Here is a 70,293-nt window from a genome sequence, read left to right on the forward strand (position 1 = left end):
TAGTATAGACTAGTACTTTAATAAAAACAATAGCATTTTGGGTTGATTTGCAAATATTTTTCTACAGAGAGGATTTAAATTAAAATTCATTTAATTTCCCATTTCTTATAGCCTGTTTATAAGTTTCATAATATTTTAGTGTGGCTTAGGTAAAATATAGTTGAAATAATTCTTATAAATATATGACATTTGTCATGTCAACAGCAATGTACAAATAGATATGGAATTATAGACAGTAGAAGTTACATAATTAGATGACAGCATTTTGTGTGTTTAATGGAATGGATTTTACACATTACATGATTATGTGACTTAAGAAAAAAGCAAGTCAGAATAAAACATGCTGTCGTGATAATGTTAGAATATTCCTAAATATGTCTTCTTGGCGATGATGTTGATTCTTCAATTGAATAATGTAGCCTTAATACATTTTTACTCTTATAGTCTTTTTTAATCCCACTGCAAGAAACTTGTTAAAAATTAGTTGTATTTATGTCACAATACTGTTGCACGCCTCATTTCCCTAATTGGCTATAAGACTGGGAAAGAATGGAGACTAAAAGACCATTAATTTCCCTGTTCTTCCTTTCCATTTGGCCCAGGACCCAGAGGTGATAAGCACTGTGGCATATCTGATCCATTCCTAGTAACTCAGAATGCCATCACCACATCTCCAGAGACATTACCACCTCTGTCTCAGTTTATAACCATCTGTAATCTCCCGAGGACACATGTGTACCCATGACAAGAATCCCTGTTTCATTGCCTTGGGAACTGCCCCATCCAGATCATTACCCATGCATGCTAAATGGCTGTTGTGGGTGGCACTGCAAAATTTTTGGCCCATCCAAATAGTTGTGTTTCATGGTAGTGCAGTACCCTTTCATTACTTTAGATTGATCCTTAGTAACAGCCTAGAGGTCATTGCCATCAGTGTATCATTTTTTTGTACTTTTGGGGAAAATATTGCTCCCCTGGCAGGTGGATCAAGAGGTCACCAAAGAGGTGTCCATCATAGCACTGTATGAGCAACTGGAGGAGTATATAAGTTGGGTGGTCCCTTTCAGTTGACCACTGCCATTGGGACAGCAGCCACTGATCCTGCCCTATGTGATGCTGTCCTTCAGGATGCTCTGCCTCTTACACTGGAGTGCAGATCCAATATACTTAATTTTCTACACTGTTCTCAGCATAGTCCCAAAGGACCAAGTGTGAATTTTGGTAGAGATACACATGTCCATATTTTGCATTTCAGTCACTTTCATTTTTTCTAAAACAAGCTCTGCTTGTAAGGAGGAAAAAAAAGTTACTTTTCTTGCCAAATTACATGACATCCAGTTGAATCAATGTCAAGATTTGTGGAACCTGACAAAAGCTTTCCGAACCCTTGGGGTTGGCAGTACTTCCAAATTCGGTAACAAAGCTTCCTAACAACCAGGACAGAACAAAATTCTGCCTTTCATCTTTTTATGGAGAGCGAGTGGGGATTTATTGTAATTAAGAATCTATTTATTAGTCTCCCTGATGTACAAATTCTGAAGTCAGAAAGATTCCAGTGCTCTAAGATTGCAAACTATATGCATTTAATTAGCAATGAAAAAAAACAGATAATGTTTTTACTTTATAATATAAGACATTATTAGAATTTTTATCTGGAGTTTGTGACATTTAGCCTAAAACAGTATAATCCTTTCTTAGAGCCAACCTCTACGGCAGCACGATTCTAGAAACAACAAACACACTGTGAATGGGACTGGTATGATTAACTGTGTAATTTTAAAACATATACTTCATACCTTTGAGTTAGAGTGTAATCTAATATAAACCATGCTATATTTGCCTGTTTTCTCCTGTCACCAACTGTACCAAAGATTGTAACCTGAAGAATCCCAAAACAAAAGAACCATGGTTTGACCCTAGGCACTTAGGAGGGGTGCATGAGGCATTATTTTTACATGCTGTGAAACAGTTTTTACACATCAATGAAAGATATTTTTTGCCCCTACTTTTCTTTTAATGATACAGGTGGGACAATGACTTCCATGAAGGCAATCAAGAAATGGAGATGCTGGGCTATTTACCTCCTAGCACGAACTCTGGAACCCCCTATGTAGATGGATCATTTTCAGGCAAGATTAGTCTCTTGAAAATCCAGGAGATGGACTGATTCCTTGGCATTCAGAGTTTTAAGACATATTCTAAGATATATTCTTAAAATTATTTTGCAGAGCTGTATGGAATTTCTCTGCTGCCATGGCAGATGCAGAAGAAAGAAATCAAACTTCCATCACCGAATTTATCCTCCTGGGATTTGAAATTCTGCCAGAGTTGCAAATACCTCTCTTCCTTCTGTTTCTCATACTCTATGTTGCAACCATGGCTGGAAACATCCTCATCATTGCCCTCATTGTAGCTGTTCATCACCTGCACACCCCAATGTATTTCTTCCTGGGGAACTTGTCTTTCTTGGAGACCTGCTCTACCTGCACCCTCCTGCCCAGGATGCTGGTCAACTTCCTCACTGGAGACAGAACCATTTCATTCTCTGGATGCTTTCTTCAGTTACTTGTCTTTGCTATGTTGTTATCTACAGAGTGTTGTCTCTTATCCGTGATGTCTTATGATCGCTACTTAGCTGTATGTAAACCACTGCATTATGCAGCCCTTATGAGTGACAGACTTTGTTTCAACCTTGCAGCTGGCTCATGGATGAGTGGATTTATAGTTTCCTCAATTATATATCTCTTCTCAATACGATTAACCTTCTGTGGACCCAATCAAGTCGACCATTTCTTTTGTGACTACTTATCACTGATTAAACTCTCCTGCAGTGACACCTATGAGCTGGACTTTATAGTTTTCATTCTTGACTGTACGTTCCTTTTACCCCCATTCATTTTGACTCTCATGTCCTACGTCTGCATTATCACCACCATACTGAGAATCCGTTCCACTACCGGAAGACAAAAGGCTTTTTCCACTTGTTCCTCTCATATTACTATGGTGACAATTTTCTATGGGTCTATCACTATAGTCTACATGTTCCCGAAAACTAGCACCCTTAGAGCCCTGAACAAAATATTCTCTCTTTCCTACACTGTGTTGACTCCATTGGCCAACCCTCTCATTTACAGCCTGCGAAACAGGGAAGTAAAAGAGGCAATAAGGAAAGTTGTCTGTGTGTTCATGAACTGGAAAAGAATGCAACCATTCCTGAACTCTATCAGCAGGTTCAAGCAACATGGAAATAGCAAGAGTCAGAAAGATGGAAAGTGAATGCCTTCTTGCCCATGTGTTGTGAGGAAATCTAGAAGAAGGAAAACCTTTAGCGTGATTAAATGCATTTTGCACCCTGTACTAATGAATGGCCTCTGAAACAACAGTGTTCATTTCAAATTTGTTCTAGAGAAGAATTCTGAATTAAATTTCCCATATGAACTGTCTGTGCTTTAAGCCAGTATACACCCAATTTCTTCAACCGGAGGTTTCCTTCGCTCACCTTTTTGACACATTCTTCACATGTTTGTATCCTAACCCTCAAACACTTTTGTTTGTCCAGAAAAAAGTCCAGAACTCATTTGAACAGAGTCTACAAAACCCTACTCCATCTCTTATTGATGGAGTATCTTACTGACAAATACTGTACTTCATTGTAAATCTGTGTTTCATGTCATTCTCCTCTGAACCTGTGTCAGTTTACACTATGCCCTGGTGAATCAATGAGAGAATTATTAAAACAGAGGCTCTGGGTATAAACAGTGACAATCAGGAACTTGTAATTAATTGGGAATCAGTAACAAACATTTTACCTGGTCACTTGACCCCATTTTCCCTGTCTTGTAGGGGGATTCAAAAGAGACTCTAAAAATGTTACGACTATTCAAGCTCTAATCAAATGATCAGAAATCTTTCCATTGACTGTAATGTATGTTATATCAAGACCTGTACATTTGGTTTCCGGGTAAATGCTAATATGTGTGTTTTGGAGAGAGAGATAGGACATTTTGAGTAATATTCTTGCTTTTGTAAAGGCAGTTCGACCAAATACCTTTTGCAGTGTCTTCCAATCCTGTGTTTCTGTCACAAGCCCATTTCAATTAAATGGTAATTTTATGAAGGCTGTTTTCTCTTAGAATCTGTTCAAACAGAAGCTGTTTTGGCCAGCTCTTTTCAAAATTCAGCTTATCAAAATTATTTGTACTATTATTATCAATCCTATAAGTCTGACATTTCTAAAACTTAAGGGACTGAAGATGCCCTAAGAAGACATAATTTAATATTGGGAACCACATCATGCCCAACAGGAGATCATTAGGATTATTCTAACTTTATCATGGGACTGGTTTTGTTCTGAGTTGCTGTTTTCTTAACTCAAATTTTGATGTCATATTTCTTCCTCTAAACACTTAAAATGCTATCATGTAATTATATTTCTTTTACCATTTGGGATTACATATTTATCTTTACATTCCTCTAAGCTTAATAAATGTCACATCTGTATAAGAATAATTTAACTTTATAGTTAATGAATGAATAAAATATTCTGAAACTAGGAAACAGGCTTCAAGAAAATAGAATATGAAGGATGAATACTTTCATATAATGCCTTTCATAAAATACCTTAGTTTTTCTGAATGTAGTAATCTATATTCATATTGAAATATTCAGGTGAATTACACTGTGCATTCATCTTCTCTGAGTCTGGGAATATGGGCCAGATATAAAAAAAAAAAAGTTATCTTTTCCAATATGTTAAGTAATGTATATAAACATGCCTATGTGAAATTTTAATATTGATTATATTGTGGTATGTTGAACCAAAATCTTATGCTGCTGTAGCACAAATTGCTATTCAGAATATTATTTCTATGGAACATGTTTGATTATAGCGTTTCCATTCATGAGTGGATGAATTAATTCTATTTCTCTATCTACCTATTTACCTACCTCCTCACTGACCCACCCTAAATTTGATAGCATATTGTCGGAAGAAATACAGAGAGAAATGTTGCTTTATCTTACAACGGTTAAGGAAAATCTATTGTGGTCCCTCCCACCTTCATTCTCTATCCTGATGAATTTCAGATACAGCATTTTACCCAGTTGAGAGACCTGCCTATTCCCAGAAAGATGTTACTGCTCTACACCTAAGTTATTGTCCGTTTGTACCTAATAGGCATTACAAAATATCTGCATCTCCCTGGAACCGTTATCTATTCCGTCTGTGAGAAGGTGATAATGCTCCAGGCACTTCTGCTGATGGGCATGACTTATCATTACTGTGCAGACAAAGCCATGATATTGAGATCCAAGTAAAAAAAAAAAAAAAGAGGGTGGGGGAGGGAGAGGGAGAATGAGAGAGATGGTAGCATGAAATATTGGGATAAAATGAAACACAAGGAAAAGGAATAAGAAAAACCTTGTATTCTCATTAGAACTGCTATAGTGTCCCTGATTACGATGCAGTTATCACCTCAGCATGTTGCCAGATTGTCCTGGTTTTGGGGGACAATATCAAATTAAGAGAAGGCCCGGAAAGACTAAATTAGTAAGTATGCATGTGATGGGCTTGCAATGTGTTGACAAAACAGTAAGTGGACCATGACAACCACACAAAGAAACCAACCAGTGATAGACATGGATGAAGAGTCATCAAAAGTTACCAGGAGGGAAGGAGAATACAAAAGCAGAGACTTGAGAGTAACAAAGGGTTCCTTCCCCTCCCTCATCCCACCTTGTCCTTCCTCTTCATCCCTCCCTCTTCATCCTCTCCCCAAGAGAAGTCCCCATTCCCATCCAACGGGAAGGGTCCCCAAGGCCACCATGGACAGAGGGCATACCACCAACCCATCTCATCCACCCCACTGGAGGGAAGCTGTAGGCCTCAGCATCCTACCTCCACCATGCTAACGTGTTGACATGTGACACCTAAGATGGAGCCTCAGAGTGAAAACTGCATCCTGGCCAGATGTACTTTGACTCTGATGACTGCCTTAGGATTTTGTAGCTACAAATATTCAAGCAAGTCTATATATCGTTTCTTTTCTGTTATCACTGTGTATCAATAAATTTGCCTATTATCAAATGGAGAGGCTGTGGTTGGTCTGGAGGTGCCCCCACCTCAGAACAAGGTATCTGAATCCTAAATCCATAGCCAATAGTGGCAGTGGATAGTCCTAGTGGCCTAGGGTGATGGACAGTGGTGCCAGAACTTCAGCTTGATTAAGTAACCTACATGGAGATCTGCACTGAGCTAGTCCCATCACTTTAGAACCATTCCCCCAGCATACGTTTGCTGATAAATCCCTGATAGACTCTCATCTGTCACCAAAGTGTAGGGAAGACCATGTCCAGATCAGCCATCTGGGAGGTGAGTTATGTCAGTCAGAAGGTTTTGGCACTGTTTTTCTTCCAGGAGATCTGAAGTAGAGCCATCACTGTCGTTCACCCTCCCATCTTGTTCCCAGAGAACTGTAGTTCAGAGTACATCAGCTTCAAGCATTAATTCTCCACCCTGGTGCAGGGCCTAGGGACCCTTGGAGACAGTTCAGCAAGGCAACCACATAGTGTTCAGGCAGGGTTCATTACACTAAGGTCTTCGGGTATACCAGGTTGGCGCTTTTTCTAATACAGAAAGTGTTTGCACATGCTGGTACCAGAGTAGAAGTGACCCAGGGGCTGTGAGGAATTCAAAAAGAAAGAGAAAGTTTAGAGTGATTCAATACATTTCGCACCCTATCCTAATAAATGTATAGTCCTGACACCACGGTGTTCATTTTAAAATTGTTACCCATAAAAATACTGAATAGCTTTTGTCAAATGAACTATGTTGCAAGCCAGTATACACTCATTTTCTTCAGCCGGAGGCTTCCTACACTTAGGCCCAGAAAGAAGTCTCCCTTCAGGTTGCATACAGCGGGTGTGTGCATGGGCAGTTATCAAGGAGTGGTTGATATGGTAAAATCTTTTATTCATTGCTCACAAGCTTGTATCCTAACACTCAAATAACATAGTTTTTCCAGAGAAATTTCCTGAACTCACTTAAACATCATCTACAAGAGCTTTATTCCATCTCTATGTCACTGAAAAATAGTTCATTTGTAAATACGTGTTTCATATAATTCATGTCTGAACCTGTGACAGTTTACACTGTGCCTGGTGACAGAATTACTAGAATGGAGGCTTTGGGTATAAACAGCAAAAATAAGGAAATTGCAATTGATGTAACTGCTGTTCTATGGATAACATACTAAAATCTTGCATAATTTTTGATTGGCTGAACTTTTCTTCCCTGCCTGAATGTGGTAATTATACTGCTGAACAAATAGGGGAATTTAGGGAGCTGAGCTATCTAATATTGTGTTGATATTCTCATACGTTCATAAAAGAAATGCCTAACTATAAATTACATGTTGGGAACAGGTCACTAGCAGGCATGGTGAATCTCCTCTGTGTTATTTGGTTTCTCCTTGTATCCTAAACAAATCTGTAGGATAGATTTTAACCCAATGTTAGGAGTATTGCTATCAAATCCTCTTGTACATTTTATGTCTAACTGATGTAGGGCCCACCAAAAGTCCCATCATTCAGGGGAAATCCTACCAGCCTGGGAGTAGAAAGCAAGGACTGTTTTGTATTAAGGCAGGAGTAGGAAACCACAGAAATCGGTGTAATCTTTCTAGCTCAGTCACAAGCTTCTTCAGGACTTTCTCACCAGATCATTGGAGTGTAATCCTACTCTTTGCTTGTTCTCTCTGTGTCCATTTTTTGGCCATGTATAGGGATTTTCATCACCTTTTGTCAAGGAAATCCAGTTCATGCATGCACTGTGTATGTGTAAAATTATCCACTACTTAGTACACGCACAGACTGAGCATGCCACTAGCTACCAAAGTACATACACACACCCCCTGTAGATGTGTAGCAGTCTTAAGACTCCTGAAAACACAGTTGGCCAAAACCCATGACTACCAAACCGAAGCTTAGCCTCAGGACTTTAAAAAATTACTTTGACGACAAAGCTCAATAGCTAGGGCATGCCTATGCGAGGCTGGAGGTCCTGGAAGCCAGGAGCCCATCATCTAGAGCAGTTCTGCCCTACCTTTTTCCCCCTGGAGATGGATGGATGGCTGGGACTCAGTCCATCTGCAGCCCAGATGCAGTCTGTGGGACAGATCCAGCACTTGCAGGGGTGAGGCAGGACCTCAGGGAGCAGCACACCTCCGATTGGGCCCCGCAGGGGAAGGGGAAGTGGCCTGGTCTGCTCCAGCCACGTGGTGGGAAAGGGAACATGGCCTGGCCACAATTTTAGCACAAGCTGAGGGAGAGGGAGTGGCCTGGCTCAGGTCCAGTCTGGTAGTGAGGGAAGGGCCATGATTCAACTCTGATCTGGCCATGTAGTGTGGGAAAGGGGTGTGGGACAGGGGATGGGGCCAAGGCATGTGGCAGTAGGGGAGGTGTGGCATTATTAAAAATATTAAATTGTTTACAGCTCTACAATTATCCAGGTGCAGTTCTGACCTGGCTGGAGGATTGTAATGGCATTTACCCATGGGAAACAAACCCTTATCCTCTATTTTTCCAAAGCTAATGAGAGTGCCCAAACCATCGAGCTATAGACTATGTGTCTCTTGGACATAGCCCTGGCTACAAAGTCCTATTGGCAAAGAAAGGGAGATTGTCCCACTCACGGTTTCCCTTTGCTTTGACCATGGGATACAACTGGATGAAAGCATGGTTGTGTTTACACCGTTCTGTAATTGGCTCCCCAGTGGTTTGTAAGATAAAAGAGGGGCGTGCAATTAGAGTAATGGAACCACAAAGATTTGGCCAGGTCTGGTCATACATGCAGTCTTGGAACTTCCCAACTTTCTGTTGATTTCAATTTTTGAAGCATAATGGCTTCTTTGCATTTCAGCCATCAGGAGAAACCTTTCTTCCACAAAGTCCCAAAGAAGAGCTAACTCCTCTTTGATCTCCTAGGCCACGTCCAGACAAGCACAGCCTTGCAATATGTGGCAGCGCGACATACCACACATTTTCACTGGGAGCAGCACAGAGGTTTTTCCAAAAAAATCCATGGAGAAAAAAAAGGGAGCAACACATACATGGACAGTGTGTGCCGCTCAAGAGGGGAGCTGGACTGCCAGGAGTCATGTTGCGACTACCAGCCAAGCTCCACACAGCAGAATCCCTGCTGCTTCAGCCCTGGCATGACTTCCTTTTGAATTATGTAATTTCAGCAAACCCATCACAACTCCCCCCCCGCAACATCCCTCACACCCAACGGTCTCTCTCATGACTGAATGATATCACAGCATCATCTTCCGTCCTTGACAGAAGGCAGATTACTTCTTCCAGGTCAACCTCTCTCCCCTGCCCAAAACAATGGCAAGTAGCATGACACAGGAAATCAAGAGTGCCAGCAGGGAGAAATATAAAAAAACAGATGAAAGGAATAAAGGGAAGAACAATTACTAGCAGCAACAGTCACTGATATCTCAGAGAAAGAGCACTGATGAAGGACCCCCACCACCAGCCCTTCCTGGCCAGTTCCCCTATCAACTGAGGCCCTCTAAAAATGAGCCATGGACCACAAAACGACACAGTTCTGTATGCCACGGTCAATCCATTCTGTTACTGAGTGCTTCACTGTGCATTTTCAGGTATCAACAGGAAAGTGCTTGGGCTGTAACTCAAGGAGGACAGCATGCAGATGTGTTTTACATGTGGGTGGGGAAGCCTTGAGGAGCTCCAGTGAGAGCAGCCTGTGGCCTCCTATGAGCATGGTAATCCTTGTTCTGATAAACATGTGTGCAATCAGATCTTGTGGGGACAGAAGGAAAGTTAAAGCTCAGAAAAGAAAGACTGCGACAACTGCACCAAGTTTCCTCAGGAGGGAGGTCCAGGGGGCAGAAGGGCATGGAAGGCAAGCAGGTAGCCATTTTAGTCCAGAAAACAGTCTACAGTGTGCTCAGGGAGAGTCAACAAGCAAACAGAGGTACTAGAGAAATGGCATCAGGGGTTAGAATAAATCACAACCTGACAGCCTGCAGAATGTGGAGAAGTTTTTAACAGGGAATACAGTACCTTTATTTGAATTTAGTTGTTCTCATAAACCAGGATTTATTGTTGTTCTAGGATCAATACCTGCTGCCATGGCTGTTCTTAGAGGTACAGGGTCTGTGTTGGGTGATTGACTAACCTACATTTCATTGGGGAATTAACACTCTCATTTTTCCATCCCATCAAGGCATGGCAGGTGACTCCCCAGGGAGAACATTTGTTAAACACTCAGAACCCTGCCACAGTCATTATATTCCTCAACCTTGGTCTGTGGGTCATGGTATTGTCTGGGGAGCCTTGGCAGGCCAGACCCTAAGAAGGTCATGGTCCTTGCCTCACAGATGATAGGCGTGCTCATCATCCAGGAGCATCCTTCAGTACCCCCCACTATACCTTGAGGTCCCCAGCATGAAATTTCTGCTCGTAGAACAGCTGTTCAGATTATTAGTGAATTTACCCAGGTATCTGCCATACAGCTTCTTGAGTCAGGGGAGGAGCATGTATGTTGGATGCCCAAGAAGGAGACATTGTAGGTGGGGAATTATTCATTTTTTCCACTTCAATGCTGGTACCAGCACATGCAAACATACTCCATATTAACAACAGCACCAACCTGGTGTATGCAAAAACCTTTGTGTAATGAACCTTCCTTGGGTGACTTGTCTCCAGGGCTCCGTGACGGACCTGCAGCAGGATGGAGAATTAACACTTGTAGTTGATGTATCTGAGCTACAGTTCTTCAGAATGGGAGGGTGGGTGCCAGCGATGGCTCTACTTCAGAGCAGCAAGTTCAGCTGGACAATCCCAAGTATGGTCCCATGGAAAAATGCAGTGTCAGCACCTTCTGAATGGCACAGTCACCTCGCATATGGGTCATCTAGTCATAGACTTGCCCATCCTTTCCTAACAGATGAGTCTATTCGGGTGCCATCAGCACCCTTATGTTGGGGGCATGGTTATAAAGAGTTAAGAGCAGCTCAATGTGGATCTCCAGGGAGGTGCCCCAATGTAAGTTGAAGATCTGCTACCATTGCCCATCACCCCATCCCTGCAGCACTATCCACTCCACCAATTACTGTTCCTTATCTTAAACCTCTGTTCCTACCACTCCACGATGAGATCCACTAAGCAGGAGCCAGGTGGGGTCAAGTACTTGGAAGCCTTTGATGTTACCACTCACCTCTTCCTGCAAGCCTCTGGAGGATAGTGGTCAAGAGGCCTAGAAGCATGCTGGGATATCTGCTCTCTGGTCTCTTATGTGTGGAACACTTCAATAGCATCCCATCACACACAATAAGAAGTGCTTCAGTTGGGAAGGGCCTGTGTGGTACAAAACGGTTTCAAATTAAAACAGGATCTAAAGCGATTCACATGGACAGTTGTCTATATCCAACATTATTCTTTGATCATTTGGGATGTTCTGTCAAAGCAGTCCATTTTTCTCAGATTTAACTAAATGAAACATGTTTTGCATCTTAAAATGTATTCATTCCTTGTCTGTTTTCATTCTTCTTCTCTGCTTCATGAGCAAGCCTGAAATTAGAAATACAGCCCATGGGAGGTTTCTGTCTCTCAGTAGGCAAAATTCTTGAGGTGATAATGACTTCATTATCTGTGACACTATGTAAGGAGAATAGGGATTGTTGGGTTTTTTCTCCTCCTTTTTGTTATTCATTTCATCCTCTCTCTCTCTTTTCTTGAAGGTTGTTTACTTGGCTCTATTAATATTATGACTTGTGATGCACAATAATGATAATACAAGATCATCAGCTGAAGTGTCTAGTGCATTATCACCTTGTCAAAGACAGCACAGATAATGATTCCAGGGACAGCCTGACGTGTAATGCCTATAATATACAAGTGGACAAAAATGTGGTTGAAGAAGCACAGCATCTTTGTGAGAAGACGGAGGTCTCTTAACTGGGAGAAATGATACATCTGAAATGTATTGGGATACAAAGTTGGCTACAGAGGCAATTATTTCATCTCCAAAATGAAGATGGAAGGCACCACATCAGGGATTCAAGCTTTTCTTTACCTTTGTAAGGTAAAGCAATATGTTTCTCTTCATTGTTTCATATAATATGATATCAGATTAAGGGTGGATTGGTGAGGAAGTAGGTCAATAGATGGAAAGATAGAAAAACATAACTAATTTGTCCACTTGTGAATGGAAATACTATAATCAACCTGTTCCTCCTCATTCTGAGTAGCTCTTTGTGCTAGAGCTGCATTGTATTATGTTTTGATATACCAAAATATAATCAATATTGAAATATAACATAGGTATTCAGACATGTTTATACACATTATTTATTTGAACAGATAAAGATTTTTTTTTCTAATCTGACCCTTATTCCAAAACTCAGAGAAGATGAATAAATGAAATAACCTGAATATTTCAATATTAATAGAGAGTTGTACATACAAAAAACAGACATTTTCTGTCTACATGGACGTACTCATCCTTCAGTTTCTACTTTCTGAAAGTCTGTTTCTTAGCTGCAAACATTTTAGCCAGGTTAATATGAAATATAAGGTTAAATAATGCTTATAAAAGTGTGACATTTATTAAGTACACAAAAATGTCAAGATAGATATGTAATTCTAGCCAATAAAAGAAATATAATTATGTCATGGCAGGCAAGGTTCTTTGAGTAGATGTGATATCTTTTATTAGACCAACTGAGTAGTTGGAAAAAAAGTTCTTGGCAAGGTTTCAGGCACAGTCACCCTTCTTCAGTCTCTGCCAGTCTAAGACTCCAAGGACAGAGAGAAGCTAAAAGTGTGGCAGGATGTCAGCGCGAATGTAAATACAGTAGGTAGAAATTAGAAAGACAGAAGGTAAAGCAGGGGGAGGGAAAGGCAGGTGGGAAAAATGGTGAAAGGGAGACATGAAATGATAGAAAACAAGGTAGAAAAGAGGCTGTCTGTTATAAAAGAAAGAGTTGGAGGTCAGGCAAACAGGAATGAGAGAAGCTAAAAGTGTGACAGGATGTCAGTGAAAATATAAATAGGTAGAAATTAGGAAAACAAAGGGTAATAGCATTTTAAGTATTTAAAGAAATAAAAGAATAAATTTTACACATTATGGTAATATCAGATCTAAGAAAAAAGTAATTCAGAATAAAACACGTTTTCATGATAATGTTGAAATGATTCTAATGATCTCTTTTTGGGCATGATGTGGATTCAAATATTGAATTAAATCTCCATAGAACATCTTCAGTTGCTTAAGTTGTAGGTCTGTCAGACTTACAGGATTGGCAATAATAGCGCAAATGATTTTTAGAGACTGAACTTTGAAACTGAGCACCACACAGCAAACCTTTTGTCCAGCTCTTTTGAAACAGAAAATGGCCTTCATAAAATTTCCACTTAATTGAAACAGGCACGTGATAGAATCACAGGATTGGGAGGGACCTCAAAAGTTGTTTGATCCAACTGCCTGCAGAAATGCAGGAATGCTACTCCTAAAGTCCTCCCTCCCTCTCTCTCACACACATATTTGTATTCTCTCCCGTTTAATATACATGTTGTGATATAAAATACATTGCAGTCATTGGACAGACGTCTGACCATCTGAATGGGCTTTGATTAGATCTTTAATACTTGTACATTTTTAGTCTTTTTTAATGCAACTATAAGAAACTTGCTAAGAGTTTTCCCTGTCACTTCAGCCATACACACGAAAATCTGCAGATGACACCAAGCAGGGTCGGGCAGCAGACACTTCACAGGACAGGATCAGGATTCCACATGTTGCAGGCATTGTTCAGGCAGGGAAACTAGGGTCAGGTGGCAGGTAAAGATCTCGTTACTGATTCCCAAAAGGATGCTGTGCAACCAGGCAAAGTATCTTATCTGGGCAAACTGGTTAAGTGGCTCTGCCTTGCACACACACACAAGAAACCTGAGGGAACACTCCCATCCCAGGTGGTTCCTAGTGCATTAACTCCAGTAATGTGCTTCTGTGATAAACTATGTTATTGTTCGTAATATGGCTGGGTTAGGTGTCTTTATGTTACAATAATTGCTAGTTAATTCCTAGTCTACTGACCGCCTTCACCCCATCTCCAGTGAAATGGCCACCTGTCCGAGTCTGTAACCTTCAGAATTCCCATCTACCAAGTACACTTATTAGTTACTGAGCTGTTTTCTGAGATATGTTTTGGGAAAGGCTTCAACCCAGGAGAAGAAACTATCTACGACCTTGAGGATATGTTCAGAACCTCTTGAGATAAGAGACAAGTCCCCACTGGTTAATTTTCCAGAGGCCCAGAGGCTCTGTCTCATGAGAGAACATTTCTGCTTCATAGTTTTAGGGTTATGTTTAATCCCAAATTAAAAGAATCAAAATTAATTTTAAGACCATTGTCCCCTTTGGCTACAAGTCTCATTCACCAACCCTTCTTCCTTTCCTTCAGCTTTGGGTGCTGTACAGTTGTGGATTGGGTACCCATGACAAGAATTATTTTCTCATTACTCTGGCAGTTGCCCCAACCATATAATTACCTGTGCATGCTAAAGGGCTGTCATGGTTTTACTATAAACATTTTGGTTCAACTAAACAGTGGTATTTCAAAGTAGCCCAGTAACCTGTCATTACTTTAGCTTGGCACTTGGTAACAGCCTACTGGGGAATGCCATCAGTGTATCATATGCTTTTGTTCTTTTTGGGCAACTTTCTCTCCCATAAGGGGTGAAAACAGAACTGAAAACCCATTCTCAGTCCACTTTACCATTGAAGCAACAGCCACTGATAGTGCCCCGTGTGTCACAGCCATTCAGGATGCCACTGCCATCTCTGCTGTTTACACAAGTGTGAAGAAGCAATGCAATCAGTGCTCTACACTCCATTCTTAGAATTGGTCCTAAGCATCTAGGGTGATTTTCAGCAGTGACACACATGTACATATATGGCATCTCCATCACTTACATTTTTTAATTTCATGCATTTGTGGAGAGGAAAAGAAGTAATTTCTTTTGTCACATGCAACACGTTTTCAGTCAAACCAAGGTCATGCTTTTGGAGCCTGGCAAATGTCTTCCCGACACTTGCAAGTGGCAGTATTTTCTAATGCAGTAACAGAACATCTTAACAATCAAGACAGAAGAAAATCATGCCATCCATCTGCCTATGGAAAGGCAGGGGGGGATTTTCTGACTGAAAATAGATTTTCATTATTCTTCATGAATGTACCTATTCCTCCACTTTATAATGTAAGGACGGAAGAGAATATTTATCTGGAATTTGTGAAATATTAACTGTAAAACCTATAAACCTTTGACTGCTATTCCTAGAACCAGGTTTTGGAGCACAGGTATATTTGAAACACAAGGAAGACTATGAGTAAGATTTATGATGTCAGCTGTCTTAATTAAAAGATGGAATTCATAATTCATGTTACAAAGCAGCCAAATATAGAACATGCAATATTTGTCCATTTTCTTTTTGCATTGCAGATTTTGTAACCTGAAGTTTCTCAGATTAGAAGAATCTTTGTTCTGCCCTATGAAGTTAGGACGTGAGGGTGAAGGCTACATGGTGCAGTGATTAGACATCTTTGTAAAACAGTTCTTGCATATGTATCAAATATTGCCCTTTTCTTTCTCATAATGGTACACGTGGGGCACTGGCTTACATGAAGGTGTTGTAGAAATGAATATGCAGCAGTATTCACCTCCAGAGTGGAGCTTTGGAACACCTCCCTGGATCGGTCATGTTCGAGCAAGATTAGTCTCTTGAAAAGTCAGGATATGGACTGATTCAATAGCATTCAAAGGTGTTTGTTTCCTTTGGATTATTTTGCAGAGCTGTATGGAATTTCTCTGCTGCCATGGCAGATGCAGAAGTAGGAAATCAAACGTCCATCACTGAATTTATCCTCCTGGGCTTTGAAATTCTTCCAGAGTTACAAATACTTCTCTTCCTGATGTTTCTCCTACTCTACATTGCAACCGTGGCTGGGAACGTCCTCATCACTGTACTCATTATAGGTGTTCAGCATCTGCACACCCCCATGTACTTCTTCTTGGGAAACTTGTCCTGCTTAGACACCTGCTACACCTGCACCCTCCTGCCCAGGATGCTGGCCAGCTTCCTCACTGGAGACAGAACCATCTCGTTCTCTGACTGCTTCATCCAATTTTTTTTCTCTTGTATGGTGTTAGTTACAGAATGTTTTCTCTTATCCGTGATGTCTTATGATCGGTACTTGGCTGTATGTAAACCATTGCATTATGCAGCCCTTATGAGCGACAGATTTTGTTTCACCCTTGCTGCTGGCTCATGGATCAGTGGGTTTATAGTTGTCTCCATTGTGTGTCTCTTCTTGTTGCGATTAACCTTCTGTGGACCCAATCAACTTGACCATTTCTTTTGTGAATATGTTGCAGTGATTAAGCTCTCCTGCAGTGACACCTATGAGGTTGAACTTGTAGTTTTCAGTCTTGCCTTCATAGCCCTCATGCCCCCGTTCCTTTTGACTCTCATGTCCTATGTCTTCATTATCACTACCATACTGAGAATCCCTTCCAATACTAGGAGACAGAAGGCCTTTTCTACCTGCTCTTCTCATATTATTGTGGTGACCATTTTCTATGGGACTCTAGCAATAGTGTATATATTCCCACAAACCAACACCCTTAAAGCCCTGAACAAAATATTCTCTCTTTCCTACACTGTGCTGACTCCATTGGCCAACCCTCTCATTTACAGCCTGAGAAACAAGGAAGTCAAGGAGGCACTAAGAAAATTTGTTTGTGTGATGCTGAATTTGAAAAGAGTGTAAACATTCCCAAACTCTATTATCAGGTTAAAGCAAAATAGAAACAACAAGAAACAAAACTGTGGAAAATGAACGGCTCCTTGGCCTAGTCTTTGGGGAATCCTAAAGCAAATAGGAAAATGTAATTAAACATATTTTACACCCGGATGTAATGTATGGGTCGGCTTGACATTATTGATATTATTTAAAGTTGTTCTAAACAAGAATAGTGAATGGATTATCTCATATGAACATTCTGTGTTTCAAGCCTGTATACAACCATTTCTTCAACCTCCGGCTCCCTACATTTAGGCCCAAATCTAACTCTCCCTTTAGGTTGCACACAGTGGGTGTGTACCTGGGCAGTTTTCAAGGAGTGACTTATGTGTTAAAAACCTAACCTCTTTTACTCATTGTTCACACAGTTGTATCCTAACTCACAAACCCTTTAGTTTGTTCAGAAAAATGCCCAGAACAGACTTAAATAAATTCTACAAGAACCTTACTCCATCTCTATCTCTCTGTCATTTTTTTTCCTAAATGCATGTTTCACTTAATTCCCAACTGAACCTGTGTAGGTTTACACTGTGCTCTGGTGAATGAATGACAGAATTAATCGAACAGAGGCTTTGGGTATAAAAAGTGAAAATCAGGAACTTGAAAATAATGTAACTGCTTTTCCAGGAACAATGAACTAATCTTATATCATTTTTGTTCTGGCTGAAACTTACTTTCCCTGCTTGAACTTGGGAATTATACTGATGACAAACAAGGGAATTTAGGAAGCTGAATTATTTGATGTTGCATTGAGATCCTGACAAGAAAAGTGGTAATGATGTGAATGACTAACTATCAGTCATAATTTGGGAAGAGGTCATTGGCAGGCATGGTGAGTCTCCTATGTGTTATTTGCTTGCTTTTTGTTGCCTTCACTAATAAATTTGTACTTAGATTTAACCCAACTCTAAGAGTCTTGATCTCAAATCCTGTTGGACATTTCATGTTTCACTAATTTTGAGCCCTTCAAAAGTCCCAGTTCTCAGGGGGAATCCCAACACCCTGTGATTAGAGAGCAAGGACAGTTTTGTGTTAGGCAGGAGTAGGAGACCACATAATTTTTGTTATTCTTCCTAGCTCAGTCACAAGCTTTCTCTGGACTTTCTCACAAGATCACTGGAGTGATATTCTGGTGTTTCTAGCTCCCTGTGTGTCCATTTTTGGGCCATGTACAGGGCATTTTTAGCAATTTTGCCCAGGGAATCCATTTCTTGGATGCGTAGTCCTGTCTACGTGGAAGACATTGAACAACTTTGTGTACACAGACTGGGCATGCCCACTAGTTGCCAAAGCACATACACACAATCCTTGCTTATGTGTAGCACTCGTAAGACTCCTGAAAATGGAGTTGGCCGAAACCCATAGCTACCAAACCCAAACCGACTCAGGACGGAAAACATACCCTTTGCCCACAACATTCAATAGCTAGGGCATACCAATGGGATGCTGGAGGTTTTGGAACCCAAGTGCCCATCATCACCACCAAATGGAAATGACAGGAATCAAAACTGTGGAAAATGATTGAGTCCTGGCCCATGGGTTTTGGGGAATTCTAGCAGAAATAAAAAATTTTGTTAAAGTAAATACATTTTACACCCTGCTCTAATGAATGGGTTGTCCTGACACCAGATTGTTCATTTTAAAATTATTCCAGATAAGAATAGCTAATGGATTTTGCTGGATGACTTCTCTGTGCTTCAAGCCAGTGTACACCCATTTTCTTCAACCTCAGGCTTCCTACGCTTAGGCCCAGATAGAAGTCTCCCCTTAAGGTGTGCACAATTGGCATGCACTCGTGCTGTTATTGAGGAATGGCTGATATGGCAAAAACTAGGGCTGTGTGAAATGACACTGTTCCGTTTTGACCTGAGTTTCAAGGTTTTGACAGAACAGCATTTTGTTTCAAATTTCATTTCAATTCGAAACAGTTGTTCCATTTCGCTTCATTGAAACAGAGAGGCTGTTTTGATGCTGTTTCAATGCTTCACCCATTCACTATAATGGAAGGGCTAGACATTTTTAAATCTGCAGGTCCAGATGCTCTCCGCCCAAGGGTGTTAACGGAGCTGGCAGGGGTCAACGCGGAGCCATCGGCCAGGCTGAATGGACATTCGTGGTCATCTGGCCAGGTGCTGGGGGATTGGAAACTGGCTAATGTGGTCCCAATTTTCAAGAAAGGGAGGAAGGAGGACCCAGGTAACTACAGGCCTGTAAGCCTCACCTCAGTGCTCAGGAAGCTCTTGGAGAGGATCATCCAGGAGCACATCTGTCGGGGGCTACCTGGGGAGATCATGCTCAGGGGCAATCATCATGGGTTCATCAAAGGCAGGTCCTGCCAGACCAACCTGATTGCTTTTTATGACCAGGTAACTAAATCCTTGGATGATGGTGTCGCCATGGACGTAGTCTTTCTAGACTTTAAGAAGGCCTTTGACACTGTCTCTCACCCCATTCTGATTAATAAATTAAGTGACTGTGGCATTGGTGCCTACAGTTGGATGGGTAAAAAATTGGCTGATGGGGCGCACCCAGGGAGTAGTGGTGGATGGGTTGTACTCAACCTGGCGAGATGTGAGCAGTGGGGTACCCCAGAGCTCAGTCCTCGGGCCCACACTGTTTAACATCTTCATCAGTGACTTGGACAAGGGGGTGGAAAGCAAGCTGTCCAAGTTTGCTGATGACACTAAGATGTGGGGCGAGGTGGACACACTTGAAGGGAGAGATTGGCTGCAACTAGATTTAGACAGACTACAAAAGTGGGCAGATGAGAATAGGATGGGGTTCAATGTAGACAAATGCAGAGTGCTGCACCTTGGGAGAAGGAATCCACAGCACACATACAAGCTGGGGAGTTCCCCTCTTGAAAGCACAGAGGCGGAAAGGGATCTTGGAGTCATTATTGACTCCAAGATGAACATGAGCCGCCAATGCCAGACTGCAGCCAGCAAGGCCAGTCATACCTTGTCATGCATCCAAAGATGCATCTCAAGCAGGTCCAGAGAGGCAATATTCCCCCTCTATGCGACATTGGTCAGGCCGCAGTTGGAGTACTGTGTTCAATACTGGGTGCCGCACTTTAAAAAAATGTGGCTAGCCTGGAAAGAGTTCAGAGGAGGGCCACCCGTTTGGTGGACATAAGACATCATGGATAAAAGACAACATTTGGCAACCAACAACATAAAAGAGAAACAAAATTGAATGAAACAGCCAGAGAATGAAGTGGTTCTGTCTCCAGTGAAGAAGCTGGCCAGCATCCAGGGCAGGAGGGTACAAGTAAAGCAGGTATCTAAGCAGGACAAGTTCCCTAGGAACAAGTAGGTGGGGGTGTGTGGAGGTGCTGAATAGTTATAAGGATTACAATGATGTTCCCAGCCATAGTTGCAATGTGGGACGCTCTATGTCCCCCAGCATTGCAGCATTCACAAGTCACGCTGGTACCTCCAGGTATGTAGAAAAATCATTTAAAGCTGAGTCTATGTCCCAATAGCTTATTCTCTGAATCAGCATCAAGTCTTCAGATTCGGATTTGACCAAATCGAGTCAGGGACAGTGATCCAAATCAACAAATCGAATCGCTGTCCCTGATTTGGGCTGAATCTGAATCAAATCGGGCCCGCTTCACACACCCCTACTGATCACCCAGCGAATGAAAGTATGAATGGGAGTTAATAGTGCTGCTGTAGACAAATGACAGCTATAAGATTCCTATAAATGACAGCTAATAAGATCAAGGGTGTTTCTGCAACATTGCGAACAAGATTAGTTTAACAACTAACCACAAGTTAAGAAGCCTGAAGCAGCCAATTCCTGGGCTGTTAATCATGGTGACAGAACTAAAGCAGCTGCAGGATCGTTCCCAAAACACCTACATGCCAGAAGGCATGAAGCAACTTGCCACCTCAGCACTGGGCAACCTGATTAGGGTGTCCATGAGTCCAGGGCATGGGGTGACTTGTCCCCACCAGATTGGGCAGCCCAATCATCTGGACACCACAGAAGCCTGCCAAGACAGGTATAAAAGGCAGTGAAGAGTGGGTCCTGGTGGCATCCTCTCATCCACATCCGATCTACAGAAACAGAAGGACAGAGCTGGCGACCCCCTTCTGAAGAAGACACCGCCTCAAAGAAGCTTCGACTGGCCATCGACAGTAGACCTGCAGTGCCTCAGATAGGTATAATCAGCATCATTACTTCACTGCTGCAGCAGCTGTGTGTACATGTGAGTATGTGTGTGTGGTAGGTTAGGGCTGATCATCACTAGGTTAATGTTAATTCTTTACATCCCATTTACTAAATTTGAATGAGCGAGACCACAAGTTGGCTCTTTTGTCCAACACTAGCATAGTCATCACATAGGTGAGCCCTGTCACTCATTATGAAGCTACTGACAAGCCTGTAGCAGGGGAGCTGTGCCAGAGAGCTTAAAGACGCTGTTGTGACATAAGAAAGCAGGGAGCTACTTTTACATTTATAGTGAGCAGCAGACTCTTGGTTACCATCTGTAAAATCTGGGAACACTATAAAAGGGGAAATAAGGAAGTCTCCCTCTTGGTCCTACTGCTTTCTCAAGGATATCAGTTTTAACTAACTGAAACTTCTGGTCCACAAAAGATTTGGTTTAATCCAGTTCAGAAAGTTTCAGTGAAGCGAAGAAATTAAACCAATAAGAGATCATTTCTTAGTATATTAAGATCATGTTTACTGGCCCTCTATAAATAGTAGGGGAGATTTGGGCACTTCTAAGTGACACCTCGTAAACTCTTTGCCTGCAAGACTGTTTGGAGGATCCCCTGCTGTGGACACCATAAACTTGGCCAGCTTTGCATCCTGGTAGTCATCCTGTAAGATTCTGCTTTTATTCAGCTATTAATCTTTCTTGGCAAAAAACTATGCACGCTGTTCGGAATAACCCAAGGGTTTGTTGAAGTTTTTACCTGTCCACCTCTATAAAAAATTGTTAACATCCATAATTACCAAACATAGCCTCAGGAGTGAAAACATGTCTCTTGCTTCCAAAGCCCAATAGCTAGGACATTGCTACAGGAAGCTGGAAGTCCTTGGACCCAGGTGCCCATCATCTAGCCCTGGTGCCCAACCTTCTTCCCCTTAAGGATGGATGTACTATGCTCAATCCATCTGCAGTCCAGATTTGGCCTGTAGTGCAGATCCAGCACATGTAGGATGCAAGGCAGGGCCTGTTGCATTTAAATGAGGGCATCAGGGAGTGGCCAGAACTAATTGGGCCCTGCAGGGGAAAGGGAGGTGACCTGGCCTCACACCAGCCACATGGTGGAGAAGGAAAGACAGCCTGGCCCCAACCTTGCCATGTGGAAGGGAGGGGATGCAGCCTGGGCCCAATCTATCCATGTAGGCAGGGATAACGGGCATGAGCCAGCCCTGATGTGCCTCAGGTAGAAAAGGGGTGTGGGCAGGGGAAGGGGCATGGAGAAACCTCAATCCAGCCCCATGGGGTTTGGGAATATGGCAGGTGAGAAGGGGTGCCAGTATTAAAATACTAAAGTGTTTACAGCTGTTTACTAATCCAGATGTGGTTCTGCCAAAGTTGCCAAATCAAATCTTTATCCTCTATTAAGGCTGATGGGAGTGCTCAAACCATCAGGCTACAGACTCAGTCCCTCTTGGACACAGCCCATGACACAAAGTCCTATTAGCCAAAAAAAGTGAGACTGTGTCACTCACAGCTTCTCTTTAATAGCACACCCCTCTTTTCTGTTGGCAGACCCCAGGGCAGACAACTACAGCACTCTGGAAACACAACCATGCCTTCATCTGATTTCACCCCATGGTCACAGAAGAATAAATGCAACCACAAAGTCCTGGCCAGATCAAGTCATATGCATACTTTTGGAGCTTCCCTGTGGCAGCTGCTTTTTGCTGACCTTATTCCTAGGAAACTAATAGCTTCTACTCATTTCAGCAATCAGGAAAAACCTTGCTTTCACCAGGACACAAAGAAGAACCAATTCCTCTTTCATCTCTTGCTGTCTAATTAGACCTAGGAAATTAATATTGCATACACTCCACTCTGCTTGAGACCCCAAGTCCCACAACTCACCCCAGGCCTCCAGCACTATCCATGTTCACCAGTTGCTTTTCCTTAGTTTAAACTACTGTTCCTGCCACTCCAGGGTAGGAACCTGTCACGGCGGGGTCCTATAGGAGGGCCGTGATCTCCTTACGACCCCCTCCCCGTGCCAAGTCGGCCCAAGGGCACCCTCAAATTCTCGCCCGCCACGTCTTTGATGTTTATGTATAGTTGGGAGGCTGCCTTGAGTCTTCTTGGGCACGTAAACTCCTGGACCCCTCTCGGGTCTTATCCTGCACCCATGGGTGCTTTGGGGCACCCTAGCCTTATGGGCTACGCGTAGCTCCTACCAACCCCTAATACCATGCCCCAAGCCTCGCAGATGGGATAGACGCTGGTATGTCTCTCTCTATATATATATACTGCCCTTCTCTCGGGCCTCCTCTACGTACTCTCACCCACTCTCTGGGGCCTCCCCTGCTGTACTGCCCTCTCGTGGGCTCTCTGAGCCCACTCGGGGCCTCCCTGTGACGTTGCCCCTCTCTGGGGCCTTCTCTGTAGTGTCGCCCCTTGTCTGGGGCTTTTGCAATAGTGCCCTCTCCGGGGGCTTTCCCTGTAATGTCGCCTGTACTCAGGCTTCTAAAATACCGGCCCCGTCTGGGGTCTCTGCGCCCACTCTGGGGACTTCTCGGCAACGCCCCCTGACTCGCGGGCCCACCGCGCTGCTGCCCCCTTGTCCCAGGGCTCACCGCGCCACTACCCCCTCTCGCCGGGGCAACCGCAGCACTCTGCCCTGCTCCAGGGTTTGTCGCAGCACTAGCTCTGTTTCAGAGGCTCACCGCGCCCGCACTGGGCTTCCTAATAATATCGCCCCCTCTCTGGGGCTGGCTGTGCCCCTACTGGGCTACCTAATTATATGGCCCCCTCTCTGGGGCTCATCATGCGCGCACTGGGGCACCTCAAAGCTGCCCCTCTCTGGGGCTGGGGTCTGCGTACCCCGCACACAACCCAGGGTCTATGTTCCCCGCCTGCAACCCACTGGTTGCGCTCCACGCCACAAGCTGCACTCTCACTGGCACCAGGGTCCCACCCCCTGTGGGTCCCTACGAGGCCTCCTCCAACCCCTACAGCCTCACCCAAACCACCGGTGTAATATCAAAGCCTGAACACAAACTCGAGCCTCCTGGCTATAACTCAAACATAAGGCTCTCTGGCTGTAACAACGTAACTCCAAGCCACCTGGCTAAACCATAGTGCGCAATCCTCTCAGAGCTGCCCTCCTTCCCTCAGCTAGAGCAGTTCTGGCATTGCTCGCCTCCTAGCTCCAGGAGCTCCTGCCCCTCCGGCTGCTGGCAGAGAACAGCGGCCTCAGCCCTGGGCTTTATAAGGGCCAGGCCCTGCCTCCTACAAGCAGCTGGCTCTCCTTAGCTGCTCCGGCACCCCACAGCTGTGCTCCTTATGTCCTGCCAGGGCTCTCTCTCTCCGCCTGGCAGTTTCTACTCCCTAGGAGCAGGCACTGAGGTGCCCTGCGACAAAGTGATTGTCAATACACTAAATGTGTCAGGAGAGGGCAGATTTGCATTGCTTGTATTAGAAATAAGCCAGCGCACTATGCCCCACCACAAAACTGCACCTTGGCTCGAGCACCGCCGCCCCATCTCAGTTCAAAATCCACTTAACCGTTATACAGGATAGGTGTGGAGAGGAGCCTTCTTGCTGCTGTTTGCATTTCCTTTCCTTTTACATGTCCTGGTGACGAGGTATTTAGCAGAATTCACACGTTTCTTGGAATCTGGCTGGGCCGCACCACGAGCACTTTTGCTGTGGCCTCCGACTTGTAACCTTGGGGCTGTCTACCATGCACTTGAGCACCCCCAGCACCACAACCCCCTGCTTTGTGCGATGAACAGCTGCAAGTGCAAACTGTCTGGGACTGTGCGTGTTGCTCTAACCAGGGAAGGGAGGAGAGGAGAAGGGGCAGAGGGAGGGAAAGGGCCCGTTGTACATAATAACTTGTTTTATTCTTTTTCCCTGCTCCAGGGATGGAAATGGTTGGCTTTGTACGATTATAGGTTTCACCTTCCCCGAAGACTTTGAAGAAGGACGACTCCGGTGTTACCTACTGCCACTGGGAGACCAGGAGGCAACCCCGCTTAGCAGGCTTCATGCCAAACCTCCATCCCCATAAATACCCCAGCTTTATGACCACCTTGCTCCAGACTGGGGCCTAATGTCAGGGACTGGGTGGCAGGGGACCTTGCTTGGCAGTTAGGCTACAACTGCAGGAGGGCAGGAGTCAAACCATAGGCTGCACCAGGGGCCAGGAGTCAGAGACCAGTTCATCAAATCCAGAGGCAGAGCCCAAAACACAGGCAGGGTTAGGGTTCAGGAGTCAGGTACTAGGTTAATACATCCAAGGGGACAGCTAGAAAGTCGGCGTTCAGGAACAGAGCCAAAGTGATTCAGAAACCAGGACCCGGAGGGAGCATGGAGCTATGGACAGCTGTGCCGCTCACTCCCTGCTCAGCTCTGGGCGGTCGAGGTTGGGAGGATGGAGAGATAGTCCATGGAGCAGGAGTGGTGGGAAGATCACAATGGATTTGGGGAAAAAACAGGGAATTATTAAGAAATTCTTGGAGATTCCTGCTGGATCTCAGAGTTCTTAATAAATGCATACCCTTATTAGCGCCTATCATAGCCTCATATCAGGATTTGAGTGAAAAGATGACCAGTGAGAAAAATGTATTTTCCACTTGTGATGTTGGAAATGGGTTTTGGTCACTCTAGCAGCAGGGCCAGTGGAAATGAGCCTTTATTTCCGGAGGGATTCAATGTACTTGGGTGACAGACACGAGGAAAGGGCTTCCAAGGCAAGTCATGCAAGGAGAGGCTGAAGGAAACAGGCATGTTCAGCTGGCAGAAAAGGCACTTCAAAGGGAACATGAACACAGTCTTCAAAGAAATGAAGGCTGTTATGAAGGAGAGTGAAAACACCTTGTCTCTCTTGCTGTGGAGAGTAGGACATGGACCAACACCTTCATGCTTCAGCCAAGTAGGTTGTGATTGCATAGCATGAAAACCTTCCTCATGGCTAGGACAGGGAGGCAGTGGGATAGGCTGCCTAGGGGAGTTGTGGACTCTCCATCACTAGAGGTGTTCAAAAGGGGTTGGACAACCCCTGGTCATAGAAATTGTAGACATTAGGTCTGGAAGGGACCCTGAGGTTCATGGAGTCCAACCCCTCCCTGCTCTGGGCAGCAATAATCTAGGCGTACCTGGTGCGGATTTGCAGCAGGGCTCAGGATCCCCGCAACGGCGGAGCGGGAAAGTTTGCCGAAAGTTGCAGAAAGTGTCTGCTTACAAGAGCACGGGCATGTTTGGGATGGGTGCTGAGGCAGGAGAGGGGAGGGAAGAAAGGGTGCAGGGGAGACTTCCCCAGGAGGGAGGGCAGGATGAAGGATGAAGCTGCCACCGTATCTCCGGGTAACCTGTTCCCGTGTTTTACTACCCTCCTGGTGAGAAAAGTCTTCCTAATATCTAATCTAAACCTCCATTGCTGCATGTTGAGCCCGTTGCTCCTTGTGCTGTCACCTGCCACCGCTGAGAGCAGTCCAGCTCCCTCTTCTATCGAACCCCAAATCAGGTAGCTGAAGACTGCTATCAAATCCCCCTCAGTCTCCTCTTCTCCCGACTAAATAAGCCCATTTCCCTCAGTCTTTCCCCCTAAATCATGTCCCCCAGTCACGCTAAAGAAGGACACTTCATCATTCAGATGCACTGTGGGCCTTGGCCATGATGAGTACATGTAACTTCAACATGAACCGTGCCAAACCTCAGTCTGGACAAGATGGTTGCAACCCAGTCCTGTAGCATCTGAGGGCTTCAACAAGCCCTTTTGGACAACAAGATGACAAACCAAAGGAGGCCAAGCAAGTAGCAGCTCGGAGGAAGCTTTTCCCGGTGCCACCCTGTTTTTATCTCTTAAAAATCCACCTGTGGGCAGATCGAAATACTAACTCGGTGTTGGACGTACCACGCTGCTTGAGAAGACAGAAGAACTCCCAGGTGATCTCAGGGCCGGGGATCTCCTACATTAAACAAACTGAGCCTCCTCGGGGGACGCTTGGATGTGGAGCCTTGTGCAGCCACTTGAGAGCTGACACGATACGCAACCCCTCATTGGTCAGCAGCCCTCTATGAGGTCAGACGTGGTCATCTCATTGTCATGGTGGTGCTTACATCACAAGGGATAATGGCTCACCTCTTCCCTGCGTCCTGGACCTGGGGCTTGAGTGGCTCCGGACGCCTTCGCGATAGGAGTTGCTCAGCGAGCGAGAGACAGAAAGCTTGTTGAAGCCATTTCTGAATAATGGAAGACATGGACCTGACCCTACACGGCAGCGGTAAGATGCCCGGGCTGTTCTCCGTGCCTCATATAGCCTGATCAGCTACATCAGGTCCTTTCACTAAAGCGTATTGAATAAGCTTGATTGCAAGGGATCTCATGGCCATTTTAAAATGTGGAAGACTTAATACATGTGAGGATGAGCCGTTTTCATTCGAGTGGCTGTTGAGGAACCACTCTAATTTAAAGAGCCCCTCCGCACCCCCAGAACGTGTAGAGGCACCTTAACTTTTGAAAACTTTGGCCCTAAGCAATCATGGTGTGTGCTCCCAATTCTCCAACTAATTGCCAAGGGGAAAAGACTTGTCACTGTCTACATGACAGCCCTTATTTTCCTGAAAACAAATGTCCCAGTAATTTCCCTTTCAACTGCCTGGGTTATTTTGCAAGCAAATCTTCCAGCATAACAGAGTCGGAAGAGGAGCAAGGGGAAGACGCATCTTCCTCTCCCTGACCAGGTCCCTGTGGCTGGTCCAGCCGTGGCCATCGCACACGGGACTGATGATTATAGCTTGTAACGCTTTGAAGCTGGCAAACGCCAGAGCATCATCTCCATCCACTGACAATGAAGGACTTTTTGGCAGAACTAAGTTGCTGTAAGGAAAGTGTCCCAGGAGGGTGGCCTGGAGAGCTGTCCTGTGGGTGCTGTGCTAGGAAACCTTTGCTTTGGAGCCAGGCCACAGGGTTCGGCTCCGGCAGAGCTGCTAGCAGGGGGTGAAGAGAGAGACCAAGGTGACATCTCACATGGAGATCAGCAGAGTCCTTTCCCTCCATCTCAGGTCTTTCCACCAGTGATGCCTCTGCAGGGAGAGGGTCCGGCCAGGCATCGGACGTGGAGCTGGCCATTGCTGTGAGCCTTGTGCTGGAGAGACTCCAGCGGGAGGAGGTAGGGCTGGTCCTTGCCCATTCCATCCGCTGTGTCTTTCCCATTCCTTCTCCCCCAAAACAAGGTCCCAATACAACATGCCCTCGGTCTATTGTGATGTCACTATGACATCAGGGCACGCTCACACGGGCATCATCTCCCCGCTCCCAGTGCATGGTGGGTGTGGTATAAGCCACATTCAGACAAGCCCTCACCCTGCACATAATGCTGTGAGCCTCTTGAGCGTCTTCCTCCAAGTATCGTGCAGCATTGAGCTGACATAAACTATAGTTTCCCAGCAACCGCGTGAGCCTGGAAAGCCTCAGCGTTGTGTCCCAGGAGGTGAAGTGGGGTGCCCATGGCACACAGCAAGTCAGGAAAAGAGCTGGGCATCCAGCCAAGGGTGCTGAGTCTCTGTCTAGATCCCGGCAGCACCCCTGCCCCACCTCATGTGCTCTTAGACACGGATGACCCCACTGTGTCAGGGGAACCTGGCTTACAAGTATTTCCACTCCTTTCTGCATTCAGCAACACACCCAATCACACAATGGTTTAAGGCAGCATTTTGCTTGGCAACCCAATGCTAAATTTGCTGTTTGGGGTCACCCAGCAGCCCCTTATCACTCCCCAAGTGTCCCCGTGGCTGAAGGAAACGTGTGTCAGTAAGGGACACCTCCCCAATGCACGCGGGGGACGGTGCCTGTGATGCATCTGGCTGCTTTTCTGATTGTATTTCTGCGTCTCCCGCCACCCTGGTGCATCCTGCCCTCCCAGTGCCTGACACACCTCCCTTGCTAGTGCCAGCTGTCAACATCTGCATGCCAGGGCCGGGGTTGTGTTCCTGTCCAGGGAGCAAGTTCCCTGTCAGAGCTGCTGTGATCCTGGGTGGCTGATGTTCAACACGATAGTCCTGGATGGTCAGGCGCTGGTCCCAAAGCAAAGCCTACCCCATTCGTGGTTCTCTCTCCCGGTGTGTTCCCAGGAGACAAGAGTAACCGTTTACTCCAGCCTGGAGCAAGTCTTGCAGGGGAACATCAAGGGCCTGGATAGGAGCCTTGTCGGGAGGATCATTCACTTGGCCTCCAAAGACTTGAGGGAGACCCAGGTGAGTGAGCTCGGCCCAGTTGCTCCACACAAAGCCTTAGTCTGTGCCCAGTTTGTTTGGTCCGGTGCAGCCTGAGCCGACGGTGCGCCTCCTGCACGGACCCTGGTTAGGGGCTGCAGCCTCGCTGAAGACCGATCTCCAGATGTTTCTGCACAGCACAGACAGGATCCAGCCCAGTGCTGAGCTCCTCTGAAACCTGGGGCAGCTCCGGTGCTGGGACAGCCCAGAGCGCAGAGGTGCTTTACTGGGGGCAGCACCAGCATGCATTGCCCAAGACATATCCTGGTCCATGCTGGAGCTGTGTGCTGCAGCCCAGGTGAATTCTGCACTTGAGCACACAACTAGAGCCGAAATATTGTTCATCCAAGTGTTTCCATTGGCATTCATGGGTGAGGGCTCTCATGCAGGGAATTATTAGGGGGATTTGGTGAATTCAGGAGCAGCTTTTCTAGTGTGTGGCTGGTAGGTGGTGGGGGAAGCAGTTTGCTTGGAGCCAAGGGCTACCCAAGGATGGCATGGACTTAAGACAGTGGAGATGCTGAGGCTAATGCACCACTCTGCCTCCCTTTCGGAGGAGGGACCTTGATCCCCAGCTTGACTTACGGCGGTATCAAGTGTGCGCCGGGCGCCTGCTCCAGTTTTCTGTTTTTATTCTAGCAAGAAACTGAGGAAGTGCAGTTGGCGGCAGGAAAAACCCTCGTGGCGCTTTCCGGCACCTTTTACAACGAGGTGATGCATGAGCTGCAGAGCCACATGGACATCATGGAGCTCCCACCCCTGTCCTTCCTGATCACGCTGGGCGACCTGGTCTCAGCCTATGGTATAGCATTGCTCCCTCGCTTGTGGCTCTGCTCAGGGTTTGTGGAGGGAGGGCATGAATACCACCTCTGCCCAATGGGGCCACCGCAGCTGACCTGGATTTGGGGCCCAAGGAGTCTGCCTCCTGGCTCTAAGGAGACAGCACTAACTCCCGTCATAGCTGGAAAAGCATTTGGGATGGGAAGGAGTGGAGACCAGGTGCCATTCCCCAACATGCCCCTGCACCCCTGCTCCTCTCCTGCATCTGGGCATGGCCGGGGCAGCAGACACAGAATTGCCCTACGTAGGGGAGGTCACTGTGGGGTTTCCTGGACATCCGCAAAGCCCCAGTGTGTTGCTCACCCAGCATGACCGGGCTGGGGAGGCCACAGCAGGCAACCCAGGGCAGCCCAGCCCAGCCCAGCCCCGGTGCCGAGTGTGAGGGATGAAGGTGGACAGGAACGTCTCCAACAGCACAGTGTGTCCTCCCATCCCTTCTGCAGCCCTGAAGTCTGAGCCCTTTCTGGTGATGACGCTCAGCAAACTGCGTTACGTGCTGCGGCTGGTGGAGACCAGCCAGATGAAGCGGGCACTGTGTGCAGGTGAGCACCAGTCCCTCCTGCAGGTGCCCTGGTGGGCACCCAGGGCCGAACCTCGAGCCTGGACCGCGCCGGAGCGTGCCGCACTGGCCAGGGGACCTCCGCTGCAAACACCCTGTCTTTCCTCCCCTCCGCAGTGGTGCAAGGCTTTGCTCATGCTGCCAACATGAAGTTCCAGGTCAGGGACGAGGTCCCGTTTCCCATCAATCGGGCGGCCGACTACTGTTTCCACGTGCTCCCTTTTTTCAGTCTCATGAGGAGCAGCTGGCTGAGCAGCGAGGACCCAGAGGTGAGGGCTGCTGTCTTTCTAAACCTGCAGCACATCCGTTGCGTGTCACTATGTGTGCATGTCTGTACAGTCGTGGCAGGGACACCCTGTGTCCGGGGTGATCTCACATGTGTGAGAAATGCTTTGCCCGCAGGCGGCATGCAGTTGTGTGTGCTAATGGGTGGCAGTGAGCACTGGGGTAGGGGCAGGGCCTTCCAGGTGTGTCTCTTGTGGTGTCTGGGGAGGTGGCAGCAAGGAGGAGTTTGCTTCCTCTGCACACTAGCCTGGTCCAGAGCAACCTCCCAGCAAGTTTGTGCGAGGGACTCAGTCCTGCCTTCCCTCTCTGCAGCTGCAGCAGGCTGCGGTCCAGGCTCTGGGACCCGCCATGGGTCTCTTCCTCCATGACGAGGGGCATTGTGATACTGTTTTTGAGAGCCTGCCCTGTCTCCTGCAGCAGTATGGGGCAGGGGTCGACAACCTTCATGTCACCATGGTGAGATACTGCCTGGGAAAGCAGCCCTGGCCCGTGCCGGTCTGCGCGGGTATGGGTGGGGGTGAGGAGAGGTCCTTGGTTGCCCTCGCTGACCCTCCCTCTGACGGCCACCTTCTGCTGCAGAGTCTGAGCCAGGTCTTGGAGGTGGCCTATGATTTTCAGGTGCCTCTCCCTGACGGGACACTCGGGATCGTCTGCCTCGCCCTGCACGACCAGGTAAGGGACGGCCGGTCCTGTACCGCTCATCCTGGGCCCAGCAGGTCCAAGTCCCGTGAACCCGATAGGGCCAGCTGATGGCCGTGCAAAGCCCCACTCTGCTGGTGAGCTCTCTGCTTGCCCAAGAAGAAGAAAACATGAAGTGGCCTCCTAGTTTCCCCTCAGTCCAGTTCAAATCCCTGGAGCAGGTGCATGCAAATCCCTTTTCCTTGTGAGTCAGACCCAGAATGATCCCCCCCGTGGCACGAGTCCAGCCAAGAGCAGCCGTGCTGCTGAAGGGACTTGGAAGCCAGGATCCCCTCTGGTTTATGGTCTTGACCTTTGTGTTGTTGGCTCTTGCTGTGGTGGCAGTGATGTCTCCTGGGGCTCAGGAAAACTCTGGTTCAAGTCATGGAAAGTGGGACTTGCGGATCCACGCCACACTTTCATCCCCATCCAGATGGGACTGTGGAGCATCCCTTCCCTTCCCTTCTCTTCCCTTCCCTTCCCTTCCCTTCCTCCCACAGGTGTGTGATCACGCGCAGCTGCCGAGACCAGAGAACCACGCCAAGGTGTTGTACTGTCTCGGTCTGCTCGGTAAGGACGAGAGAGTCCAGGTGCCACGGGGGTTTCCTTCGGACCTCCCTGCACTGGGCCAAACCCTGGGGGGAACGGGAACGAGGAGCGCTGAGCTCACCAGGGTTGTGCTCTTCTCCCCACAGCCTGTCTCTCCCCAGACCAATTTATTTCCTTTGTGGGCTCCTGGCTCCAGGCCGACAAGGAGGCAAGCCGTGTGGCGTCCCTCTCCATTTTCAGTGGCATCCTTGCTGCTGACCGTAAGTGTGAGCAGAGCAAACGTGTCGGCTGCCGTCTCGGCTGACCCGTCAGGCCCTGCGTCAGGACTGCCCAGGACTAATAACCTGTCCCGCTCCGGCTGCGTGCAAGAGCCCTGGCTGCCGAGAGCTAGAGCCAGACCTCCGTCCTCTGCTGCTCGGTCCCAGAGGGCCGGGAGCACCCTGCATCCTGCAGGATGATGCAGGAGTGCTGGGGCCAAATCCTGCTCGGGCACCTTTCCTGGCCACACTCCCAAGTGAAGAGGTTGAATGAGACCTTGTTCTGGCCCAAGAGCTGGTTGCAGAGTAGAGACAGGGGGCCGTGCGGGTCACCACAAGCAGGTCTTCTGAAACCGGGGTGCATCCCACTGTGGAGGTGGGTGCCCAAAGCAAGCCCACACCATGCCCTCCTTCTCCTTCCAGTGCCGGAGATGCGGGAGAAAAAATGTGACATGGTGCAGGCCATGAGGGGCATGCTCAGTGATGAGAGCATTGAGGTGAGGTGGTGTGTGAGCAGTGGCTGTGCCAGGGATGGCACGTGGGCCTGGCACAATATTCCCACCCCAGATCCTTGCATCTCGTGTAGGAAAAACCTTTCCTCCCTCCCAGTATCTCCAGGGCAACCATTGCAGGGAGTTTGCCCCTCTGCATCCATAGTTGGGGAGAGCCGGGGGCCAGGGAAGTGTTATCCCTCCCATTGCTGGTGGGTGGGGAGGGCATCTGCTTTCCCTGAGCAGCCATCATGGGGCTGTTGCATGTCAAGGACACATTGCTGTCTTGCCCGTGTGAGTGGGCTCCTCTTTATCAACCTTGAAGTCAAATTGGAGGTCTGAGGACCCTCCTTCCTCCCTGCCACCCTGTGCAAGGGCTGAGGGAGGGCTCGTGCCATGGCCGGCCGCTCTACCCTTTGGGCACAAGGGCTGTCCTCATTCCCACCTGTCCTCTCCTCCCTCCCAGGTGAAGAAGGCTGTGCTCCATTTCAGCAGGACGGTGCTCACTGTGCACGGCCTGGAGGAGTGGGCCTGGGAGCTGGTGGCCTATATTTTCAAGCAGGCCAGCTCATCTAGCAGCCAAATGGTAAGAGAAATGGAGGGTGGGCGCTTGGTGCTGATGTCGGAGCAGGGGGAAGCCTGGTACTGGCTGGAGCAGGAGCACGGGGCGCCCCAGGGCAGCCAGGCAGAGTCACTTGAGAACAGAAATGCTCTCGAGTAAAAATAGACCCCGAGGACGTGTCTCGGTGCCCAGGACGTGGCTTGGCCAGTGACAGTCACATTGAGGGGACACAGAGGATTGAGCTGGCTGGCCCCCGGGGCAGACGGAGCGGAGGGGTGACGCCTGCACATTGGTGTGCGCTGTGCTGAATGTGAAAGGTTTTCTTGGGCGGACAAGGGAAGGACAAATGTGGCAGTTGTCAAGACGTAACCCACGCTGGCTGCAGAAGAGATGGAGACTGAGTGCCCTGCTAGTGTCTCTGCTACTCCTGAGCTTTCTCTCTGTGTCTTGTGCAGTCGTCCACAAACCTTTGCAGTGCGGATGCTGAGGAGGAACACAGCATCCGAGCCACCTGTGTAGAGCTGCTGGAAAATGTGGACGTCTCAGTGCGTGGCATGAGCCAAGTAGGTGACCAGTTGGTGCCCTTGCATTATCAAGGCATCTCCCGGGTGCAGGAGAAGTGGGAGCTGAGTCGGAGCTGTCTGGCTCTTCTCTCCAGGTCTTATGGCCCCGGCTGCTGGAGTACATCGTGCCGGCTCAGTACAGCTGCACTCTGAGCCCGCTGTGCCGATGCCTCGGGGACCTGGCCGAGCAGCAGCAGTGGGAGGAAGAAGCGGCGCCTGGCACACCCCCCAGCAAAGGAGGTTTGCAATCCGGATCCCTGTGCATTCAACCAGCTCCAAGGGCCTCTTGGAAGATCTTGACCTCTTGTGTCCATAATGCAAGGCCCAACATTGGGGCTCTCAGTTGGGTCATTACAACCCGGCAGGTGTGGGTCCCCCAAGCCCAGGGCTACCCCAGATGTATGCTGTGCCATAGGGGAATCCCAGGGCCTTTCTGCCTCAGCTTCCCCACTCATCCAGGGGTGCCTGAGCAGCGCCTGTCTCACAGAGGGGCAGGGGGCAAGCTCCCTGGGCAAGTTGCTTGCAATCCAGACACGGGCAGTGCCATGGAAGTGCCAGATGTGCCCAGGGCCCAGAGCATACATGGGTGGGCACATTGGGGATGTACGGGGTTGTAGCAGCATCACCCTGTTGCAAAGCAGTCACACATGGCCATGCCCTCTTTCTCTCTCCAGCCAAACTTCCCAGTGCCCAGGGGCTGCTGGCACGACTCCTGGTGAGTACCCTGGAAAGGTCCCTGCCAGAGGAGTGGGGAAGGGCAGTGGGGTGGGAGACACGTGCCCGTTGCCTTGGCTGGAGGAGCACGCTCTGCCTCTTCCCGCACGCGAGCTGCCCTTTGCCGGCAGAGCTCCCTGCCCTTCGCGGAGCACAGCCAGGCTCGGCCCCCGCCTCACAGCCTGTGGAGAGGCCAAGCACAGCATGTGGCCTGTGTCTGATGGCTGAAGGCTCTGGCCATGTGTGCTGGAGGCCGGTTTCCCTGCTAAGGAAAGGCGTGCAGCCCCGCTCCAGAGCTGAGCCCCTGTTTCTCTCTCGCTGTCAGGTGGTTGCCTCAGCCCTGGGTGACAGGACCCGTGCGCATCGCGTGCTGCGGGGACTGTGGGCTCTGCACCGCATGATCCACCCTGCTGTTGGGGAGCAGTGGAGGATCAAGATCCCCATCCTGCTCATGACTATGGAAGGTAATGACCCGGGGGGGAGCGCCCCGTGGTGCCATTCCCCTGCCGCAGCGCCACATGCTTGAAAGCTTCTGCTCTTTGTCGCAGGGGACGAACCCAGGGGCCAGACAGCATTGAGGCTGATGGGACTCAGGGGAGGGTTTGCCCTTGAAGGGCTCCCCCAGTGCAAACTCTGTGCGCTTTGCCCTTCTGCAAATCCCAGCCCTGTGCCGAGCTGTGCTGAGCATGTCTGCCAGGTGCTGAGCACCCTCCATTCCTCTTACGACCACTTCTGCAGGGACTGGCTGTGCACAACTCCCAGGCCTGTCAGCATGATGTGTGCTGGACCCATTGAGCATGGGGGGCAAGGCCCGTGACTTTGGGACCCAGGAGGTGCCAGGGTGCGGATGCAGGAGCTTCCGCAGAAGGGATGCCCAGGGAGGCACCTGGGACTCTTCTTCAGTGCCGACAGCAGTGACATCCTTCTTGTTTGCCTCCCACTTTCAGGAACTGCTCAGACCTGCCAGGACAACGTGTGGTGGGAGCACCTGCTGCTGAAGGTACAGGACGGCTCGCAGAGCTGTTACGGCAGCCAGGCAAACCGCGGAGGGCTGTCTGGGAAGGGGTGTTCCCTCAAACCTCAGGGAAATGAGGTGCTGAGTGTTAATAAGGCAGGAGGAGTCCAACTTGGAAGGTTTGCCAGTCTCCTTGAGTCTGGCTTGACGTCCAGAGTTGTCATTTGGGATCGTCCAGCCTTTCCATAGTGTCTTTGAGCTCAAGTGGAAGGGGACGAGGCCTTGCTCGGGGCCTCTTGGGTGTTAGAAAGGGCACAGCAGAGGAGGAGGATGACGACTCAGCCCATGCACCCATCCCTTTGCTTCCCTTCACTTGGGCCCTCAGTTCCTGAACAGGACACTGCAGACCATTGACGACGATGCATGGAGCAGAGAGCTGATCCTGGAGCTGCAGCTGCAGACAGCCAGCTATGCCTGCTCCTCCCCGGAGAAGGTGTGTGCTCTTGGTGAAGCCTGGCTTGCTGCACCTGTTTCGCGGTGCTGGGGCAGGAAGGCTGCAGAAAATTTCTCTCCAGAGTTTGTGCTTTTCCAATCTATTTTCTTGATCCAAGGCATGGTCCTTGGTTCTCTACCCACTTGACTGCCCCAAAGGGAGCTGCTCAGAGGGGCTGTCCCTGCCTTTAGTTGCCAGTTCCCTGCACAGAGTGGGGTAGTTGCTGGGTGCTGGGGCTGGGCTTTCTTGGTCCTTCCTGGGGACGGGGTGTTTCTGGGCTGCTCTTGTCCCAAGTAGCAGGCTGCTGTGTTCCCAGCTCTTTGGTGATGTTGGTCTCCTTCTTTCAGACTTTCCTATATAAGGCACTTCGTACCACGCTGGCCTCTTGCCAGGATGTTGCCTACGTGAAATCCCAGCTCCAGAAATTTCTGAAGGACACAGATTACATGGACGCTTCGGAGAGAGAGGTGAGGGCCCTGTTCTGTCCAGACACGGCCAGGTCTTCCCTGACTCCCCTCGTGTCCTCACCTCTCTCTTGCCGGTTTGCTACACGGCTTTCCCTTGGCCTTCCCCTCGCACAGCCCCCTGTCTTGCTCCAGGTCGGGTGCGCATTGTAGCATTAATGGGACATGGGGAGGATGCTCGGGTTGGGTCAGACCCACTCACCAATGCATTTCTTGGGTTTCAGCAAGTCGTGAGCATCCTGGCTTTCTCAGCCAAGGGCCACCTGGACCTCACCCTGAGCACCCTGGAGGACTTTGGTGCTGCCATAAGTAAAGTGCAGGTGTCTGGGATCATCAGCCTCCTGCAGGTAATGGAGCTGGGGGCTTTCTCCGGCTTCCTCCCCTACAAACCCTGGAGAAGAGCAGCTTGGCAGTGGCACCCTCTCCCAGGGGACGTGCTCCACATCAGAGGTCTGCTGAGATGGTGGGGAGCGCAGTTTGCACTAGTCACACTTTTTATGCCTCAGGTTAATGCGTCAGCATTCAAAGAGCCCCTTTTGGGCCTGGAGGCAAATACATCTGTTGTTCACCCAGAGAAGGAGACTGTGTAGTTTTCACCTCTTTCCGTTAGCTGTGGGAGAGGAGACACGAGTCCTACTGCCCAGCCTGAAAGTACCAGCTCCAAGTGCATAGCCCGTGTGCACACCCAGGTCCCTGGGCAGGTGCTGGGGGGTCGAAAGACACCTACGTGCTTGCTGGAAAATGGGGCTCAGCTTCTGCACCGAGCACAGCAGGCAGGGCCACCTCCTCCACACCGGCCCTCCCAATGCATTGTGCCAAGGGACTTGTTATGGCGAAATGCCCGAGGCGGCCCTGGAGCAGGGGCTGGGACCCAGGACTGCACTCCCACCCCCTGCCCCACCGTCAGGCCTGCTGCCTCAGTTCCTGGAGGTCACCAACTCTCGCCTGCCCCTGTCCGCACCTCCGTGGCTCAGCGTGGCACGGCAGCTCTCTCTGCCAAGCCGCCCAGGTGCAGGACGGACATGATGAGGCTTGGGAGCATCTGAAACAAAGCGCTGGGGATGGTGCTGTGAGAGCTGTGGGTCTTGTGGGGCTGGCAAGGAGAGCTGGTACCGCTGCTGGGGCAGCTCCTTGGTCAGCAGGGATTCCTGCTTGGGGGCAGAGGGCATGGTGTGAGTGTCGTGTTACCCCTGCAGGACTTTCACCAGGGGAGAAGAGGCAGGACCCACAGGGCCTTGATCCTGGCCTACAGCCAAATAGCTGTGCATGCCCCCCAAACACAGCTGCTCCCCCGCGTGGAGTGTGACATCACCAGGAGGGTCCTGCAGCACTACATGAGCAGCTGCCAGGTAGGAGCCTGGGAGTGCAGCGTGGTGGGAACAGGCCTGCCGTGGCACTGAGGTCTGCTCTGCACCGGGGTGCCTGGATGGCTCGGATGCTCTGATGACCCTGAACTCCTGCCTGTGAGGAGCATCCGCGTTCATGCTCCTGGGGCGATGGGCAGTGGGAGGGACCCATGTATGGAGAGTGCTGGGCTAGATGCTCCTCTCAACCTGCTCTGGCAGGGGTTGTGCATTCATGCCCCTGCACTGCTCTGCGCTCCCCAGCCCGGCCTCTGTTTGGACCCAGCAGTGTGCTGCGCTCTGGGGCCGTCCCAGGCGCTGACGGTAGTTTTGCATTTTATTTCCCAGGTGCTTGGCATCACCATCCTCAATAAGGTAAATGTTCAACGAGCCCACCTCTGCCCATGCACTTCCCAGCCCCTAACTCCCTGTGTCACTGAGGCGTCATGACCTACCCCAGGCGGGAGCCCCTACACTGCCATGCACCTTGTCTGAGACAGGGGTGGATTTGGGGCTTTCTGGGGTTTGTAGACATCTCTCAGGGGTGCAAAGGAGGCTGCCTTCTGGACCTCGGTTCTTCTCCGCTCCTCATCCCCATCTCTTTGTCATTCCCCCATGAAATTCAGGACCTGGACTTAAAGCTGACCCTCATCCAGTCAGTCACTGAGATCAGCCGTGCCATCCAGGACGCTGATGGCTCCCAGAGCTTCCAGTTCATGTACAAAGAGGAGCTGCTGGGGTACATGCTGGTGAGTGGGGAGGAGGCCGGGGGCCCAAACTGCAAAGGGCCTGGGGGGAACGGAGCGGGACTGGTTTTCCTGGGAGTGGCTCTTTTGTGGGGGCAGACTGCTTTCCACATCCGTCTTCCCCTGAGTCACATCTCTGCTAATGCCTTTTAGGACTTCATAAAAGAGGAACCGATGGATTCCCTGGCCTCTCCTGTTCGCCTCACGGCCATGCTTGCCATTAAGCACCTGAGGTAGGCGATTCGTGCCCTGGCTCTCAGCGCTGGGATGCCCTGCTCAGAGATGAGCTCCTTGCTTCACCCTGGGGTGCTCTTCCTGCCAGATGTGGAGCTGAGAGACACATGCAGGGCTCCAGTCACAGGCTGCCCTGCCTGCAGCGGGGTTCAGGGGGTTGCAATGTGTTTGGTCCGCTTGGGGATTTGGATGGAAAGACCTGGAGGTGGTGGTGGGACAAGTAGGAGTGGTGGGCAGTGCAAGAGCTTCTCAGCCGTCATGCCCAGGGGTGTCTGGATTTCGGGTTCCAGGTTCAGATCGTATCTAAGCACTAGACCCACTTTCCAGTTTGACGGAGGGCTTTTCTTCCTCTCTGTCTCCTACCAGCAAGGTGAAACCCTCCCTGAATCGGGATGCAAACAGAAGCCTGCTTGAAACCTGCCTCAGGTGCCTGGTACCTCTCCCAGCTGTGCAGCACCTGACACAGGAGGGGGAGACAGCTCAGGACTCATTGCAAATACAGGTACGCCTAAAGAGCCAACTTGTGGCATCGCCTGCTGGGACCACCGGCATGATCCCCAGCCGGCCCTGGGCCTGGCAGTCACCCCCGGCCTCCCCAAAGGGGTCTGGGGTTTGTGAACACGCTCCAGCTTCCCTCTTCTGTCTCCCGCTTGCAGTCCTTGCACGAGTTGTCCATGCAGGCCTTGGGCGAGCTCATGAGAGGCCTCCTTGAAGAAGACCCCACTGAGAGCTGGGTCATGGAGATGTTCCACGTGAGTAGCCAGCAGGAGCAGGCAGAGCTCTCTTTTCTGGGAAGGCGGGGATGGGCCCCAAGAGACAGGGAGGAAGGTTTCCTTCAGCAGGGCAAATGAGAGGTGTCCTTGCGGGTATGGGCTGGCATCCCATTGACATGCCTCATAGCTGCCCCTTGTTGTGCCAGGGTCACTGCACAGGTCCTGCGGCTTCAGGGCAATGACGGTTCCCCTGGGATGTGTCCAGAGGGTGAAAGGATCAGGTTGCTTGGAGGGATGTCAGGGGCGATGGTGATGTCTGTGGTTGAAATGGTTCATCTGAGCTGTTTTGGAGGTGCCTCTGACAGTAGTCTGCTCTCCCAACAGCTTCTTGAGCCATGACTTTCAGTTGACAAGGAGTGGGAGAGGGACAGGGCCTTGCAGGGCAGCGCCCAGCTGCTTGCCGCCTGCCGAGAGGCCGTCTACTGCAGAGTAAGTATGGGCTAACTCTCTCTTGTCTTGGCGTCGTTGTGGCAGCCTACCCCCGAGACGCAGACATCTTGCCTAGCAGACAGGGATGCATTCCTGTTCTCACCTTCCCAAGACCAGAAACTTGAATGTCACTCCAGGCAGACCCAGGCACATTTCATTCAGGTCTTTCTCCTCCTTTCTCAGCTGCAAGAGCCCTTCAGAAAAACTGGGTTCCTGCTGGGGCTGCTGGCGCCCTACACCTGCGCCTCTCTCGCCACATCCCGGCTGTGGGCTGCTGACTGCGTTGCCTGCCTCCTCCCCATACAAGGTGAGGGCACTCGGAGTAGGTGCAAGTATCTCTGCCCCATTTCTCCGTCTGGAAACGCTGCTCTTCTCTGTCCATTCACTACTAGTCTAAAGTTATCTCAAAAGACCCATGACTGGCCCTGGGATGACCTCCTGGGAGAGGAGAGTTGCGTGGGGAGAGGCTTGTAGCAGCTCTGATCCCACCGCACCTCCGCCCCCCTGAAGCCGCTCAGACATCACCCTTGGACCGCACTGCCCATGACATTGCACGTGGGTCCTCCATGGAGCCAAGGTACTGTATCAGACGTCATTACGGCCCTCTTTCCTCCTTATTTTTATTCCAGATCAGTCCATGGGCATGGATGCAGCGGAGGAGGAGCTGAGGGGTATCCGGGAGGAGCTGAAAGCCTCCACCCCCGAGACTGTGCTTGCCGCATCCTCCCGCATGGCCAAGGTGAGTGTCTCAAGAGGCTGGTGTGGGGACTCTGGGGACTGGGCGTCCTTCACTGTCCACTCCTTTGCTCACACGGTTTACCTCTTCCTGTGGAGTGCATGGTGGAGGCATTAGGGACAATTATTGTTCATCCACTGCCTGCTGCTGTTTCCCCATGTGCATGGTAGAAAAAGAAGTCAGAGCTAGCTCAGAAAGTTTTGCAGACATTTCTGTCCTTGCACACAAGAAGAAACCTGTGTCAGTACAGCACCCAAATGAGAGCTATAACCAGGACTTGGTCACCTTCTGTGCCTGCTTCGACATATCCTGGGGCGCAGCTTGGCTGGGATCATTTGGTGTTGTCAAATGAGGCTCTCTCCATTGAAGACGGAAGCAACATTTAAGCTCAGGGTTTGCCTCTTGCACGTACACCACGCCACCATAGGGCAGAGGCTTCTGCACAGCACGACTCTTTAACATCAGCCTTGAGCTCTGGGGTAGCTGCCATTCCCAATGAGGAGCTAGATCCCTCCTGCAGCACCTGCTCATGAACCATCGTTCAGCAGCTCTTAGGTCTTCACCAGTTGTCTCACCTGGAGAAGAACTTCAGCGCAGTTTCCCTTCTTTCAATTTGTCTCCAGGTCCTTGGGAAATATTTTCCATCAAGCCAGACCCATGAGTTCATGGAGACCCTGCTGAATGGCATGCTGAGAGCCAGCCCCACATGTGCCACAGCAGGAGGACATTGGCTCCTCAGCATCATCAAGGAGTATGGAGAGGCCCTGCTGGAGGAGGTAAAGTTGAGGCTGAGGAGGATTTCTGCATTTGCTTCATGCTTTTCAAATGCTGCTTTCATGCGGTGTGGACAGTGATCTTACCGCTGATCCCTGGGCATGAAGCAAGGGCCATTTCCCTTGCTAGCCTGAGATGGGGATGCGCGGATCAGGGGGTGTGAAGTTGGTGGTGCTTGTTGGTCCTCACCTGAGCACCCCCACAGGCAAAGGGCCAAAATGAGCATCTTAAATCAGCTCCCAGATATTGATATTGGTTGGGGTGCATGTGCGAGGTTAAGGCAGGCAGAAATAGGTCCCAGGTGGCACATGCCATTAGGTTGTAGGTGTGTGCACATGGGTGCACGAGGGGCTGAGGGTTGTGGGTCGGTGGGTGTCGGCGCATGTGTAGCAGCACCCACTTTCACCCCGGGAAGGGGCATAGGGACGTGCTCATTGCTAAGGATCACCCTGAGGTGGCAGTGTCTGGACGCTAGTCCCTTAAAGCAAGGGATAGCTCAGATGGCAGCATCTTACCAAGCGTGGGAGGGATTGGATTGTCTTGTGCTGGTGAGTGAGCAAGGGCCCTTGTTCTTCTTCTTTTCCCTGCAGGTGCCGGACATCCTGGGCACCATAACAATGCACATGCCCACAATGCAGGAAGGGCGCAGGAAGAGCTGCCTGCTGGAAGCTGTGGCCAGTCTAGCAGGCTTCCACGTAGAGGCCGTCACCAGCAGCCTGCTTTGTAGACCTCTGCCCATGGACAGGTACTTGCCACTCCCCACCTCCTGTACCGAGGGACACGCAGATCCCACAGCCTGGAAAAGCCCGTAGAGGGTCAAGCCAGGTGCAGATCCCTTGGGATGACTTCTGGAGAGCCATGTCCTGGTGGGGTTGTGTAGGAAATGCCAGGCTTGTGCCTAATGGCATTGGCAGAGGAATCACTGCGACCCAACCCTGTCCTACCCCAGCAGCACCTTTGGCCTTTGCTCCAATGCCCTATTGCTTCATGACATCACCAGAGTATCCGCAGCTCATATGTAATTCGGATTAACTTGCAGTGACACCTCTGAATTGTGGCGGGCGGTGGGTGGAGGCGATGATTTCTCCGTCCACGTGCTGCATTTTCTCCTCACCAAGCTGGACCATCGGGCTGAGACGGAGAGCAGCTCGCTCACCGCAGCATTTGAGCCACTGGCAGTAAGTGAGAGCCCAGCCCCAGGTGTGCACGGATGTGACTGGGAAGGGATTGACTGGGAAGGGATGTGACTGGGAGGAGAGCCAATTGCTAAGGGAGGTGCTCCCCGGGCTGTCCTGCGCTCTCCTGGATGTGAGGAAGAGACCTTTGGACTTGGAGTTGTGGATTTCCAGATGTGTTCCCCGGGCTGACTCTGGTCCTCTCTCTCCCTTCAGGCAACCTGTGCTGCCTTGGAAATCATCAGCACCCTGCAGTGTGGCCAAGTGCTGAGGGACATGCTCCCAGCCATGCTGCGTGCTCTTGTGGAGCACACAAGCCACACCGTGGGGCAAAAAATGCCAGCGCCCAGCGGGAGCCTGAGCAGCATAACGGATGGCCAAGTCCACGTAGTGGGCAACCCTTGCAGGTGAGGGGCAGGCTCAGACTGCTGTCCCAGGTTTGGCCTCACTTCAGGCCCGCTGCCTGCAGGGTGATGTCTCCTTGCCAAGGGCTGTGCTGAGCTGTCTTGGTCCTGGCAGCTGAAAGACACGGGGCTTGTCTGCCAAGGGCCGAGTCTGACATGTTACGGCTGTTTGATCCTCCCATCTGACCTCCTCTGGGCTTGGGAGAGCCTCCATGCTTGCCTTCTGGCTTCCAGCAATGATGTGTGCAAAGCCCAGCCCGCCCTGTCCCTGCCAGGGGACAAAGGCATGAGAAACAATGGCAGCATCGGTTTGATCTGAGCTGTCTGCCTTAGCCATCGGGAAGGCTTGGAGAGCAGAAGTAGCAACCAGTTTGGAGACCTTTGTCATCCCTACAGCTGCAGCTGTGGGCAGACAGGGCCTTTTCTCCCTTTGGGGGGCCAGGCACATGGGTATCCCACCGCACTTGGCTGGGTGTGTATAAGTGTCTGAGTAACGCACCTCCCGAGTGACAGGGAGTTTTGGTCCTGCTCCGGCTGCAGCACCTCCTTACAGCCTGTCCACGTGGCCTTCTCTTTCCCCAGGCTTTCCATGGAGGCCCTGGCCTGCGCCATTTCGAAGGGCGTAGGGGAAAGTGTGGCCGCATCCCTGTGCAAGGAGGGAACGTGGCCCTTGCTCGAGTGCCCAGAGACACACCACGAGGGGGTGTGCCAGCTGGCCAGGTAAGAGGCAGGCTGCCTTGCATCTGCGCTCTAGGCAGAGGGGAGAGCAGCGGAGGGGGCACTTTTTGTGCCGAAGCTGCAGGGTTGCGTGGGGCTGGGGACAGGGAGCTTGTGCCCCAAGAGATGAGAGCTGCCGCCTCCTAGCAACCGAGCGCTGGCAGTGCCCAGCCGGTCCCACAGCCAGGGGTCTTCTCTTGCAGGGCTCTGCTGCTGTCGGGCATGGTAACGCCCAGTTTTATCAAGGAGATCCTCAAATGGGTGCGGGCTGCGTCACCAAAGCTGAGGCTCACAGGGACAGCCTTCCTCAGCCAGGTAAGGCCCCGTAGAGAATGAGCAGTTCTATGGAAAGGTGGCTGGTTGCTGTGCTCTTTCCCTGGGCAGTGTCCCAGCCCCTTCCTAGGAGGGAGGATCACTGGAATAACTTGAGAGGTTTCTCTTCTGCCCTTGCCCATGCCTCACCACTTCTGCCACGTGACAAGGAGAGGGATTTCCTTACCGAGCCCTCATTCTAGCCAGCAGCTCCGAGCTTGGTCCTAACTAGTGCATCCTCTATAAGCACCCAGCATCCCAGGAAGACGCTGCTCTCAACCAAGCAGTGCCCCCATCTACTCGCATCGGCACCACCTCTCCCGCTCACACTAGGCCCCTGTCTTGATGCTTGCCCTGGATCTAAGCAGACAAGCATGCCCACGTCCAACAGGAGAGCACCACGGGCTGAGGCTCTTCCTCGTGGTGTTTTGTGGGACTCTGCTCTGGCACGGGATACTTTTCTGCTGCAGGGCTGGGCTCTTGGCAATGACTGTGCTGGATCTCATGCATGCATTGGTTTCTTTTAGCTTATGAGTGTCCCGTCCATCCAGGACGAGGAGCTGCTGAACCCAGCCCTTCTTCTACCGGTGCAACGAGCCAAGGACAGCAATTATGCTCTTCGGCAGATGGCAGCCAGGGCCTTGGGGAACGTGGCACATGGTGCCCCTGAGCAGGTGAGGTCGAAATCCCTCTGCCATGTCTGGACCGGAGCTTGACAGTAGAGACCGGACAATGAGGCAGGGCTGAAAGGGTGCACAACCCCCCGACATATCTCCAGTGTTGCTCTCTCACCCCTGCGGTGTCTCTACGGACCATTGGGGTGACAAGTATACTTTTGGTGCAGAAGTGGGTGCTTTGCATCTCACAGGCATACGGGAATGTAGCCACGGGGGCTTGCTTGGACAGATGAAGTCCTGAATGCTCTGGGAATAACGGGGACCCCAGAGGTAAGGAGCGTAGGTGCTGATCCGTGTGTCACGTCTTCTGTTTGTCCAGCTGAAACACCACCGGACCCTCATCCTGGACACCCTGGTCCAAGCCTCCTTCGTGCCATCTTCAGATAAGCTAATGACAGAGGGCATGACATCTCTGGCCAAGGTCCTCAGCCAGTTAGGGGCCAGTACAGGGCCCGTCATTTTGGCTGTGGGGATGCACGTCAGGGCCTTTTTCGACCACGTGAGTGAGCACCGCTCCCCATCCCCATTCGAATACTCTTCATTGTGGGCCCTGTCGGGGAGGGGATGCACTTGCTGCCCCTTGCTCCAGTCCAAACTGGAAGATTTTAACTGTTGTGGAAGAAATGAGTTCTCAGGAAGAAAAGCAAGCCCATGAGATAGAGGTTTGGTTGTGACCCCACTGGGGTTTCTTGTCCACAGAAGGATGATGCCCTGCACACAGCCTCATTTGCCTTGTTCGGCACCTTGGCAGGGTGCCTCAGAAAAAGATGGCACACTTGGTATAAAACCCAGGTGAGGCAGAGCTGGGCAGCGCTGCTGCTGCACCTGCAGGACCCCAACAAGGAGGTGGCCAAGGTAAGGGCCAGTGACACTGGTGTCCTCAGCCCCCCCCCCCAGGTCTCCCCGTCCAGCCCCAGGGCAGCTCTGCCATTCCTGCATCCTGTGGTGGCCATCCCCTTCCCACTGGGGCGGCTCCATGCAGGCACCTCCTTGAGCTTGGGGCTGCCTCCCAGGTCCAGGGCAGGTTGCACATCTGACCCCCTGTGCATGCAGGAAGTCTCCCCGCATGGTTTACTGAGCGGGAGACAGGGGTCAGCTGCAGGTGGCACCTGAAAGGCAGGAGAAGTCCTCCCTTTGCCCACCGCCTCTCCTCTGTGCCTAGTGCCAGGCTCCTCCTGGCCAGCCCCTCCTGTTCCTGGCCTGGGCACAGTCGTGGGTCAAGAGGCAAGCCTTGGGCTCTGCTCAGCAGTCAGCAGGGAGTCCAGACCTGGCGTGACTGTGTTTTTCAGGAGTGCAGAAGAGCTGTGGGCCTCTGCTGCCCTTACCTGGGGCTCAGGAGGGTGCAGGGAGTCCTGGCCTTTTATGTGCAGGGGTCAGGAGAGGTGCGGGTCAACGCCCTGCTGCGAGACCTTTGCAGGCACTTGGTGAGTGAGTTTGTGAGTGGCAGGAGGTGAGGGAGGGCAGGGCTCTTTGTAGGATGGAGGGAGGGAACCGGGGCGCAGTGCCAATGCCTGCAAGGTCCAGGTCCAGGACCACGGGGCATGGGACAGGCCAAGATTGCTCCTTGGTGCTCCTGTTTCCTCCTGATCTGCACCAGCATGTGGTGCGAGAGGTCTTCTCATCACCAGGCGCTCACGTGTCCTTGGTCTCTCCAGGTCAAAGAAAAACCAGCACTCCTGGAGGGTCTGTGCTACAGGACCAGGAGGTACTACACCAGCTCCTGGCCAGAGATCTGGGCAGCAGCAATACATTTTACCAGTGAGAGAGGATGCCTGGTCCCTGTGCGTTTCCCCCACCCCCACGAGGAATGGTCAAGCTGCGAATCAGCCCGTGCCTCAGGCTCCCCAGAAAGCACTGGGAAAGCATGATGCTCCCAGTGTTGCAAGGCTGGTGTGGAGGGGGAATGAACCAGACAGCATGACTGGGTGGTGGCAGAGAAACCCTGGGCCGTGGTTCAGTCGTCCTGAGTGATGGAGATGTGTCTGGGATGTGGTCACCCGGCATGGCTCAGGATTGCTCGGCACCACTTCATGGGGGAGGCAAATGGGATGGGGCAGGGGCGTCCTGGGCTGCAGCGTGCAGGGAGTGTGTTGGTTGTAACCGCCTGCGATGGCAAACACAGCACAGGGGAACCAGTGACCTGCCTCGGGTCTGAGTTCTCCTTGCACCCCGACTGGGGGAAGCTGATCAGTTGTCCCTGCTGTGTGTTTAGGCATCATGCTGGAGTACAGCAGCCCAGGGACTACCAGGTGGCTGAACATCGCCCACTTGCAGAGCTGTAAGTCAGAAATCCAGCCCCTGCCCTTCCCTTCTGGAGCCCAGAAGGAGCCGAGAGGCTGCAGGACCCTGAGAGACCGCACGTCTGCATGTATTGTGGATTGCCCATCCCACATCACTCCTGAGCCCCGATGCCCAGGGATGACCCGCCTGTGGCGCTACTAGCATGAGTGGTCTGTTCATGAACGTCTCCTCTCTCCTTCCAGCTTTGAGGTCTCTGGAAAAGGACTCATCACCACCAGTCCAAATCGCAGCCACCCAGGTCCTGGAGGCAATCTCGAAAAGCCCTTGGGGAAGGGTACAATCTCCAGATGCAAACCATGGGTGTACTCTGCCCCGTATATTTTCTATATTTTGCTTTGAGTGCCTGAGGCCTGGCACAAATTGAGAGCAAGCTGCTACACGTGCATATGTGTGCACACGCACGATTTCTGTAAATAAATTCTGTTCCTGGTTCCTCTGGCTGTTCTGGCTTCTGTCCTGAACACGGCAGAGAGAGAGGGGGGTGAAGCCTGGTAGGTTGGGGAGCGTGTGTCTGCTTGTTTAGGGAGTCCTGCCTTTTGGGGGATTGTGTGGGCAGTGAGGTGGGCATTGCTGCTGAAGTCAGGGCATACGTGCTACCACGTGTTAACCAGGAGCTGGGGCTCTCCCAGGCACAGAGGCTAGGTACAGATGTTCAGGGAGGTTAGATTGGGTTAAAAATGGCCACCCAATCTAACTTAGTTCACTCGGGTGCGGACCTTCAACTTGATTGACCCAATTAGGGATCGAAGTATGAACTTTACAGAAGTTCAGGAAGTTTGGTGGATCAGGTTGCCCATTTATAGACCAAAGTTAGCCCACATCACAAATAGGGTTAGCAGATCAGGCCTGACAAGACTGATCTAACTGAAGTCCTGTACAGCCCGCAGCAGCAGCCTGTCTCTGCCCCGTGCACAGATCTGGGGGCACGTGCCCCCCCGGGGCTGTGCTGAGGTGCGTGCTCCCTGCACCCCTGGGCAAGCCTCCTGGGCTTCGAGCATCCCACGACCTGCCCCAGGGGCACCATTCATCCCAGTGCCCGCCCCTTTCTCTGCTTCACACCCACCCTCAGCATGGGGGCCTTGATCTGCACCCCCATTCTCCTTCCTCTTCCCCCCTTACCTGCTGCAGTGGGCAGTACTGCACCCCAGATATGTAACTCCTTAGCTAACGTATTGCAAAAATTACACAATGAATCTTGTTGCACAACTACAAGGCAATGGCATCATGCCACCAAACTCCCAAAGCCCCCTCCCCTGCCATAGGCAAAGCTGGGGGCTGAGAGCTATCGGGGCTCTACCGTGGACCATGTTGAAATGTGGTCAAGAGATCTGAGGAAGAGGTCCATGCCCTCCGCTAGAAATTTCAAACGAAGAAAAATGAATTGTCAGTGCAAAGCACAACTGATTTTACAATGACACGAACAAAGGTTTTCAAAAACTATTCAATATTTGTGCCTTCAATTTCCACTCAAAATGAAACTAAATTGCATTTTTCAAACGAGAAGGCAATGTCAGGTAGCAGGAAAACCAACATTTAAGGGTGTTTCAACATGCACGTTTCCCAAGTGGAATAACGCAGAACGCAGTCGAACTTAGGAGCTGCCTTCCAAGTGCGATGAAGCAGAAGTGTCAGGTCAGAAAACCGTGGGGATTATTGAGCACCCCACCCTGGGGGGCCAGGGACCCGAGTCAGAGATGCACGTAGCTATTCCTGCTCTCCAGCTGCAAAACTGCCAGGCACCCTGGAGCGCCCTGCTTTGCTGCCCACCCCAGTCTTCCCCCTGTCCTGCCCCACTGCCCTGCGGAGGTGGGGGAGAGCCAAGCGCTGTGGGATGCCCGAGACCTGAGCAACCTCCCAGCGTGCCTTGTGCAGCATGCAGATATGACTGGAAGTGCTTCAACAACCAAAAGCTAACAATAGTTTCTTGAGCCGGGCTCATTTTTTGGAGCGCTGTGGCCCTTTCTGGAGGGCTTCTTAGGGCTTGCTGTCTGCTCACTCACCCTTTGAAGCATTTGTTGCTTTTGAAGTGAATGCTGCATCTGCCTGGGGCCTAGGCTCCATGCAGAAGGAGAGAAAGATGCCTGCGGAGATGGCTCCCAAGACAAGAAGAGATCTTCCTTCTTCCCCTCCTTCCCCTTTGGGTTGCTGCAGGGAAGGGGAATGCCACCCTAAATAGGAAAGGGCCCTGATACCACCCCATGATTCATGCTCCCCACAAGCTCCTGGAGACCAAGTGGGTATTTGTTCTGCCCCGAGCCCCCACAAACACTCTGGGTCAGTTTGCAGTTGCCAAAGTTTATTGCAGAAAGCAGCAAGAAATTCAGCTCAGTAACAGCACTGAGGACTCGGCAGCAGGAGGGTGCTTGCTCTGCACCAGGATCCGGCCCCTCCTGTAGTGCACAACAGACCCTGATGGCAGCAGAAGAGCTGGAATGGGGAGACTAAGATTTGGGGACACAGAATGATCTGGCTTCATGGTCCAGAAGGGAGCAGGGAGAGGGCCAGGCTGAGAGGCTTTGGCCCTGGGGACCCGCTGCGAGCAAAAGCTGCAAAGCAGTGCGGGATTCAGGGCCTGCACTTTTTCACTGAGCTGTAGTGCACAGGCAGGTTTCTAGTGCAAGCGATGCAAATCCTCTGCTTATAGGACCTAGCCTTGTATTTACAGCCATTCGGTGGGGAGCCGCTTACAAACGTGCACTCAGTGACAAGGAAGCTGTTGTTGCTGTAGTAATAATTGGTTCGTGGTTTTTTTGTCCCAGCCCCAGTGCAGATGCTATTTATTAATGATGATGGCACGTGGATGAAGGTGTTCGGGGTCTTGCAGGTGCCCAAGGTGATTCTCTGAGCCTTCATCCTCCGATTGCAGTAGGCATCATCATATGGCTGCCTAGTAAATGGGTCGACGTGCTGCCTTTGAAACTTCTGGCTTCCTATTTCCCCGCTGTCCACGGCTGGCCAGGCTGACGGCAGGGTCAGCAGGAGGAGCAGCAGGGCAGGGCAGGCATCTCTTGGAGACATGGCTTCCTTAGATTTGCTCCAAGTACCTGGTTGGAGCCAACAAGGGACAAGGATGACTACTCCCTCTTGCCCTTCCCCTCTCACAACCCTCCCACTACTCTCTCATACCCTGCGCAGCTCCAAAGACCCTTCCTTGCCAAAAGCCCCCCACCACGCCAGCTCCTCAAGGCAGGAACTGGCTCTTTTAATGGGTGAGGTTATTGCTGAGCACAGTGGGTTTGGCCCTGCCATGACAGATGTGACCAGGAGATTGGCTGCAGATCAGACGAGAGATAAGATGCCAGTGCCAGGAGCCTCTGGGAGATCTCCAGAGCAGCAGGCTGCGTCCATGGCCTCGAACTGCCTCTACAGCCATGTCCGTGCCACCCAGGTGTTACTGTTCGGTCCTTTTCCCTAGTTGGGACCCCCACCACTCTACCTGGCCCCTTTTGCTCAGGTCCATTGCACCAGACCTTGGCTTATTTGGGCACCAGCCCTTGCCTTGTCCTTCCCAACCTTGGGACACAAGCCCTGTCTCGCCCTTTAGTGCCGTGGACCCTCAGCCCCTGGTCTCTGTCCCTCTTTAGGCTCCATCTCTACCCTGTTCTGTACTGGGCCCAGTCTCCCCCCTGCTCTGGGCAACACTGGGACCTTGTCCTGCCCTTTCCTCCCAACCCAAACCACTGGTCATACAAGAGACAGAGCAGCAGGTTCACACCTTAACTCAACACCCCCCACAATGATTAAGTTTACACAAGAACAAAACCGGCATGCTGTCTCTCTAACAGAGGCAGCCCCACCGGGGCAGAAACATGGGGAATGTGCAAACAGAAAAATTAATTGTTGCTTTAACACAACAAAATCCTCCTTGTTCAGAGTGCACGAATCTCACTCAGGCACTCCTGAACCCAGGTCTCTCACCCGGCTCCCAAAGGCTCTGTCTGTTGCTCGAGCTCTCCCGCACTTGCTCCTTCTGTGTATGGGGTGCAGGTCCTGGGGCAGCTGCCTCCAGTCGCTGGTCTGTTCAGTGGTTTCCTCTCTGGTTGCTGCCAACTCTCCTGCACAGGCTCTTGTTTAACCTCTTTGATTATTGCTTGCATCAGGTGACTTCAGCTGGCTTCCTGAGTTTTAGTCTTCCTTGTTTAGAGTTGATTTTCAGCCCCTCCCTCCCAAAGTGGCCTGATCTCAGGCTTGCAACACTTATGCTGGCTGCATAAACCGGCTTGGGGTGTGATCTCATCCTCCTACTGCTAAGTTAGCTTGGTGCTGCCAATAAGCTTTTACTTTGTTGACTCTCCTCCCCAAGTGGGTCTCCACACTGTCCCAGGGCGGTGTCCGTGAGCTGTTTCCTTTGCACTAGCTCCATCTTTCTATTTTGAACTTTCTGAGTTTACAACCTGCTCTTTACCTCACAGGAGGCTGAGCTGGACTTTGGTTTCAGGACAGCTTAGAGAAGCAACCTTGATACAACAGATCTGGGAGCCCAAATCTTAGCAACACGGGCATAGCTGGGTGCCTGGGGCCCAGGTGCTCTGCAAGCATTCATTGTGAGGTGCTTGCATTTGAAGCAGTCATACCTTAAGGCTTCTCTGACTGTCCCCCACCTGCAGAGCTTTGATTTGCCATGAGATGGGTGGCAAGCAGGGGCTAGTGAGCCAGGACAGGCTTCAATCCCTGCCCTAGGTGGGGATGTGGGAAAGATTGGGCATGGGCAGGGGTGAAATGAAGGAAGTCAGCCACTGAAGGATAAAATAAACAGAAATAATTTTTAAAAAGAACTTAAAAAGAAAGAAGTAAATCAAAGGAGATCTCATGTTTTAATAAATTGGGATTGGGGGGTGCTGGTTGTGCTTCTTGGATTGCCTGGTGGTAGGAGCAGCAAGGGGAGGTGCTATTGGGAGACCTACTGCCTCTGCCCCAGGAAGGAAGCCCCAGATCATGGGGACCTGATCTGCCCCCCAAATTTGTTCCCCCCATCTCTTGGACCCCTCTGTGCCCTGATACCTGGCTAGCTGGCATGCACTCTGCAGCCTGTTTGCAAAGGGTTGCACTCCTGGGGTGGGAAAGGGCATTGGGCTTTGTGCCAGAATCACCTCCTTGGGCAGTAGGGTTTGTTCGGGTGATGAAAAGTTTGGCCACACAGAACAGGAGGGGAGGGGAGGGGACACTGCATCCTGGGATGCTGGAGGGCTGCAACTTGGGTAGCTCATTTATGGGGAGTGGCCACACATTCATGGACCGTGAGCTGGATAACACGGATCAGAGATAAACATGCCCTGGAGTGGCACAACTTGAAGCCACCTAAAGTGTGCTTAAAACTAGTTCCAGGTGTTGATGTGTGGACAACCCAGGGGTTAAGAGCTCCCTGAGCTGCCTAAAATTCATGTGTAACAAGGCCCTGTTTCTGTTCCACTCTCTCGCATTTCTGGGCTGTCAAATGTAGGCTGGCTCTCATTGCTGTCCGCATCCGGTGTTATTGATATGCTGTCAGTGCTGAAGTCTCAGGACCTGCAGTTTTGCTTAAGTAAGGAGTTCATGGTTCAGTCAAGTTTACTGGTTAGGCTTACTCTGGTCAATGCTAGGAAAGCCTTTGTGGGAGCAGTATAGATTGATCCATGTCCCAGCAAGGCTTGTATGGGTGTAGGGAGTGGGGGAAAGCAGGATATGGGGATAGCTAGTGGCCTAAAGAGAGATAGTGCCATCTGAACATGCTGTTGCAGTTTAATGACACTGGGTCTGTGTCCCAGGGAGATCTCCCAGTGGTGTCTGACTTAACTAATTTCCAAGTCTACTCTTGGGGCATAATTAAAATTGGTGCTCATTTCTTGCTGCAGTGGAGAGAGCATTTGCCCTTGCAGCTGAAATTCTCTGCTGGCAATGACAGAGCATGGATTCATGCAAGATGAAGCTTGGAAATGGCTTCACCGTGGGCAGTCATTCCTCTCCCTCTTTCAGGTACACAAGCATGGAGTTGTGCTGATTTCCTTCACCTTTAGCCAACAGGACCACACAGATGCACATGCACACCCACGGCATGTCCCGCATCCACGTATCGGGGGCACTGGAAGGCGGCTGTTGCTGACCTGGCCACTGCCACTGCCCCCAATTGCTGCTACTGCCCAGGGTGAAAAACTTCTTATACAGACTCCCTTTCATACTGGGATCTTGAGAATTGCCCACTGGATTATTTTACTATGGTTTCAAAAGCCCAGCAACAACTCTCGCCAGATGCCGCTTCAAGCTACAGACTCCTCCCACCCTCTGCCACATACCCCACAGCCCTGCCAGTGCTCCTCATGCCTCAGTCCCAGTTCCTGTGATCCCAGCCCTGGGATCCCCACACACAGCTCTGCTGCTGCCCCTCAGTCACCATGAACAGTCCTCTCCACCCTCAGCCTCAGCCCTCGGTCTCCACTTTGGGGCCCCTCTTTCCTGGCCCTTTCCCAGCTGTGCCAGAGTTGAAACCCACGGATGCCAACACACAAGTGCATAGTCTGGAGAGAGAGTGACATCTGAACATGCTGTTGCAATATAATGACACTGGATGTGTGCCCCAGTGAGATCTCCCAGTGGTGTCTGACTTAACTAATTTCCAAGTGTTCTCTTGGGGCATAATTAAAATTGGTGCTCATTTCTTGCTGCCATGGAGGGAGCATTTTCCCTTGCTGCTGAAATTCTCTGCTGGCAATGGCACAGCGTGGGTTCATGTGGGAAGTCCCTAGTGAAGACAAGCCCCAGAGAGGCCTTTGAGATCACAGGGCATCAGCTCTTCCACTTCCTAGGGCAACAGACACATGTCAACCCTCCAAATGCCTTGCACAACACTGTGCACCTTCATCCGCAAACTTCTGGCTGAGCGTGGGGAGGCCTACGGGCCCTCAGAAGACAGCCCAGCATGGCCATGCACCAGCATCCCATTGAATTAATCCTCCTGTGTGTGTTAGTGGATAGGGATCCTCCACTTTCCCTTTCTGGACAGGGATGTGTGAAGCAGCTGCTCAGGGCACAGAGGGACTGGGATGCCACAGCTCAGTTACAAAGCTCATGTATTTTGCCCTCTTTGCTACAGAAACGTCCATTCAGGGTGGCAAATCCTGACATGGGTGAGATGCAACCGGCTGCAACAGTCTGTCTGTTCAACTGCTCTGGGGCAGGGAAAGAGGGAGAAGGAAGGAAGAGCTTGGGGATTTGGACAGATTATTTTAAATTATTTCATCCTGGCACCTCTCCAGGGCTCTCGTTGCCAAACACACTGGTTTCTTTGCCCACAGGCACTTGGCTGGGTAACAAGAGATGGAAGCTGTTAGAAACACAGCAACTTGCTCTCACTTACACTGTGAAATGAAATCACCTTCACAGGAATACAGGTTTGACAGCACGTGCTCTTGGAGAGATGTCTCTGCCATACCTGGCTGTGGACAAAGCCATTTTTAACATGATGTCAAAGGTAAATGCTGCTGGAGATAATGTCATTATCAGAGACTTTTACCTCCCAGCTGTAGAGCAGAAAATAAGTGACCTCTCTCTCTCTCAATTTTGAGTCCTTTAATATCAGAATACAAGCTCAAGACAGGCCAAAGCAGGCTTTTAAGGTTCAAGACTGAAGAATCCAGGTTAGGTGTCAGGGTCAAGCGCAACCCAGACTTTATACTAAAAACAGCAGCCTGCAAATACTCCTTCTTAGGAAGGCAATGCTGAAGTTGGGTAACGTGGCTTAGAGAAACGAGGCCAGATATCTGCAGTCGTGTTTTGGGTCCTGGCATCTTTTTTAGTGTCAAACAGCAAGAGATGGAGATAGATCATTAAGAGCAGACGTGGAAAGGAGACTTTTGATCAAGGTTCAGTATAGCTTAGCAAATGCCAGTATCAACAAAATCTTACTGGTTTCCACATGATTGCTACTCGCTCAGATACAGGTTGGCGCTCCCCACTCAGAGCTCCTTGCTATTAATCCCTTCCTCATGCTGTGGGTTTGATCTGTCAACCTCATCACAAGGCTCCATATTGACATAAGATGTCCCTGACCTTATATGCAGAAGAAAAGCAGAGCAAAGAAATGCAGAGGGTGCTGTGGGAGCCAGTCGAACAAGTGGAGCTGGTGGGAGCACACGGTTGGTGTGCGCAGGGGCTGCAGGCTGCCAAGTGTGAAAATTCGATTGAAAATGAGTCTCTGGCTCTTCCTGTCCTTATTTTCCAGTCACCCACACTGAGAAATTGTGCAATGTGGAATTGCCCCAGTCTCTCTGTGCCTTCCCAGTCACCCACACCCATTATAGCAGGCATCACACCGTCCCTCGACCAATGCATCTGTCACCCAGCACGATGCTGAAGGTTCCTTGGACCTGACCCCCCAGTCCCTCTGCTTCCTGTGATGCAGTGCAGCCAAATGACCATAAAGGGGAAAAGCACTAAAAACTCAACAAACCCCAATAAAACCTCCAATGAGCAAGAGCTGGGAATGGTTTTCATTCCCTTCTTTTCTCCCAAGAGGATGTGAAGGCCCAGCTCCCCAATGGGATGATCACACCCACTCTGCCTGGCTTGAGGCACTTTTGCCTCAAGTCCTAAGGAGTAAAATGCCCAGTCTCCGATGTGTGTCAAGACAGAGGTGGCAAGGAGCTTTGTGCAGTGTCATGGGGATCAGGCTGCTTGCTCTTGGAATATCTCAGACCAAAAAACCCAAAAAACTGTAATGGAGATTTCTCTCTTTTTGCTCCACTCCTTCCCCCATGAGCTCGTGGTGCCCTTCAAGCAGGGCTGGATGGGGCAAGGTGGACTGGAAGGATGCAGGAGGTCTTGCTCAATGCACGTTTAGGAGCCTGGGGTGTGTTGGCTCCCAGGGCTTTGTTGGAGGCAATGGGGCCTCTTTCTCTTCCAGCAGCTGCTTGTGAAACTGGGCTTCCTGCCCAGGCTTGGACTTCGTCCACCCTGGTTTCCTAATGCCGCCCCTTCCATGTTGTGAGCTGAGCCTGGGAACCCCTCCTCTCATCCCAGCCTGCTCCATATAAACAGGTGCCAGAAAGGGAGAGGTCAGGTCGGAGTTGGGGTCAGCTCTGCAAGCATCCACATCCAGCTGCCGAGCCAGGCTTTCAGCTCACAGACGACTGAGCCACAGGTGGCTTGTGGGCACAGCAGACCCTTTGGCATGAAATCCCAGAGCCCTAGAGAGAGGAGGTGGAGAAGTCCAAGTGCCAAGTGTGACCCCTCTGTTGGTGAAAGCAGGTGAGCCTGAGAGCCAGGGTTTTGGGTCTATCCTGGTTCTGGCAGGGTGGTTGGCAGTGCAGGGGGAGGGAGGGAGGGAGGCCGGAAGAGTTGCATTTCAGGTGTGCTCCCTATCCAGGGTCAGGGTGGGCTCCAGTGGTTGGAGAAGGAGGGCTTGGATGTCAAGGCTCCTGGGTTCTCTGCCCAGATGTTAAAAGGTCTTTGGGGTTTGAGCAAAATGGTGCTGGAGTTCATTTTCAACTCAGCAAGGGAGTTTGGGTGCAGTGGTTAGTGAAGAAGTGGTTGCAAGCCAGGACTCCTGGGTTTTGTATTTTGCTCAGGGAGGGAGCAGTGTCCGGTGGTCACGAGCAGAGGGGATTTATGACACCTGGGCTCTGTTCGTAGTAGCGGAAAGGCCTTTGGGTTAAACAGTTGGACCTGGGGAAGTAGAAACCAGGACTGCTGTGATTTATCCCCCCACAGCAGAGGGGCAGGGGTCGGTGCAAGTATGCAGCAATGCTGGTCTTAGCTATGAGTTACAGCACTGGAGGCAGGTAAGAGGGATTGGCAGAATAAGAGTTGGTGTGAAAACACCAAGTTTCATTTTGCCTCTCATTTTCCACCTAAGGAAGCTTCCCGTTATAGGGCAACCAAATCCTGAAATACCGAAACAGGCTGGGTGGAGAGGACATGATTAGCAGAGGGTGAGGCTGATCCCCTGTGCTGGGGAAGGCTGAAGCAAAGGCACAACTAGCGGTATTAAAGCCAAGGGAGAAATACCTGGGCTCCAAGGCCATCGGTGTTACAGCTAGAAGGTCAAAAGTTGGCCCAATCCCAGCAGGCCCAAGGCACTAGAGTGTATCAAGCAGGCTTATTTCTGTGGCCAATATCACTCAAGGTAGTGAAGTGCCTTCTGTCTACCCTAATCTCTTTGGCTTCCCTGGCCTTAATGACCAGTGTCCATAGAGAACTGAGTCAGCTGGGGACGGCCTTTGTGGCCTGGCTCCAGGGCTCAGGTGCGTGCCTCTGGATCCGCAACGAGACACCTTAGCTCTGCTTTACCTCACTCACTCTGGGGGCTATATTCTTGAGTCAAATGTCCAGCAGTTCAGTTTAAGGGAGCCAGGCACCCCGATCCAAATGAGTTTGCAAAGCCCACCGCACATCTTCCAGCTGATCGACTCTGTACATCCGACACCAGAGACACAAGCAGGGAGCGAGAGCGGTGCTAACTAGGAGGTTTTGAATGGTGGCATCGGGGTGGATTCATGGAAGTGGCATCTGTTGCTAACCCATTTGATACTATTCCCCATCTTTATACAGGACTAGGGGGGCTGCATTCACTGCAGATGGAGTGGAAGTAGAGGTCTTGGTGGTGGGGGGGGGGGGAACACAAGTGGAGTTAAGGATGCTAAAGGCATGTGGGGGCTGTGGGGATTGGGTGAGTTGGAGCATGGGAATGATTCAACGGGAGATGATAGAGCGGGCACACGTGAGGTTGGTGCCAGGACTTCCTCCTCCAACACTTTTTACAATCACTTTAGACAGTGACATCAATACATGTGAGGTTGGTGCCAGGTATTTCTCCACCAACACTTTTTACAATCACTTTAGGCAGTGACATCAATACTTGCTGGTGTTCCTCGGACACCCCAGAGTAAAGCAAGGAATAGAGGCGCACAGACGAGAACAGAACAGAGATAGCTGGTTGAGCTGGGGCAGCTCTGCCTGTCTCTCTCATTAATGCTGTGTCTCTGTATGCCTAGGATCATCTGTTCCCAGCCATGATGCAGACAGGGTCCCTGGTTGTGCTGTGGGCTCTGGCAGGCTCGGCCCTGTTGCTGGTTGTGTCAGCAAACCAACAGGAGTACGAAAGGTTTCTTCTCCAACACGTTGATTCCAATCCGAGTGGCCGGGATGACAGGTACTGCAACAACCGAATGCGCTACATGCTGAGGGAAGACCACAGGGTGAATAACAGAGATGGACCGATAATCTGCAAGGTGACAAACACCTTCATCCATGAGAACACAAATGCTATCAGGGCTGTGTGCACTGACGGGGGCATTGGTGAAGGCTTGCGCAAAAGCCAGAGGAGCTTCCAGATCACCCCCTGCAAGGCTTCCGGAGAGAAGTCCCTTCAGAACTTCAGGTATCGGGCCACCAAAGACTTCAGGGATATCATCCTCGACTGTGATGATCAAGGTTTCCTGGTGCATTTGGACAAAACCCACATCCGAGTGCGTAGGGAAGGCGGTGCTTCTGGCTCTTCCTGACCTGCTCCTGGGTCTCCTGGACCTGGTGCCCCTCCACTGAAATGTCCCAGTCGCTTTCCATAACCGTAATTCTGCATTGCTGCCCGTTCTCACCCTGCTGCCCCCTTTGCCCAGGATACAGTAGAGCTGCCCTTCCCTGTCCTCCCTGTCTAGTGCCCCTTCATCTCCATTGCACCGTACAGCAGCCTCTTGCCTTGGGTGTCTCAGACACTGACCTCCTACGATCCAGGAGGAGCTTGAGCAGAGAGTTTCCCCTGCCTCTGTGAGCCTCTGATTCAATGCAAGCAAGTCAATGCCTGGTTCCTGTTCGGGGCTCTATGCTCTTACATCCCTTTTAATCATTTTCTTTGCTGGTGTGAGCAGGGGAGTCCATTGCTGGTCATCCATTACCCCAGGGATGTGTGCTGTGTTCGCACTTGTCTGTGTAAGTGTGAGCCTTGGGGAGTGCAGCACTAGAAGGAGACGTGCCTTGCTGGGGAACAGCAAGATGAGGGAAGGTGACTGGACTGGATGCTGGGGTTTGATGCAAAGCGAAATGTCTGTCCTTGGCTACAATAAAGAAGTAATCAAAGCTAAAACAGCCTCTGAGTTTACCTGGGAGGAGCCGGGGACGCATGGCTCACGATTCTTTCCTTACCCTTCTCATTCCCTCCACAAGAGAGCAGCAGTGATACACGAACACAGACACACACCCACCCACACCCAAAGCAGTGCCCGTTCCCTCCAACCAAGGGCCGGGCACATGCATGCGCACACACTTATTCAAGCTGAAAATATCCAAGCTTGTTCCAAGATACTTTTCTAGGATATTCAGAGCTGCAAACCACGCTGTTACACATACGGACCCAGACGTGCACACACACAATCTCCCCCAAATAGCTGCACAGACACTTGCCCCCAATTGCATGTGCAGTCGTGAGCACGTGCACTCAAGCATACATTGCTCAAGTTGTGCAGAACATATCACAGCTGTGCGGCACAGGCCCATGTTATACAGACTACCTTTTACACTGGGATTTTGAGAATTGCCCACTGGATTATTTTACTATGGTTTCAAAAGCCCAGCAACAACTCTAGCCAGATGGCATACAAACTGACAACTATTTAATAGGAAACATCCGTTTCCTCCGCAAGCATTCATTGGGTGGTGCCTTTAGACGTGCAAGTTCACCTGCTGTGTGTCACTCGTGGGTTGAGTCCAACGTATCCATCCATCCAAGCTCCTGCCAAACCCCCAGCCCATCTTTGGCAGCTTGTGTGTCATGTCACTTCAAGCCACAGAGCCATCCCGCGCCCCTCCCACATACCCTACAGCTCTGCCAGTGCTCCTCACGCCTCTCCCCAGCTCCTGTGATCCCAGGCTTGGGCTCCCCACACACAGCTCTGCTGCTGCCCCTCAGTCACCATGAACAGTCCTCTCCACCCTCAGCCTCAGCCCTCTGTCTTCACTTTGGGGCCCCTCTTTCCTGGCCCTTTCCCAGCTGTGTCAGAGTTTAAACCACAATGACCGACACACAAGCACGTCTCTCTTTCTCATTTTTACCTGTACATTGAGTATCGCAGAATCACTTACAAGACTTTTGAAAGAGCAGGGGCTGAATAGCAGCCCCTTTGCAAGGTGGCAAGTCAAAGCATGCAGCTCAGCACTGTTCATGGGATTGTTACGCTTGTCTTCTGTAAACTGGAGGTCCTTGACATGTGGGGAAATACAGGAAGCACACTGGAGTTTCTCCTGGCTAGCTGCAGTTTCTGGTATCCCTTGCTAGGAATTTTTACTCATTATTTTGTTCATCATAATTTACTATTAATACTTTGGAAAATCAGTGTATTCATTTCCCAGTCCTTTTGGCATTTGTACATGCTCCACTTTGCCTTGTTTGTGCACGTTGCTCTTTGGCATTGCTGAGTTGTCTTTGCTGCATGCTCTTTCCCTGCCTGGGAGAAGTCCATCTTGTTCTCAGGACCTCCTCCACCACCTCGCTCTCAGGGCGTGTTTGTGGAAACGTGGTGCTAAGAACTTGCACTTTTTCCTCACCCTCCTCCAGTCCACAGATCACTGAAATCTGGGAAAGAGCAAGAAGACACCAAGATTGAGAGGTTTGGGAAAATGAGTTAGCTGTCCTTTCTACCTCCGTGTGGGGAGGAAGGGGGAGCACCTAATCCATCGGGCCATACGGGCAGGGGTATTGGCTGGCTCCAGGAGACACAGCATGGGATTTGGGACTTTTCCCCTTCAGCCCCCACTGACAGGTGACTGGGGTGTGGAGATGTGGAGCCCTTCCTCTCTAGTGGTTGCTGGTGCTGGTATTGCACGGTAAGAGACTGGTGAGGCATTGCGTGAGGAAGAAGCTCTCCCTTACAGGGGACACCAGCTCTGATATGGTCCCAGGGCAGGAGCACTAGCTGTTTCCAGGGGTCTGGCAATCGGATACAAGACCCTTCCCTTCTGCAGGGAGTGAGGACATGATCTAGCCCTAGGTCAGGGGGATTGGCTGATTCAGGGACCTTCCCTGCTGCTTTCAGTGTGACCCCAACCTGGACAGCTCAGCGAGGGGCTGAATTGGGAATATGCTCCACACACCTTTGTCTCCAGGAAGAGTGTGGTTGCAAGGTGCCAGGGGACTGGCTGGCCCCAGGGCAGAGGCGAGAGCACCAGGGAACAATTGAAGAGTAAGAGAGAGAAAAGGGTGCTCACCTCAGCCGGGCAGGGCAGAGGGGAATGATCTTTGGAGGCAGACCTGCCCTCACTTTTCTCTACCCCATCATCCCATTGGAGCTGGGCAAGCAGGTGGGGGGATGGGGTGGGGGAGGGCAGGGGGTGCTGCAGATCCAGATGCAAGGGCTCCGGTGCAGCTTTGCACGTGTCGAGTCCATGGCGCGAGCTGACAAGATGGATGCTGGCTGGTGGAGCTGTGTTTGCAAAGCCCATGGTGGGAAGAGCAGAGGGGAGGATGCTGCTCAGGAGGGTTAGTAAATATTTGTACTTTATCTGGGGCTTCCCCCCTTGATCATGTGTCCTCCTCCTCTATTAATAATTGTCTTGTGTTACCAGTTCTCTGGAAGTGCTCAATTTCTCCTCCCAGACTTCCTGGTTCCTTGTCCTGCTGGGGCTCAGGCAGGGGCAGACCCGTTTGAGGGGGGGGGGGGTGCATTTCCACCCCACTTTGATTCCTATTCCACCCAGCATTTCGGGCAGACTGCCTGGCACGGGCAGCAGCATTTCTAATCCGGCAGTGCTCGGGGAGTGAGTTGACTTCACGGTGTACAATAATCTACCTGCTCCCTTCTAAACTCGTCATCCCACAGGCCTTTAGGACCCTCCGTTCCTTTTAATTGTCTTGACATTCCCCATCTCTTCAATCCTTTGTTCTGCACTTCTGCTGTCCCTTAGCTGCTTCTGGTAAGGAAGCTCCTATTTCACAGCTCAGTGGATTATTTTAACTCATTGCAATGGTGTTATACTCATTTTTCTTCAGTCTTAAACTGAGTGGTACAGGCGTAGGCTCCTAGCATATTGGTAAAATTTTACTTCACTTTTAACTGGAGAAAAATGTGTGTTGTGCATGTGATGATGCACCTCGCCAGGTGCACTCCCAGTTCAAAATTCTGGATATACTGGCAGATCACAGGCACCTGGTTGGAAAGGAAACCCAGCAACATCCCAGCTCCCCATCACTGCTGTTGATGTCCATGGCAGTCATGAAAGGTCAGGCCTAGGGAGTTAAAACCCAGTGGAGTGGATATGTCTAAGTCTTAAGAGAGTGGAGGGGCAATGTGGGATGTGAGGTGGTAATTTATGGACTTGGATGCAGAACAGTGTGAGACAGGGTTGAGAAGGGGAGGGCTTTGGGGCTAGAGAAGAGTGGGAGGGGATATTGGGTAATCACTGCCCCTCAATGCCGCTACTCGGGTGGAGCCAGGAACTGAAGGAATTATGTGGCCAAGAGGACCATTTTCCACCCTATCACTCATTTAGGTGCCTAAATGTAGAGTCCAAGTCTTAGGGCACCCATACAGCTTTTGGGGCCTTCTGCTTTCGCCACACTTCTTCAGCTTAACCCAGAGTTTCTATTATTTACGTACACATTTGCAACAACAATTTAAAAGCCTGGTCTTTGTGTAATGGAGGACGTGTATGCAAGATGAAGGCACTTAAGCCAAGTGGTCCTTACAATAGCTCCATCCAGCTGCACTGTTGATCTCCTTGAGAGGATTTGTGTCACTTGTGAAATCCCTTGTGCAACCAGCACAGAGGTCTAACGGCTGGGCTGTGGGCTGCTTCTTTTCCTGCAGCAGAAAAGCAATGTCATAATAAGGAATAGTTTTGGCTACTCAAAGACAGCTGCCCATGCAGCCCCCCTTGATCAGGCTTTGTTCTTATCCACTTGGTCTCCACACACATCCGCACAGGGTTTGGCTGCAGTCAAGGCTGCACATGGCTTAGCTGATGGTGGCCTTGAGGGATACTTGGGGAAGAAAGGCAGAACCTAGCACCCCTACCTGAGCCAGAGGCCCAAAGGCAAAGCAGGGCATCTCCGACACCCTGGGCGGCAGCAGCAGCAGATGGGACAGTGGTGGCTCCTGGCTGCTGGCAGAAGCAGGTGTTATTTTTCTGCTCTCTCCTAAACCCAAGCCAGCACACGACTGCTGAAGCCTATTTGGCCCCCAAGAAACCAACACAGATTACAGCTGCTGCTCCCCATTCCCCAGCCACTCGCCCCCTCATACTGGATGGGATGGCAGGACTAGGAAGACCTGTACTCATCAGCAATCCTGGGTATCCAGTACAGAGAGCAGCTGCTACAGGGGAGTCCCAGGGCTGGGAAGTACTAGGAAGCTGGGAGCCAGGGCTCTTGGGGCTATTCCCAGCTCCAGGAGGACACTTGAATCCAGGGTTTGCAGCTGAAGGCACAGGATCTACAGGCCGTGCACAGGATAAACTATTAGCTAGGTGCAATGGCCATTCAACCCTCAACCTAGAACTGAAATGCAATCCCCACCTGTGTGTGGCTGTGCCAGCCTGGTGTCTAAGGCCCAAGGAAAAGGGTCTCTGTTCTGATTAATCTCCTGCTCATTATTGCCTGTGTGAAACCCGCTCTGGGAAGCGGGGGATTCATGCCAAAAACAAGGACTCCTGTAACCTCTCCATGCCTGCATGAGGGCACTGGAGTTTGTTGCATTAGAAAGAAGAGCCTTGGGTTGGATTTTCTCTCTGAGCCTTGGATTGAGGTCTTATTTTGGGGAAGCAGTAGTGGTTAAAGCAAAGGGGTTGGGGGCCAGCACTGCTGGTCCAGGTCTGTCTCTGCAGTGGTGCTGGGCTGGGGATTGTTGCGTTATTTGCAGGGGCAGAGGGATGGTTGCTTTTGGAGGTTGCAATATAGTGACCCCCCAACCCTCCCCAGAGCTCCCTGCCCCACTCAATACCTCTGAGCACCTTAGTGGGAGGAGTTGCTGGACAAATTCAGTGGGAACTGCCCTTCCCGCCCCCATGCCAGCTCCCAGATGGCTCTATATAATGGGGAAGGAAGGGAAGAAGAGTCAGAGACTCAGCCCTGCAGGCAACTGTAGCCGGGCATGCCAGGAGTCCCAGCACCAACACTTGAGTAAGTCTGAGGCCTTGCTGCTTCACGGTCCCAGCACAGGGGAGGTGCAGAGACAGAGTCTCCACGGGCTGAGCCTGGGAGTGCTGAGATCAGACTTTGGGCAACAGAGAGAGTCAGAGAAGGGGAAAGCTTTAGTGCGGATGCCTGCATGCTCTGCCTACCTATGGGAGGGAAGAGAGGGATGTGGGGGGTCACAACAGCAACACTTGGAATGAGAGCAAAGGAGAGAAAGAGTCCAAGTGAGACCAAGGGCTCGCGAGAGGCTGGGGCTATGAATCAGAGTCTCCCTGGGGGTGCCAGAGCTGGGCCCCCTTCCCCTTCCTACAGGATGGGAGGTTTCGAATGCTATGCGGGAGTCTCAAGGCCAAGTCCCAAGACTGGGTATCATGGTTCTCTGGCAGGGCTGAAAAACTCAGTCAGGACTGCTCAGTGACTCAGTTTCCCCAAGAGCAGAAGAGAACTATCATCATTTCTTTGTGTCCCTTCTGCATTTCTGCTATGTGATTATCAAGCAATGCTCTGTGTGGGTCCGTGCATGCACCAGCACAACAGGAGCCCGGATCCAGGGCTGGTGTGTGCAGCACCCAACTCGGCGCAGCCCCGATCTCCGCACAAGTCAGTGCAGTCCCTAGTGCAGTGTTTCCCAACCAGCGTGTTGCAGCACAAAGGCGTGCCATCAGACATGAAGGGGTGTGCTGCACCATGTTGTTATGGCAATGAGCTACACTAGTTATGAGGATGGGGAATGCCTTAACAGGTGTGCCGCAGAAAAAATGTATTAATGTAAGTGTGTCTTGGGCTGGAAAAGGTTGGGAAACACTGCCCTAGTATAAGGAGACCCTGTCTCAGCCACCACATTTATGTGTGACAGTTAATGCCAATAACAATCCTCCTTTTTCTAGGTGATGAGGATCTCTGTATGGCACTAATGGCTGCTGGGAGAGAAAGGGGCTTTAGGGCATTGGTGGTGGGAGGGAGAGTTGGGGAGGACAGGGTGGGGGGAGGTGATGGGTTTTGGGTACATAACAGAGTTGGGTGGGTAGTTAATCCGTACTCCTTATAACCGTCTCCACCCATGTCCCCTGCCCCTTCCACAACTGCAGGTGGATCGAGTGGCTCTGAGGAAGCCATGTCTCCCAGGGGGCCCCGCGCCGCCGTGCTGCTGTTGTTTCTGATGCTGACCCTGATGTCTTCCTGGCCGACCGCGGACGGCAGGGAAACACAATACGAGAAGTTCCAGCGGCAGCACATCGACGAGCTGTCACACCCGCCGTTCAATGATGCCTACTGCAACACGAGGATGAAGAAGCAGAACATGACCACTCCCAAGTGCAAGGTCTTCAACACCTTCATTCACTCAGATTTAGCAACAGTAAAAGCCGTCTGCACACGGACTGGGACTAAGAAGCCCAACAACAGGTATTACAGCAACGACAGCTTCTATGTCACTGACTGCAAACTTATAAGAAAGGACCCACGGCAAGGCTGCGTGTACTGGGCAACCACCTTGTCCCGGAGGATTTGCATAACCTGTGAGCAAGTCCACGGAGCTGGACTGGCACCTGTCCACTATGGCAGCTACAAAGAGTGACAGGCAGATGACAGGCGGATGATCCAGGCTGACCTGGACAGGCTCAGCAAGTGGGCGGATGAGAATATGATGGTGTTCAACGCCGATAAATGCAAGGTTCTCCACCTTGGGGAAAAAAAACCTGCAGCATCCTTATAGGCTCGGCAGTGCTACGCTGGCCAGCACTATGGAAGAAAGAGACTTGGGGGTCATCATTGACCACAAGATGAACATGAGCCTGCAATGCGATGCTGCGGCTAGTAAAGCGACCAAAACGCTGGCTTGCATCCATAGACACTTCTCAAGCAAATCCCGGGACGTCATTCTCCCCTTGTACTCGGCCTTAGTGAGGCCACAGCTGGAGTACTGCGTCCAGTTTTGGGCTCCACAATTCAAAAAGGATGCAGAGAAGCTTGAGAGAGTCCAGAGAAGAGCCACGCGCATGATCAGAGGTCAGGGAAGCAGACCCTACGATGACAGGCTGAGAGCCCTGGGGCTCTTTAGCCTGGAGAAGTGCAGGCTCAGGGGTGATCTGATGGCCACCTACAAGTTTATCAGGGGTGACCACCAGTATCTGGGGGAACGTTTGTTCACCAGAGCGCCCCAAGGGATGATGAGGTCGAATGGTCACAAACTACTACAAGATCGTTTCAGGCTGGACATAAGGAAGAATTTCTTTCCTGTCCGAGCCCCCAAGGTCTGGAACAGCCTGCCACCGGAGGTGGTTCAAGCGCCTTCATTGAGCACCTTCAAGATGAAACTGGATGCTTATCTTGCTGGGATCCTATGACCCCAGCTGATTTCCTGCCCTTTGAGCGGGGAGCTGGACTCGATGATCTTCCGAGGTCCCTTCCAGCCGTAATGTCTATGAAATCTATGAGTGCTTCCCCAAGTAGCCAGGGGTGGGGCAGGCCTTGACCCCGCTGCATCCCTCAGCTTTTGCTTGGAGCAAAAGGCTTGGTCACAGAGGCCCCAAATCCACCTCATTCACTAGTTACAGTCAGAGGTGCAGCTGGGCTCACAGGGCAGGGACAACGCAGTGGGGAAGCGGTGACTTATGGCGTGGTTGCACAACTTTGGCAGCCGCTGTTATTCCCACATCCAAAGTTACGTCCCACGTCCCACATCCATCTCCCCTCCTTAGTCACGCTACTGCTTATTCATATGTAGTATACAGAACAGGCACTGCCAGCCCAGCCGTTCTCCTCTTCTGGCCCCTAGCGCCCAATATACAGAACAGCATCTCCCCTCCCTGCCCAAATCCAGAGGCAGCAGGAACGTGCAGCCAATCCTCCAGCATCCTGATGAGTCCTCAAAGCTGTGACCGAGCTAAACCTTCCAGCTGCTTTTTGCAATAAACAGCTGCAACTGCAAACTGGCCTGGGTGCTCTCTCTCTATGTGTGTGTGTGTGTGGGTGGGTGGGGAACGGCAGGGGTTTGGCGCACAAGAATTCATTTCTCTTCCCAAGAGGTGAAAAAGGGGGTGTCTCTCACACTGGGGGTATCCCCTTCCCTGCAGACACAAGGGAAGGCTTAGCCTAACACTTTCTGCACCCCTTGATGCCTCTTGAGTCGACCCTGCTCAGCAGGCTCCGTTCCACCTTGCCAGCCAGCTCCACGACCACCTTGCTCCAGACCATGACCAAGGAAACCTTGCAGTCCCTCTTGCTACAGAGAGATTTCCTGCTCTGTGCTATTCCCTGGTCCCCATGGCTATGACTCCTGAGCGTGAAGTTTCTTCCTGTGCAGTATGGAGGTGGGCTTCCCCTTCACCTGCAGCTAGCAGGGTGGACCGAGGGGACGTCGGTGTTCAGGGTGATTATGGGTGCCAAGCAGCAGTACCTGCATGTGAGATCTGGGAAACAGGCATGTAGACAGGGAGTGATTTCCTCATGGCCCCAAAACGCAGTGTCCCTCACCCCTGCTCAGACCTGGGAAAGCTCAGGGGCACGAAAAGTTTTTCAGAGAAGCCAATCTTCTTTTTCTGCTTCCCACATGAGAGCTGAAAGGATAAGTCCCAAGATGTAGCATCTGGACTCGCTTCAGTCCCACTCAGCAGTAAGGCATGAACTATCTATGCCTGCAGCGGAGGTGGGTGGAGAGATGGGGTGGTTGCTGCACATGGTGGAGTGTGGGGCAGATCTACAAGGGGTGGGGTGCAGTAGGAGAAGCCCCCTTTGTAGAAGGGGTGTGGGGCAAGCGCTCATGATGCCATTTTCCATGCAATGCCAAAGAAGCTTTATTTTTCTTCCTATTTGATTTGTGTGTATCGGGGTGGAGAGGGAAGAGAGGTGTAGGGTGTTCAGAGACTTCTGGGTCTTCTCCCCACTGAGGTGCCCTGCGACAGAACCACTAAGCCAAAACCTGGTCAAATACTCAGAAGGCTCTGATGTTGCCAGTCAGCTCTTCCTGGAAACCTCTAGAAAATAATGGTCAAGAGGCCTAGAAGCATACTGGGACATCTGCTCTCTAGTGCCCTAACTGTAGAGCACCTCAATAGCATCACTTCTAACACAATAAGAAGTGCATCAGTTGGGAAGGGCCTGTATCCTACACAACACTTCAAATTAGTGCAGGAATGTATGATTCACAAGTATATTTGTCCATGTCCAACATTATTCTTTGATGGTTTTGGACGTTCTTTGCCAAAGCAGTGAATTTGTCTCAGATTTATCTATGCGAAACATAACTGCATGTAAAAATGCATTCAGTCCTTGCCAGTATTAGTTCTTCCTCTCTGCTTCATGTGAAAGGCTTATTTTCTTCATACAGTAAGAGAGATTTCAGCACTGCCAAACTGTTGAATTCTGCCTGAAATTCAGCTGCATTCTTGAGGGGATACATTATTTAATAATCAGTGACTTTCTGCCAGTCCTAATGAGTGTAGAGAGGTTTGTTTTCAGGTTTTGTTCCTTTTTTTATTCCTTCCATGTTAATATTGTAAGCAGCTTTTATTTTTGGAGGTTGTTTACTTGTTTCTATCATACTGTGCTTTGGCTGGATGGTAATAATGTGACATGCCCGTCAGCAGAAATGTCTAGAGTATTATCACCTTCTTAAAGCCAGGAGAAATAATGATTCCAGGGAAAGACTGACATTGTATAAAGTCTCTAGCATACATCTGGACAAAGGCATGAGTGAAGAATCACAGCATCTTTCTGAAAATATGTGGGTCTCTTACCTGGGAGAAATGATGTATGTGAAATGCACCAGGATAGAAGATTGATTTCAGACCCCTACTTTGGTCTCCAGAATAATGATGGGAGGGACCACATCAGAGATTTAAGCTGTTCTGCATCCTTGTAAGGTAAAGAAACATTTTTCTTTTCTTTAAATATTCTTATCTTTGCCTTGGGTTGAATTGTTGGCTAGGTAGGTAAATAGATGGACAGAGAGATGGATAGATAAAGAGATGGAACTGCTTTGTCCACTTACAAATGGAAATAAGTTTTATATATATAGTATACTGATGAGCTATTTATGCAACAGAAGCATAAGGTTGTGCTTTAATGTGCCAAAACACAACCAGTATTCACATGTTAGAATATCAGCATTTGGCCATTTTAATATACACTAATTAACTTATTTGAATATACACATTTTTTTTTCAATACTGATCGTATTCTATTATTCAGAGAAGCTGAACAAAACAGAACAAAAACCTGGAAACTGCTATTTTAGTGTAGACTAAAATGTATAGACTAAATATATATCTTTAAGGAACAATGGTGTTTTGTGTTGATTTGAAAATATTTATCTACAGACAGTATTTAAATTAAAAGTCCTTAAATGTCTCACTTCTTATCAGGGGTTTAGGTTGTAGCCATGTTGGTCTAAGTATATAGGCAGACAAAGTTCCTTGGGTGAATTTGATATCTTTTATTAGACCAACCCAAATGGTTGGAGAATAGTTATTAAGCAAGCTTTCGGGTTCAAAGACCCTTCGTCAGGCTAAGGACACTGCAGCAGTTGCTGCGTGCTCTTCCTGGAAGAGCAACTGCTGCAGCGTCCTTAGCCTGACGAAGGGTCTTTGAACCCGAAAGCTTGCTTAATAACTATTCTCCAACCATTTGGGTTGGTCTAATAAAAGATATCAAATTCACCCAAGGAACTTTGTCTGCCTCACTTCTTATCAGCAGTTTCTAATTATCAAAATATTTTAGTTCCGTTTAGGTGAAATATAGTTTAAATTATTCTTTTAAATACATAACATTTATTAAACCAGCATTAATCTAGACATACATATGTAATTATAGACATTAGATGATACATAACTACATGCTA

The 70,293-nt window shown here is 50.3% G+C and overlaps 3 protein-coding genes and 1 long non-coding RNA gene across 4 annotated transcripts; 3 read left to right on the top strand and 1 right to left on the bottom strand.

Moving 5' to 3' along the window:
* The first annotated feature begins 36,603 nt into the window (after positions 1-36,603).
* Positions 36,604-44,730, top strand: LOC132251766 (maestro heat-like repeat-containing protein family member 2B). Its single transcript, XM_059731696.1, has 17 exons — positions 36,604-36,744; positions 36,966-37,088; positions 37,938-38,090; positions 38,433-38,459; positions 38,711-38,833; positions 38,984-39,063; positions 39,431-39,566; positions 39,721-39,816; positions 40,450-40,573; positions 40,839-41,005; positions 41,626-41,778; positions 42,367-42,521; positions 42,816-42,954; positions 43,168-43,358; positions 43,938-44,075; positions 44,276-44,387; positions 44,617-44,730. The coding sequence occupies exons 1-17, from the start codon at positions 36,604-36,606 to the stop codon at positions 44,728-44,730; spliced, it is 2,172 nt and encodes a 723-aa protein (XP_059587679.1).
* Positions 44,731-49,641: 4,911 nt separating this feature from the next.
* On the bottom strand, positions 49,642-51,477 carry LOC132251665 (uncharacterized). The gene is made up of 2 exons (XR_009463637.1): positions 51,281-51,477; positions 49,642-50,406 (listed from the first exon to the last, which is right to left on the bottom strand). It is a non-coding gene; the product is annotated as an uncharacterized LOC132251665 (long non-coding RNA).
* Positions 51,478-58,034: 6,557 nt separating this feature from the next.
* On the top strand, positions 58,035-58,836 carry LOC132251767 (angiogenin-2-like). The gene is made up of 2 exons (XM_059731697.1): positions 58,035-58,052; positions 58,327-58,836. Exons 1-2 carry the CDS (start codon positions 58,035-58,037, stop codon positions 58,834-58,836), a joined length of 528 nt encoding a protein of 175 aa, XP_059587680.1.
* A 5,546-nt stretch (positions 58,837-64,382) lies between these two features.
* LOC132251768 (ribonuclease pancreatic-like) lies at positions 64,383-66,030 on the top strand. Its single transcript, XM_059731698.1, has 2 exons — positions 64,383-64,439; positions 65,543-66,030. The coding sequence occupies exon 2, from the start codon at positions 65,569-65,571 to the stop codon at positions 66,028-66,030; it is 462 nt and encodes a 153-aa protein (XP_059587681.1). The 5' UTR covers positions 64,383-64,439; positions 65,543-65,568.
* Positions 66,031-70,293: the final 4,263 nt, after the last annotated feature.

This window comes from Alligator mississippiensis, chromosome 7 (genome assembly GCF_030867095.1).
Source record: "Alligator mississippiensis isolate rAllMis1 chromosome 7, rAllMis1, whole genome shotgun sequence".
In the NCBI taxonomy this organism is placed as follows: Eukaryota; Metazoa; Chordata; order Crocodylia; family Alligatoridae; genus Alligator; species Alligator mississippiensis.

What these genes read in the sequence shown, in the direction of transcription:
- LOC132251766 (XM_059731696.1), top strand. Translation starts at nt 36,604, where the DNA reads ATGTTGGTCTCCTTCTTTCAGACTTTCCTATATAAGGCACTTCGTACC. An exon ending in CTTGCCATTAAGCACCTGAG is followed by an intron (nt 39,064 to 39,430) that starts GTAGGCGATTCG and finishes GTCTCCTACCAG; the next exon opens with CAAGGTGAAACCCTCCCTGA. An exon ending in GGGTCATGGAGATGTTCCAC is followed by an intron (nt 39,817 to 40,449) that starts GTGAGTAGCCAG and finishes CTCCTTTCTCAG; the next exon opens with CTGCAAGAGCCCTTCAGAAA.
- LOC132251768 (XM_059731698.1), top strand. Translation starts at nt 65,569, where the DNA reads ATGTCTCCCAGGGGGCCCCGCGCCGCCGTGCTGCTGTTGTTTCTGATG.